Source organism: Labeo rohita, unplaced genomic scaffold (assembly GCF_022985175.1).
Source record: "Labeo rohita strain BAU-BD-2019 unplaced genomic scaffold, IGBB_LRoh.1.0 scaffold_52, whole genome shotgun sequence".
In the NCBI taxonomy this organism is placed as follows: domain Eukaryota; kingdom Metazoa; phylum Chordata; class Actinopteri; order Cypriniformes; family Cyprinidae; genus Labeo; species Labeo rohita.
Window position 1 is genome coordinate 657,529 of NW_026129441.1, and position 72,089 is coordinate 729,617.

Sequence of the window (72,089 nt, forward strand, 5' to 3'; positions counted from 1 at the left end):
CATTTCCAGGAGTGAGAGCCCACTGCAGTTTTGGAAAACCAATATGTCCCGTTTTCTAGCCCTGGCCCAAGCTGCACACAAATACCTGTCAGCTCCCTGTACCAGCGTTGACCGCGAAGGTCTCTTCTCAGCGGCATCAAATGTGATTGATGAAAAGAGAAACAGACTTACAGGTACATCTCATAAAATAAGAATATTGTGAAAACGTTTTAATTTTGATGATTAGAGCTTACAGCTCATGAAAGTCAAAAATCCAGTATCTCAAAATATTAGAATATTTACATTTGAGTTTCATTACATGTTCATACTACAGTATAAATTCCAGGTATCTCTTGTCCTTTGAAACCACAATAATGGGGAAGACTGCCGACATGGCAATGGTCCAGAAGACAATTAATGACAAACAGGGTAAGTCACAGAAGGTGATTACTAAAAGGGGTGGCTGTTTATAGAGTGCTGTATCAAAGCATGCTAAATGCTAAGTTGACTGGAAGGAAGAAATAGGGTAGGAAAATGTGCACAAGCAACAGGGATGACTGCAAGTTTGAGAAAACTGTCAAGCAAAGCCAATTCAAACACTTGGGAGCGCTTCACAAGGAGTGGACTGAAGCCGGAGTCAGTGCATCAAGAGTCAAAGTGAAACTTTAAAAATGTAACTAAAACTGTCAGCAGATGGTGGTAAGTCACTGATTTTATCACTAAATTATTCATTCAGGAATGAAGCAAGCAACTATTTACGAATGTGTAATTTAATCAATGACTCATTTAAAAACGCATGTTCATTTATAAACGGAACACAGCTGTTTGAGTAGATACGCGGCTCAGCCGTGACTTTGTTTCTGACTATTTTAATTGAAATTGGGTAAAATCAGGTACAGTTATATTCAGATAATGTAAGGTAAGGTACTTAATAGAATAGAATTTGTGCAATCTTTAAGAGTTTGAAATTGATGTTGCTCAATTAGGGACATTAAAATATTCACATCATAACTTGGAGAAATAATGCGGACTAATTACATATGGTACAGATTTAAATACACCCAGCTTTCCAAGATTTGAATTTCAATAAAGCATAGAGTAACATAGTAACAGAGACTTGTTGTATTATTTATTGTATATTCAAATCAATTTCAGATACCAATACCAGATATATGTTCATGTTTAATATGTCCTGCATAATTCCTTACATAAAGAAATATATTTTGTGTTGGATCACTTAACTGTGTCGGCAAGTGCACAGCTGACACACCCACCTGAAAGTTTTTAAAACATCACTTATCCTGCCCGAAAAGATGATAAACATTGCACATAACATTTTAAGTAAAACTTAATTTACATGTACGTATTATAAAACTAGTCCTATGTGACTGATACACTTAAAATCAGGTGATTTTAGGTCAGTGGTTTGGCTGTGAGTCAATGGTTCTCTCTGCCGGTAGGGAATAGTAAGATGGCGGATCGAACACTTCCAGTGGCTTCACTGCCTTATGGCAGATTAGAACGCAATGAGCGATCCAGTCATTATATATAGATCAGTGGCGTGAATGCAGTCCTCCCTGGTGGTTGATGTAATAGACCACCACTGTGTTGTCGGTGTGAACTAACACATGGCGATCTCTCAGATCTGGGAGAAAGTATTTCAGAGCTCAAAATATGGTCAGCATCTCGAGACAGTTGATGTACCAGCTGAGATGGCGACCACTCCACAGACCTTGGGTGGTATGACCGCTCATGACCGCCCCCCCAGCCACTGAGGGACGTATCTGTCGCTAGCGTGACGCCGCGACAAGGAACTCCCAACACCGGACCTTGACTTAGAAACCAGGGTTTCCTCCACGTGGCCTTGATCATGCGAAGAGGGTTAGCGAAGAGGAGAACCCCTTGGTTTTGAGCCACCACTGTAGGGGTCTCATGTACAGCAGGCCAAAAGATATCACAGCTGCCATCAGACCCAGCAGTTGTTGAAACAGTGAGTGACCGGCCTTCTTTGACTCTCGAGGATTGACTCGATCCGAGCAGGGGACAAGCGTGCCTGCTTCGTGGTCGAATCCCACAGCACGCCTAGGTAAGTGGTTCTCTAAAGTGGAGAAAGGACACTTTTCTTGGCATTTAGTCTTAACCCCAATGTTTTCATATGAGCGAGAACGACATCTCGATGTAGAGCCGCTAGACTTTCTGACTGAGCTAGAATCAACCAGTAGTCTATGTAGTTCAGCATGCGAATGCCCTGGAGATGAAGAGAGACCAGGGCAGCATCCACACACTTTATAAACGTATGGGGTAAGAGTGCTAGGCCGAAGGGAAGAACCTGGTACTGGTATGCTTCGCCTCTGAAAGCAAACCTCAGGAACTTCCTGTGCTGAGGAAGGATGGAGACATGGAAGTAGGCATTCTTCAGATATATTGTCACAGACCAGTCCTTGGACCTGATTTGTGACACTATTTGCTTGACATTAAGCATCTTGAACCTTAACCTCATGACTGAGCGATTGAGTCGGCGCAGATCTAAAATAGGACGCAGCCCTCCATCTTTCTTTGGAACAATGAAGTACCGGCTGTAGAACCTGGTCTCCCTGTCGTGAGAAGGGACCACCTCGATGGCCTCCTTCCTCAGAAGGGTCTCTACTTCCTGTTCCATGACCAGAGCCTGCTCAGGGCCCACCAAAGTGGAAAAGACCTGCTCTGGGCTGGCCTCTGGTGTTGACTGAACTGCTAGCTTGGAGACCTGTAATGGCAGACAAGCAGGAGACTGCCAAACTAACTGTTCTAGAGACCCCCGCAGGGGTGGCAAGCATCCCAGTTCCGCTACGTCCGTGGGTGGAGAGACCCGAGATATGTGCTCGCCAGAGGCCGCTGCACCCTGTAACCCTGGCAGGGGTAGCAGACTGACCTCCCGAGGGCCCCGAGGAGAGACGGACACCGTGTAATCCAGTGCAACCCGCTCTTCCCCAGGAGGGGCTGCCCTCTGCGGTCCTGAGATGGTGTCAGGACTGCTTGGCCGGAGGCTTCCGCGACTGAAGCACAAGCCGCAGGTCGGGCCTAGCCTTGGAAGTCCCCGGCCTAGTTTCAGTTTCTGGACCTCTCAGTACGAGGAGCTGGTACACGGCTGGGGCTGCTCACTGCTCTTCATATCGGACAGGGTCAATCAGAGATGCCTCTTCGCCACCACGGCTGCCACAGACCGCCCAACAGCACGGGCGGTCTCCTTGGTGGCATGGAGAGACAAATCAGTGGTCTTGTGGAGCTGCCCCTTCAGCAGATGTTGTGCGAAGCGGCTTAGAGGGTAAGGACGGAGCCTTCAAAGACTATGCCGGACTGGGGGACAGATAGCTGGCCAATGTCTGTTCCATCCAGTGTATCGCCTTGTAGCCACGCTTGCCCAGCCCCGCCATGTTGCCACAGTAATCCGAGGCGGGGACGAACAAGCGGGCTGAAAACAGTCTTGCCCACAACCTTGAGATCTCTGAATGGAGGTCGGGGAAGAAAGAAAGGTTCCTATGTGGAGATGACGGCTTGTTCCGCAGAAAGCGTTCATCCAGTTTGCTTCTCTGTGGCTCAGCCTTATCCTTGGCGGGCCATTCGATGTTCAGCTTAGACACCGCACAAGTTACCACCTCCTACAGCTCCTTGTACTGCAGCGATTGAGGGAGTGGCTCCTCAACCGTGCTCTCCAGATCGACCTCCTCAGAGGACAATAGGTGGAGAGAAGAGCCCGTAGAGGAATAGTGCAGAGCGGGCTTCTGAACCCACGGAACAGGCTGCGGATCTGCTGGGTGAGAAGGGAGATAGGGGGTCACCCATCTCCATTTGTGTTTCACTCCCAAGCAGACCATGCACATGCTGTGTGTATCCCCGTTAGTAATGTAGCGCTTGCAGGGAGGAACACACAGCCTGAAGCGTGATCCACTCTCGCCACTCTCTTTGCCCTTGCTGTGATCTTTACCAGACATCACCTTCAAATAAAAGTTGTGCTAAAACTGGCACGAAAAAAACACGGTGACAAGACACACATAGAACGCTTCGTTGAAAGACAGAAGCTGATGCCGGCTCCACCACATGTGCTTTTATGCTTCCTGGTCACTGACGTCACCCGGCCATGACGTCTTGCCCTTTGATTGGCCAGATTACACATGTGTTCAGAGCGTGGTCTCGCTGTAGGCGTTCCCATAGCATTTTCGGACGTAGCTTGAGTTCCTGAAGGGGAACTGGGTCCTTTTTCACTTGGTCAACTTCTTTGTCCACTTAAATGGTCTGGGTTCAGTTCTTTTAAAGAGGACTCACGTGTGAAAACACCCTTAGTCTAATGTTGGCATCTCCCCAGTTTCTACCTGTATTGCTGTGACTGGAGACTGGAGTCTTGTTTCTAGTCAAAATATCTAAAATTCTTAAAGGAATAATTCACCCAAAAATGAAAATTTCCCCATGATTTACTCACCCTCAAGCCATCCTAAGTGTATATGATGTTCTTCTTCCAGACAACTCAATCGGAGTTATTTTAAAATTTATCCTGGCTCTTCCAAGCTTTATAATGGTGGTGCATAATGGGCATTATTTTGAAGCTACTAAAAGCACATATATCCATTGTAAAACTAACCCATACGGCTCCGGGGGGTTAACACATATCTTTTAAACTGGAAGAATAGGTTTTTGTAACAAAAATATTTATATTTTTAAAATCATTAACATAAATCACTTCCGGCAACGGCGTATGCGTGTTCGCGAGAGAGTCGTGTTCCAGCTTCTTCACTAACATACTCGACATGTGACCAGAGGTCGCGTTAACCGAAAATTTTCCGGCACTGGTGGAATTTTTAAATCAGTGACAGAAAAATCTGAAGGCTGTCACTTTGACAGATTATACTGAGGGTGATCTGTTGTAACTTCTAACTGTAATTCCCACCCCTGTCCAGTTGGTGGTGAGTGTGCTCCATTGTGGCAGCAGAGCATGGGATACAGAACAAAACTGACAGGAATCTTTTGCTATGGATTTGATTACACACAGGCGAATACCCAGTTTAAGTTGCTATCTATCACGCCATATTAAAGAGCGCCAAAACGGTATTTATTACTTGAATTTCCTAATGAAATGAACAGAATTTGAAATTGACTTTATTTCATATCAAAAGTAGGCTAAAGCACAGAGCTTATTGTGATTTATTGGATGGGAGGAACACTATGTAGCCTACTGTTCATACATTAACTGAAAACAGTAATCCATTAAAATCACACTATAAATTTTAACGGGTGAATTTAACTCCCTCAGAGTTAAAATTAACACTTATCCAGTGTATATATGGATACGACTGGTAAAGTGTTAAACATTTTTAATACTGTGAGAGTGTTACTAATAAACTCTTAAAATGTAAAATATTAACACCAGAACGGATGATGAAAACACCAAAGTTGGGGTTCAAATTTAGCACTCATGGATTAACTGATCAACGCAATACCAGTGTTCAGGTGAAAATATTAAAAAATAAACCCACAAAACAATACATGTTTACATTTTTTTTATTTTTTAAAATTGAAACACATTTAGCGTTTTCTATACATGTTTTTTACATGTTCTCACAACATCTAAAACATCATAATGTCAAGACAAATCAATGCAAAAGGCACAAAATACATATTCTTATTTGGTCCATATGTGCTCTTAATGTTTTAAGGTTTATAATGCTTACATTTATCAGCTTTAACAACAGTCTTTGCTTTGTTTTCAGCATGACAAGATGTGTTTCTCTGCTGTTTTCAGCCAAGCAAGATATCCACTCCTACTTGGAGCATTTCAAAAGTGCTCCTGTAAAATTGGAAAACTAAATAACAAAAACATAAAAAAACAGGATAATTTCACATCCATTTTTATAGCATTTTTTACAATGCAGCTTTACAGTATTAAACAGGGAAATAGTGTGTCGAAATCTAAGCTGCAACAAAGTCAGATTGAGCAGAGGTCTTGTGCCAATGGGTGTGTAGCTGACGAGGTGTTCGCAGGGGATCTGTCTCTGGGGCTCATCTAGTGGTCATGGTCTCCGCTGACATTCAGGGCTGTAGAGGTTGTCTCTAGGTACTGATCCACCGTTTGGACTGGATACAGACTGGATCCAGGGAAATGCAGTGACCATCTGATCTGGATTCAGTGTGGGTCTGGGTGGCTATGGTGACCTCAAAATAAGAACAATACAGACTAATATTAGCGTAGATGCCATTCTTTCTTACAATGTAACAAGTACATCATGTTCAGGGATGTGTTCCCAGTTTTGGCTGACCTAATTAATGCAGCCTAACAATCCTTTAACGGATTTGTATTATATAAATGTGTAAGTGTATTACATATAAGCCAGGTTCAAGAGATGGGTCTTTAATCTAGATTTAAACTGACAAGTTTCAAGGCCAGAGTCGATAATACCCAGAATATCAAAATCAACTGTGGGCGGCAGATCCTTTTCCTATTTAGCTCCCAAACTCTGGAATAATCTACCTCCTACTGTTCGGGAGGCAGACTGTCAGTTTAAATCTAGACAATACAATAAAATACAATTCAAAATAGTTCACCCAAAACTGAAAATTCTGTCATCATTTTGGACCTTTTGTCCAAAGGAAGAACACAAAAATATTTTGAATAATCTACAGAAGACATATACTGACATTATATGGATAACTTTGTTCAGTGCATTTTTTTAATCTCCTTTTGTGGTCCAAAAAAGAAAGAAAGGCATATGGCGTTAGAGCAACACAAGGCCAAGGCTAAGTAAATGTTGACTCAATTTTCATTTTTGGGTGACCTACTGCTTTAAGGAAAATCATGTAATTCACTGTAAATGTATGTATATATATTGTAAAAAAAAAAAAAGTCAGTCTTACTGGAAAATTAGTCTTTTAACAACAGAAAGGAAGTCATAATTCCAAGTGCGTACTGATTTCTCTCTGCATTGAGGTTGGACTCCTCCTGCCAAAATGAATGCACATAAATGGGACAGCACATAAATAAATGGAAGCATACCAAAAACTTACATTTGATACATTTTTTAGAAGGAGATCAGACTTTTTAGCATTATTGTTTAATAATCAAAAAATTAAGCATGACAATTAACAATTTTAAAATATGCAATTGTGGCTTACCCTTGTCTCTGGTATGTGTCCTAACAAAGCTCTTCTCATTCCACTTCACACTCTTCAAGCACATCTCCCGAGTGAAAGAATATCTCTCTGGGAAAACGTTTAGAAGTGCACAACAGATAAATATAGCTATAAATCCGTATGCTGTTATAAAATACATATTTTAAATTAGGTAAAACACTTCTTATGTTTTCCCGTTAAAAGCGACCTCTGCATCTGCGCTGCATAATTCAAATCTGTGAGAAACCTTTAGGCTCGTTTAGGCGCATACAGCATACAAATATCTTCATAAAGTAATATTATCCTATATAATACATAATGTAAATGAGGTAAAACACTTACTTTAGGTGTTTTCCTTGATAAAACCAACTTCCCCATCTGCTCTGCATCATGAGCGAAAGAAAATATCTCTGAAAAACAAAGATTTAGGAGTGCACAACACAGAAATGTCACTATTAATCAATGTTATGTTATAAAATATATTATATTATATATTAAATAGGGTAAAACACTTAAGTTTCCCTATTAAAAGCAGCTCATCTGCGTCAGCTCCGCATTGGAATTCAAATCTGTGAGACACGTTTAGGCTCGTTTAGGCGCGAGCACCATAACGTTATAAATATCGTCATAAAGTAATATTATCTTACAAAATACATATCGCAACTTAGATAAAACACTTACTTTCAGTGTTTTCCTTGAAAAACGTCTCTCTGCATCGTGAGTGAAAGAAAATATCTCTCTGAGAAAAAGTTTAGGAGTACACAGGACTCTGCTCTGTTCCGCATCACGAGTGGATAAAAATGTCTTTGAGAAAATTTTAGCAACATACAGCACATAAATATCGTTATTAAACGATATGACATTACAAAACACATTTTTTAATGAAAATTAAATGCTGTATTTTACGGTTTCCTGTCCTCATTATGCTCCGCATCGCGAGCAAAGAAAATGGCGTCTGTGGAAAATATTTCAGATGGGTGAGGCGCACACAAGAGCAAATGTCCCGGATGTGACTGATAACACTTAACAGTGTTAATAAGGGTAACTCTGCGTATTTACACCGGCCAGAGGGCGCGGTTTACACTAGCTAGTGTTAATCCTCTCAAATTCAACACCACAAGTTTAACTCCTTACTCTAAAAGTCCTTAACACCAGGATTTTAACACTGGAGATTTTGTTGTGCAAGAATTCTATTTTTTTTAACCTAATCCTACCATATTTTGTTGTTTTATTGTCCTCTGCTGTCGGTGCGAGGTGTGGAGTTGAATATGAAAAGTGACGCACAGTCTATGTTTATCCGTTTTCTTCATAAATAAATAAATCCATAAACCTATATGCTTGTCCTGTAATTTCATGATTAAAAATTTAAATGTTACCAAAAATAAAAACAATTAAATGTGTTATTATAAATAAAATATGAAAATTAAAATGGACAGAATTTTTATGACCCTATCCCAATGTTGAAATCTAATGCAACCTCTACGTACAGTACAGACCAAAAGTTTGGAGACCTTCTTATTCAAAGAGTTTTCTTTATTTTCATGACTATGAATATTGTAGATTCACACTGAAGGCATCAAAACTATGAATTAACACATGTGGAATTATATACATAACAAAAAGTGTGAAACAACTAAAAATGTGTCATATTCTAGGTTCTTCAAAGTAGCCACCTTTTGCTTTGATAACTGCTTTGCACTTGGCATTCTTGGCATTCTCTTGATGAGCTTCAAGAGGTAGTCACCTGAAATGGTCTTCCAACAGTCTTGAAGGAGTTCCCAGAGATGCTTAGCATTTGTTGGCCCTTTTGCCTTCACTCTGCGGTCCAGCTCACCCCAAACCATCTCGATTGGGTTCAGGTCCGGTGACTGTGGAGGCCAGGTCATCTGGCGCAGCACCCCATCACTCTCCTTCTTGGTCAAACAGCCCTTACACAGCCTGGAGGTGTGTTTGGGGTCATTGTCCTGTTGAAAAATAAATGATGGTCCAACTAAACGCAAACCGGATGGAATAGCATGCCGCTGCAAGATGCTGTGGTATCCATGCTGGTTCAGTATGGCTTCAATTTTGAATAAATCCCCAACAGTGTCACCAGCAAAGCACCCCCACACCATCACACCTCCTCCTCCATGCTTCACGGTGGGAACCAGGCATGTAGAGTCCATCCGTTCACCTTTTCTGCGTCGCACAAAGACACGGTGGTTGGAACCAAAGATCTCAAATTTGGACTCATCAGACCAAAGCACAGATTTCCACTGGTCTAATGTCCATTCCTTGTGTTCTTTAGCCCAAACAAGTTTCTTCTGCTTGTTGCCTCTCCTTAGCAGTGGTTTCCTAGCAGATATTCTACCATGAAGGCCTGATTCACACAGTCTCCTCTTAACAGTTGTTCTAGAGATGTGTCTGCTGCTAGAACTCTGTGTGGCATTGACCTGGTCTCTAATCTGAGCTGCTGTTAACCTGCGATTTTTGAGGCTGGTGACTCGGATGAACTTATCCTCCGCAGCAGAGGTGACTCTTGGTCTTCCTTTCCTGGGGCGGTCCGCATGTGAGCCAGTTTCTTTGTAGCGCTTGATGGTTTTTGTGAATGCACTTGGGGACACTTTCAAAGTTTTCCCAATTTTTCAGACTGACTGACCTTCATTTCTTAAAGTAATGATGGCCACTCGTTTTTCTTTACTTTGCTGCTTTTTTCTTGCCATAATACAAATTCTAACAGTCTATTCAGTAGAACTATCAGCTGTGTATCCACCTGACTTCTGCAAAACAAAACTGATGGTCCCAACCCCATTTATATCCCACTTATTAAACCTGACAGGGCACACCTGTGAAGTGAAAACCATTTCAGGTGACTACCTCTTGAAGCTCATCAAGAGAATGCCAAGAGTGTGCAAAGCAGTAATCAAAGCAAAAGGTGGCTACTTTGAAGAACCTAGAATATGACATATTTTCAGTTGTTTCACACTTTTTTTGTTATGTATATAATTCCACATGTGTTAATTCATAGTTTTGATGCCTTCAGTGTGAATCTACAATCTTCATAGTCATGAAAATAAAAAAAACTCTTTGAATGAGAAGGTGTGTCCAAACTTTTGGTCTGTACTGTATGATGTAAGCCGCATTCATAGTGTAAGCTCAGGTGAGAATAAACGAACGAGGATAAAGCAATACTAAACACCGGTTACGAATTAAAAGTAGAAAACGAGAAGTTAAAAAAAAAAAATGTCAGCGGATTTCACTATAAGAAAAGAAGATGTTCTTCCCAGATAGCAAGAACATTTGGGCCAAATGTGGCCGATAGCTGGCACATATGGCTTTGATATGGCATGGCTGAACAGATATGGACCAGATTGTTACCATATATGTTTTGACATAAGTTTGCGGGAAATCATTGCTTGGTTCACAGCTCCTTTTGAGGTATATGGTCCAGATAACAACAAACACATTAGAACTAAGTAAGGTTTAGCTATGGCTGACATTGGTAAACATCGACTTCTGGCTAACATTTGAAATACACTTGGAAAACACATATTTTTGGCTGATGTCCGGCAGGCCACACCTCGGTTGCTACGACAACCACACCAATTTGACCGAAAGGCAGCAATTCCCTCACGGATTTTCCATCACACAAGTGCTTCAGGTAAGTGATATTTTGGCATTTTAAAGTAATTTTATGTAAATATTCATGTTTATTCATGTTCAGCATTTGTTGCTATTAGAGGTTTAGCTATTTGTTTCATTGAGAAAAGCATCGTTAGATCATTTCACTTTGTTGAATGCAGTTTTTCCAATACATTCCAATAATCACGCAATCCGGGTTAATGCAAAATCTCTTATTTTAGATAGAGATTGATTTGTGAAAATGTTTATAAAGCATTTTTCATGTTTTCAGTGTTTTTCACTGCTCTGTGGTGTGGTAAAACATACACATTATATATATATATATATAAAACATATAACATATTTTTGTTGTTGAATGGTCATTTGATCTCAAATGACCTAATGTAAGAACCTGCAATAACGCGTATTCACATAAAAAATAATTAGGTCTGACGAGAAAGACTGGGCATGGCATTGGTTTCATACAGATTACTTTAACACAGGATATTTGTTTTCGAGAGGCTTACTTCATTTAAAAGTAGACATGTCAAGCTTTCTATAGATGTCCCAGTTAGCAAATTTCCTTTGGCCCTGATCTGGCCGTAATCTACAGATAAAGTGTGGTCCCGATTATTATTTGTTCACCGGCCCAAAATTGGCCCATATGTTTTTAGCCAGAACTGAACCACACCAGAGCCATAACTCCCGCGTTCATAAGTACTTGATGCAATGCTGAGAAAGGGCTTCAGATAAAGACATTGAAATTACCTTAATAAAGTGGCTGTACCTGTCTGGAGACCGCGATGGTGGGAGGAAAGATAAAATGAATAAACAACAATGCGTTGCTGACCCCAATTAGACAGTTTGCAGCATTACTAACACCAACACACTTTCAAGCAACTCTTCTCTTCACAACACTTTTCTTCTCAACAGTCAAGTTTTTTTGTCCATTTAATAGATTTTTTTTCTGCTAAATGTATATCTGTTGAATATTCTTAAAAAATGATTGAACTCAAATTTGTCCATTTCATAATTTTTTGTTTAAATATAAATTGTGTTTGTTTTATATTCTTAAAAACTGATTCCAACTCAAATTGTAATGTTAAATATGTGTTATATATTTATAAGAACTTTTCTAACTCAATACTGAGTAACTGTTAAGTGCATTTGACCTGCACTAACCTGCACTCACAAAAGTAAATTATTTTATTTCCATTTTTCTTGTTGAGTGTGTGATTTACACTCTAGTGGGGGCACTACTCTCATTTACTCTCTTTGGGGGCAGCCGTGGCCTAATGGTTAGGGAGTCGGGCTTGTAACTGAAAGGTTGCGGGTTTGAGTGAATAACCAGCACTCTCTCCACCCTCCACCATGAATGAGGTGAGTACTGTGTGTGTGCACTTGGATGGGTTAAATGCAGAGCACAAATTCCAAGTGTGGGTCACCATACTTGGCCACACGTCACGCCCTTTCCTTTCCTTAGTTAATACGAATTTTACATATACAGTCAGTTGCATGTGGGCCACATTAGAGCAGTGAGGTCTCAACAGAACTCAGCCTTACTAAAATGAAACATAAAGCCCATATATGGGCCACATAAAAATGTATTTCTTGGCTCATGATAGGTGGAGTTATGGCTCTGGTTTGGTTCAGTTCTGGCTAAAAACATATGGGCCAATTTTGGGCCGGCGAACAAAAACTAATCTGGGCCACATTTTAGCTGTAGGTTTGGGCCAGATCCGGGCCAAAGGAAATTTGCTAACTGGGTTGACTCTCTCACGAATGTGCATATGGCCATTGCCAGAAGTCAGCGATTTGAGTTTATAATTTTAAAAATATAAATACTTTTGTTACAAAAAGCCATGGATCCGCTTCAAAAGATATATTAAACCCCCAGAGACGTATGGGTTAGTTTAATGACTGATATATGTGCTTTTTGGAGCTTCAAAATAACGGCCACTATTCCTCTAGCCTTTTGTTGCAGGGTTAGGGTTAGTTTCTGTGTCTAGTTTCTTAAGGTTAGTTTAAGCTGTACAACCATAGTCAAATTTTGATTGAATAAGAGCCCAGTATATATTCCTCAAAGGTTTAGTTGCTCCCCAATCTAGTCCTGACAGTCAGTGCAAGATATTATTGATTTTCCTACATTTTGATTGAATTTTATCAATTTGTTGTTTTTTTCCATCAAAAAAGACTCCAAGAAATCGAATTACCCTAACTTGTTCAAGTTCATGACAGTATAACTTCAATGAAATTTTCTTATGTTGCTTAGAAAAGCAAATTACCTGGGATTTAGTTTTGATATTCTAAAACCCCATTTATGTGACCATTGTTCTACTGCCATAATTGCTGTCTGCATTTTCTTTCTCACATTTTTGCCTCTAACCCCAAGAGCCCCATCATCCGCATATAATGATTTTCCTACACTATGATCAACTTCTTTAAAAATGTCATTAATCATTATATTAAATAGTAACAGACTACATACACTACCTTGCAGTGTACCATTTTCTACAAAGTGCATACTTGAATATTCTTTACAGACTCTTATGTGAATTGTTCTACCAAACAAGAAGTCTAACACCCAATTATACACCCTACCCCCTACACCTTAATTATTTCTTGCAGAATGAAATGAAGTATAATGTAATTAATATAGGAAGAGAGCAAGAATCATTAACATTCAAGATTTGGGCAGGGCAAGAGGATATTATTAACTATTATAACCCATGTGAAAAGCTTGATTATGATAAACTGAATGCAGTTGGTGGACACAATTAGGGTAAAATGATATGGTGTGGTGATTTTTTAGTGGGCACTGGCTTGGCTGACGTGGCGTTAGCGGGCGCTGGCTTGGCTGACGAGGCGTTAGCAGGCTGTGGCTTGGCTGACGTGGCGTGAGCAGGCTCTGGCGTGGCGGCCATCTTGGCAACAGGCTCCGGGGTGGCGGCCATCTTGTGCAGTTGCTCAAGCAATAAAGCAAAGTCTAAAAAAAACACATCTCAACCTCACTTTTAATTGTTCATTTAAGCCATCACAAAAGATCTCTATCAGGATAGAGTCCGGGAGGTCCGAATGATTGGCTATTGCCAGAAACTCACCAACGTGTTGTTCAAGGGTTCTTGGTCCTTGCTTCAGCCTGAATAATATTTTAGTAGTGTCCATATCTGCAGATTGTCCGGGGGAAAAGCTGCTGAATCCTTGTTTGTCGGAGTATTCTGTAGCGGTGAGTGAAAGACGACAGGCGAGCAGATCCATTTGCAAGCTTTTATTGAATGGACGAAGCAAAGACATGGTCGAACAGGCAGAGTCAAAACAACAGCAAACAGGTATGTCAAAGGCAAGGCATAGGGATAGATCCAAGAAATGAGCAATAGTCCAATGGGCAGGCGGCGAGACAGACGAAAACGAGAAGACCAGGCGAGAGAACTAAACACTGGAAAGTAGGAAAGCTAACAATGGAAACACAACAACAATACTCCGTGCCTTGCAAGGGAAAGTCCGGGGCTTTTATAGCACGCCTGATTGACTACAGGAGGCAACGCAATCGGCGCGATGGGTGATGGGAGTAGTAGTCCAAGGTGCAATGCAACAGTCTGTATGATAAGAAAGAGTGAGAGCGACATCTGGTGGTGAGCGGACCGCAAGCCACCAACCAGATTCGTGACACCCTGTTTCATTTGTTAATGATTCAGTGATTTTAATGAATCAGTTGAGTCAATTATTTAATAACTCGCTAACATGTAGTACAGGCGCTCATTTATCGCCACCTATTGACGTAACATTATGTCTACAGAAAAAGACATGGCTTTATTGACATGCACATCATTCAGTAGTGTCCTGCATTAGCCAAAATCATGACAGTCCACCACATCCAGTCATGTGTGAATAAAACAACAAAACACCCAGTAAAGACAGTGATGATGCGATGGCTATGACCGTGGTGCCGGCTTGCTTTGAAATATGTTTGATGAATGTGCCTGATGCGCCCGCGCCCACTCATGATGCCGGGGAGGTGCGCAGAGTGGTAAAATAATAATTATTATTGATTACTGATTTGAATTAGTACATTATAACGAAAACAATACCTTACAAATAAAAATAAGCAAGTTTTTAGCGCTCCCTTAGTGTCTCTGGCTCAGTGCCAAAAGCTGGGCTAATCATACCAGTGTGATTATATGCTTCAGTAACCAGCCTACTGATCAGAACTTTTTTTTTTTTTATAATTATTATTATTATTAAATATAAGGTAAGCCATAAAGGCTTGCTAAGTCACAGGGCTCAAGTCCAAGTCAAGTCTTGAGTCATTGTTGTCAAAGTCTAATAGAGTCGCAAGTCTTCCTTTATTATGTCAAGTCAGTTCACAAGTCCTCAAATTTGCAACTCGAGTCTGAGTCGAGTCTTGAGTCAAGTGACTCGAGTCCACATCTCTGCGGTGTTCTGCCTTGGTTTCTCCAGGGGTTTTCGAAGTTACGGTTAAGACAATCCATTATCTTCTCGGAAAAAAAACTAAATTGACTCAAGATAATTATACACATAATAAAGAATGTCTTGAATGTCCCCAAAATATCAATAAGTCATTTTTTTTTTACCAGAATCGAAGTTAAGGTCTTTTGCCTTTGGACGGCATTATAGCACTAGCTTCGCTGATGGAAAGATGGAAAGAATGGTAACAGAAAGGATAACATATTATTTAGAAAAAAGAAACATGCTATCAGCATATCAAAGTGGATTTCGTAAAGGGAAAAATACTATGGATCTGGTATTAATCTTGGAATCAGAAATTAGGAAAGCAATTAGTGGTAGCAGTGTTTTTGATATAGAAATAGCTTATGACATGTTATGGAAAGAAGGGCTGTTTATTAAGTTAGAAAAATTAGGTGTGGGAGGCAGGCTATACAACTGGGTTTTGAATTTTCTTTTTGATAGGGCCATTAAAATGAGGGTAAGTACTGAATATGATATATTGTCATGATAAATGATATATTTGATGGAACTGATGCAAGCATAGGTAAATCTCTGTATGCTGACAATGGAGCCCTGTGGATTAGGAGATGGAATTTAAGGTTCATAGAGAAAAAATACAAGCAATTTTTAAGGTAGAGCAATGGGCAAATAAATGTGTTTTAGTTATCAATAGTTTAAAAGCCCAAGTTACTTGTTTTTCTAAAGGACATAAAGTAATATTGCTTAAGCTGTATGGCCAAACACTTTAGATTTCTTGAAATGCTCCTCGATGAAAAATAACTTGGAAACAACATATAGAGTAATAAAAGTAAAAACCAATCTTTTGAGATGTTTAGCTGGAAAAGACTGGGGTGCAACTAGAACATCAATGTTAAGTATTTATCAGGCTATTATGAGAGCCTCATTTGACTATGGATGCATAGCTTATATGTTGGCTGCAGACAATCACCTTAAGAAGCTGGATATGGAACAGGCACACAAGTGTTAAGAACATGTAAGGGAGCTTTTAAGATGTCCCCAATAGTGGCATTACAAGTAAAAATTGGAGAGATGCCTTTGTGCATAATGAGACATAAGGAGTGCATAAGGAGACATTTAACCAACAGGTTAATGTAAGTTACGTTAACCTGTTGGTTAAATCTAAAAGGGCATAATAGTTTTATAAATGTCTTACAGGAGTGTTGGGGGCACAGTAAATATAATATTAGAAGCTTTGGTTGGATAGGGAATATAAAAGCAGAGAATGAGGGATTGTGTAATCAGCAATACAGCTCAACAGTTTGCTATTCATGTATCCCCCCTTGGTTATTTGTGATGCCAATAATAGATTTAAATATTCAACATCAAATAAGGGATAATTCTATACAGATGCCTAAAGATTTTTTAGCACAAAATTATATTAAACAGCAGTTTATGGGTAAGTTAATGTTATTTACAGACGGCTCAAAAGACCCAGAGACAGGAAACACAGGAACAGCAGTATATATTCCTCAATATGAGATAATACAAAGGACTACAGACAACTTGTATACATTGTATACAGTAGATAGGGCTGCACGATAAATCGCATGTGATTGTGAGGCACGCTTAGTCAACACGCTTAGTGTGCCTTCGACACATGGACGGAGGCCCACAAAGCCACTAGCTTCCACACCTAATCTTCGAAGGCGCCGGCCACCTCTGCCATAAAGACAGCCATTGTAGTCCCCAGCATTGTCATATGCTCTGGCTTTGCCATCCATCCCTCCCATCGGGAAGTGGACCGTCACGGGATCGAGACAAGCGCCGTCAAACTCGGAAATCAAGGTTTCTCGAAAGATGAGTTGCTCAGTGGAACCAGTGCCCCTACTGGGATGCTCTGGACTCCGATCTCTACAACAGAGTATTTTTTAGTTGACTAAACATATCTTGCGCAGTCTGCCAGTCGGTAGCTCACTCGACCATCTTATGCCCTCAAATCAATCCCGCCACAATACCCTGCCCTGAACTGATGCAAGTTAAATCTACCAGCTACGTCACTCATTCTGCAACCAGGAGAGGAGTTATCTCTTCCTCTGACAACCAGCAAGTCTGTGAAAATGTCAACAGAGCAAGGTGTGTCAGACACCAATGCAAGTTTCTCCACGTCTGCAGTTATTGTGGTGGGGCCCACTCCCATACAGTTTGCCCAGTCTTCAAAGCTACCAATAAAATATCTAGAAAAAAACTCCAGTCAATATCTCTCGTTTACCCTCTGAACTTTCTCACCACCCAGACACTTACTTCACCCACTATCTACTCACTGGCCTCAAAGGCGGCTTTTTCCCCAGCACCACATACCCAGTCTTGCAGAACATCTTTTGTAACAATTTCCTATCTGCACTTCTAATCAAAAAAGAAGTTGAGTCTGGTTTCATGATAGAGCTGTTCAGTACTCCCCCCTTCTAAATTTTTCACATCAGCCCCATTGGAGCGGCTACCAGGAAATTTTCGGGAAAAAAACATTTGATGATCGATCTGTCAGCACCACGCAATGTCCCTTTTTCTAGCATAAACAGCCTCATACCCCTCAAGGAATATTGTTTGGGTTACCATGATATAGATCAAGTGATCTCTATGGTCAAGAATGTCGCAGTGCATGGCTGGCTAAAGTAGACATCACCACTGCCTCCGAAGAGATGCCTATCCACCCAGATTCATGGCATTTATTTGGGATCCACTGGCACAGGAAGTTTAATTTCTCAGTACGCCTAACCTTCGGGTGCAAAAGTAGCCAAAAATTTTCGACATGTTATCACAAGTGTTACGACCCCAAAGTGGTCTAGGGGTTGTGGGGATGAACATTTAAAATACAGACATTAAAAAAAAAACATATACATACAACAATGTGCAGGACAAAGATATTGTGCACCAAAAGTTATTTATTCAAGGTGGAAATTAAGTGATTACAAAGGTTTGGTGAAATCAAAGAGAGTGATATATATGTACAATATTTACAGTATTTACATGAACAGAAAAACAAGACAAAGGGAACGGGAAGAAAGGAAACCAAAACCCTCTAACTTATTAATATCCCCCCCTAATCCTGACTATGAAAAGAAAGTATAGAAAGAAAAAAGTCTTCCGCGTCCGAGACGCCCTAACTAAACTACACTTTCTAGCCAATAAACAAAAGTACAAGGGGTGGCACTCGCCCCTAACCTAATGTACTATACAGGATAATATTCCTATGTGCTGCAGTGTGTTGTCACATGACGTTCTTACCTGTCCACTTCTTCCCGGCCTCGTAACATATAACGCATGATCAAATATGTTACAGTGAGGGAAGAGGAAACAGAAATACATACTGGGGCAAAAACGTACATGAAAACAAAGCAACATAAACAAAAGGGGATATCAAATGGGATGGCAACAAAAAACAAAGCACAAAACAGCAACGACACCAGGGCTTGTGGGTGCTCTGGCATGCACTTTTATCTGGGAGGGTCTTGTCCGATTGGGGATGGCAGGATGGGTGACGTCAGCAGTTAATGATGATTGGCGGGTGACAGGACCAATGACAGGTAACTGGGAAAAGTGAAAGTAAGTTAAACTAAACGCATCTAAAAAGGGCATCTGCTATAACATTTTCTGCTCCTTTCTTGTGGTGAATTTCTAGGTTATAATTTTGCACGATCAGTGCCCAGCGCATGAGGCGCTGATTCTGATTGTACATGCGGGAGAGAAAAAACAAGGGATTGTGATCAGTATAAACAGTAACCTGAAGAGAACTGGAACCAATGTATACATCAAAATACTGTAGTGCTAACAGCAATGCAAGAGCTTCCTTTTCAATGGCTGAATAGTTAAGTTGGTGTTTGTAAAATTTCTTGGAAAAAAAACAGAGGGTGTTCAACGCCATTTCGGTCCTCCTGGAGGAGTACGGCACCAGCACCAACAGCACTTGCATCAACCTACAGTTTAAAAGGGAATGTCTTGTCTGGAGCAACAAGAATGGGGACACAACATAACAAGGCTTTAATAGTTTCAAATGCCTGGTGACACTCAGCTGACCAAGCAAACTACTGGGATGGACTAAGCAGATTTGTGAGGGGACAAACTACACTGGAAAAAATTTGACAAAAACTGCAGTAGTATCCAGCCATGCCTAAAAATCGATGCAATTTGCTGGATTCTGTCTAACAACTATTCAATTCCTCACCTAATCGACCTGCTCGATGACTTTCTTATCATATCACCTTCCAATTCCATCCCAGCCACAAATATCATAACAGTCCAGAGGATTTTCGCAAAGCTAGGAATCCCCATTGTGCAGGAGAAATCCTTAGGACCAACTCAATTCATCGAATTCCTGGGCATGAACCTAGATTCAGTCAAATTCCAAGCTTCACTGCCAAATGAAAAAAATCGACAGAATAATCTTAGTGGCTTCTTCCATGGCAGAGAGCCAAAATAGCTCCAAACATGATCTCCTATCCTTCCTTGGTCACCTTAATTTTGCTATGCGCATAATCCCCCAAGGCCGACCCTTTATCTTTCACCTCGCAAACTAGAGGATCAAATTATCATAAATCAGGCATCCTGTAATGAACTCAGTTTATGGATTACCTTCCTTAAACAATGGAATGGTTTAACCACCTTCTACAACGATGTGGTCTCTCTTCCCGACGACATCCAACTGTTCACTGACGCAGCCCCTTCCGTCGGTTTCGGGGGATTTTACCAAGGGCAGCTCTATTCAAACTCTACCCCCTAGTCGTCGCTGTCTTTTTGTGGGGAAACCATTGGACAACAAGCAGCATTTTGGTTCACAATGTCTAATCTTGCTTTCAGCATGCAATCAATTCATTGTAACAGTTAGACACGTTCCTGGATCCAAAAACCAAATCGCTGATTCTCTCTCTCATTGTATGTTTCAGAAATTCAGAGCACTGGCTCTGGAGGCGGACCCATCGCCAACCCCAGTACCTCCCTATTCACAAATCATATTTCCATAACTAATCCTCTTAAACCCCTCTTCGATGCGTCATTCGATTCTATCCTCCAAGCAGACCCAGGACCATCAACTCATATCTGACATCTTGGAGATGTTTCATAGCATTTCACCTCTCCCATAACCTGCCATTTCCTGATTTTTCCCTCCTCGCAATTACTTAATTTATGTTCTACCTCAGCTCAGTTAAGAACCTCCAAGCCAGGTCTATTAAAGGCTACCTAAGCAATGTTCAATTTTTTCACAGATTAATCTTCAGTTTCCCCTGCCCCGAGATAAATAATTCTCAAAATTCTCTCCTAGTTAAAGGAATTCAGCTACCAAGCCCAGACCCCAGACAACCTATAACTTTGGACATTCTAACAAAGTGCTTCCAAAATCTCTGCTCAGGGTACCATTCGACCCATACTGCTCGTACCCTTGATGCCATGTTTCTATTAGCTTTCTTTGGTTTCCTTAGATGCTCAGAAATCTCAATAACCTCTAAATGCAACCCCAAAATCCACCTGACCATCTCAGATCTGTCCATACTCGACAGCGAAACCATTGCCTACTTCATTAAGCAAAGCAAGACAGATCAAGATAGGAAAAGCCACTTCATATACATTATCAATCTTCCATCTCCTATTCAACCATATCAGGCTCTTATTTCTAACCTACAACCCAATCTAAATCCCCTCACGACCACCTTTTCGTCACCGACTCTAACCAACCAGCGACGTGCTTCTGGTTCCAGAAGCATCTAAAACATATCCTCGCTTAATAATTCTTACCCCGCAGAAAAATTTTACAGCCACTCATTTTACATTGGGGCAGCGACTACAGCAGCTCAAAAAGGCCTCTCACAGCATCAGATACAGGCCCTCAGTCGATGGTCATCAGACATGTTCAAAAGCTACATTCAGTCTAATCAACTTGCGCTGCAAATTCGGTGGCGGACGGGGCTCTCCCTCCCGGTGCAGCAGAGCTGCAGGCTCCCTTCGGTAGCAGTAGCCCTCGTCTGATGCATGAAACCGCGCCTCATCTCCAGCTGCAACAGGGACTTGCCCTTCCAGTGCGTCAGAGCCGCAGCTCCCTTCGGAAGCCGTGAGAGCACCTCATTTGATATCTGCCATCATGCTCCTCCTTTAGCGACATGTAAGGCTTGCCAGTCTGACACCACGAGCCGCAGCTCCCGTCAAGCACTGCATGGGCTCTCCTGGTTGCTCTGAAAATTGTGAGGTAACAGAATCAGTAACACATGTTATTGGAATGTAGGAAATATGGAGAGGAAAGAAGAGAAATGTTTCAAGTGCTAGAGAATGACATTGCAAATATTAATGTTCAAAATCTTTTAGAAGGAAGTCAGTGTTGTTAAACACCTCATGATTTATCTCAAAAACACAGGTTTAATGGATAAAATATAAGTGTTTTTTTTCTTTTTCTCTCTATCTTTTCACCTAAGCTCCCTTTTTTGTCATACAACGTGGAGATTACTTCATTCTTTCTTTTGTTGAATGCAGCGGCAGCAGTTATTAATAATCCACAGATCTCTTCATACACAAACTACTCAAACGTGCAATACTGTACTTTGCGCATTTTTTGCATTTTAACAAATAAAACAAATCTTTAAAATAATTATAACTATTTATTAGTCTTATTCTTTTACAGTCCGTGTTTTCATTTATAAATATGTTTGATGCACAGTTAACTATGCGTAAAATATGAAAATATGCTGTGAAAATGTTGATGGAACAAACTGATGTATGAGAAATGAATATTAACAGCCGGTGTCTCACAAGGTAAATGAATTTCAGTTAAAAACAAACAAACAAAAAAAAAGCTGTGTGTAGCTCTGTGTACACATCATGAGTTTACCTTTCATAAATAGTAGTAATTAACTTGTTAGTGTATTCTGTTCATTCACCCGACCCAAACATATGTAAGTTTCAAATGCCACTGGCTCAATTATCATATATAGTATAGTAATAATAGCAGTGTAGACCTTATTTGCATTTTAAGTGATATTATAAATCCTGTAAACATATATAGAAGGTAATATTTGGATTTTTCCTGCTCTCTACACTAGTGTTTAGCAAAAACGGAAGCATCTATGCACACACTCGTTAGACCGGAAATCCAAGATGGCGGAGATCAGAGATTTTCTTACTATAGAGCATGTGATATATGTGATGCATGTCACCATCAGCTGGAGTGGCTGCGGCTCCGCCCACTGAGTGGCAAAAAGACTGAGTGGCAGCATTGGTTTCAATGTGAATGCTGCGACAGAACACACAAAACACCTCTAAAACCAGAACGAGCTTTGCAATTGACTATACAAAGAGATTTGGCGAAACCTGAGGTGTATTTTTACAGAATGCTGAAAGCTACTGAAAAGAGAAGCAAATGAATCGCTGCAATTCAATGAAAAAACAAAAAAAAATGGTGTTTGCTTAATTCTTTATTTCAATAGGTGTTGTTTAAATTATTAGCAACTACTAGAAAGAATTTATTTGCTCTCTATCTATTTGTATTCATTGAATTTATTAATTTATTGTATTTATGATCAGTGATTAGACATAATTTCTTGTTGTTGTTTCGATGTAATTTGTAATTTTGATTGCACTTATTCAAATTTGAGTACTAGCCGCTGGCTAATGGGAAGCTGTTGTTATTCCTATTGCTCCATACTTGCATGCACTTAAGTGCTAAGTGTCTCGCATTTGTGCTAAAGTCCAGGGGTGGCGAACGTAAGTCCTAGAGAGCTGCAGCCCTGCAGAGTTTTGCTTCAACCCTAATCAAATGCACCTGAATAAGCTAATCAAGGTCTGAAGGGTTACTAGAAAGCTACAGGCAGGTGAGTTTTAATTAGGGTTGGAGCTGAACTCTGCAGGGCTGCGGCTCTCCAGGACCGGAGTTCGCCACCACTGCTATAGACTTTAGTAGGCGGGCCCAGCGACCGTGAACTATTTGAACTGTTTGGTCACTCTCAAATTCTGGGAGAAGCGACTAGTCTACGGAGAAGGCAGCAGCAGCAGCAGCAGCAGTGCTCAAGTGTTTGCTTAATACTTTATTTCAATAGGTGTTTTTTCACTCGCATTTTCGGATCTTCCCTATTAAATCCATTCACGCTGAAGGCTCTTTTGCCATTCAGTCCGGCTGAGGGGGCGTGTCCTGGCAGGAAAGTGAGAGGGAGATGAGAGGGTCTATGTTAATTACAATTGGAGAAAGTGTAACGGCTAACTTAAATGATGTGTTTCTTAATAACCAATCACATTACAGCTTTGACGTCATTGAATTGCAGTCAGAGTTGTGTGACAAATCATTGGCCATTTACAGATACTGTAAGAAGAAAAGTGCTATAAACTGAATCCCTGTCACAAAAAGTCAGTGACCGGAAGCATAAGCTTTAGACGTTACGCTTTTTCAGCTAACGATTGCAGGCTTGCCATCTAGTGGCTTTGGCAGAGATATGCAACTAGCCCACTGAAATGAGCTGCATACCTACCTTGTTGAAAAAAACAGCATATGCTGGTAGGTAGGTTTTGATGCTGGGATGCTGGTTAGGTAGGTTTTAATGCTGGTTTAAGATGGTCCTTTGCTGGTTTATGCTGGTCCTTAGCTGGTCATGTTCCTGGTCAAGGACCAGCATAAACCAGCAAAGGACCATCTTAAACCAGCATAAAAACCTACCTAACCAGCATCACAGCTTCAAAACCTACCTACCAGGATATGCTGTTTTTTTCAACAGGGTAGAAGTTTCTTCCTGCCTGTAATTTGGATGTTCATTGTTTTGGTGTTCAAACTGTTAGCACATGACCCTAAAGTAAGTTTTGTTCTATGTCTATATATTTTCTACCATGTTTGAAGTGTTTTAATTGACTTTGAACGTTTGTATGGGCGAGCACGAACATGTAATGATACATGTGTGATCGCTTGAGAGATAAGCAAGATGTGCTAAATTATGCTAGAATAGCAAGTTACATATTATGGTTTACACTGTAACTGATCTATCAACTTTGATGCTGCATACAGATTAACCAGTATTATTGCTCTTTGATTATGTTATTTGGTAAATTGCCTTGTCCGTTAAGGTACCTGGATTTAGTAATATCTGTTACTAAGTCATTTTGTGTGACCAATAGTCATATAGTCTTCAATTGCCCATCCTCTGCATATTTAGAGCTTTAACTGTTATTTAGAGGTAATACTGAATGTTAGTATTCTTGACTAGGAAGTGACTGACTAATCTGTGAATATGTGCCTATTTATTTTATACTAATGTTATGTTTTGTAATTTTTAGACTAACATTCAATACATTTTGGAAAAAAGCTCCAGTCTCCTCATTCTTGGTGTCCTGACCGATACCTCAGCAGCGTATACTAATATATAGTTAGAACCAGAGTGTATCAGTGTCATTTCCTCTCCAACATCTGGGACTGACACTTGACTTCCAACATTGAAAGCATATTCACAAACTTGTAAAGCAACTTTAAGTAAGTTCAGCAGCCTTTCCCGAGAATGAAACTTTAATTTTAACTGACTGAATAACAAGGTAGATTAGATGACTTTCATTCACTTTCAGTAGAAGTGAAACATTTTTTTAGAGCTGCTGTTCAATACGACACTTCAGAGGAAGAAAAAGACAGATGTACAAACAGTTGAGGTGAGAGATTCATCTTTCTCCAGTTGTTTTTTAGGTATGTGTGTTGTCTTATGATGTGTCATTGGTCACTTTGTGCTTCTGAGACTAATGCTGTGCTAAAGTCATTTTTATTATTTAATTTAAACATCTTTTTATTGTGATCAAACAGATGATCAAGTGTGTCTTTGTTGGTAAATCACAGAAAGCTGCATATTCTGATATTGTTTTTACTGTGTTTATTAATGTGTATGTGATTCATAAACAGTATTTCTTATCGTGCACTCTTTACTCTTTGAGAGAGAAACAATCACTCAACAGCTTTGTTGCATCTGCAGACAGTTTTCATCTTATACTGTGTCTTTATGATAAACTCAGACTCATTCAATAAAAATCAAGATCAGTAGAGATCGACCGATATATTAGTTTACCGATATTTTTCCTGATATTTAAACATTTTACCATAATAGGTTATCAGTTTTGTAATTTCGGATTCACATATAAACGCTGCCATCTTGTGCTGTTTTGAGAATTGCGTGCAGGATACGACACAACAACAGCATGCACAGGTAAAAGGCTTGCTTAGCTGTTATTAGTAAACTTTATTTAACATAACAGCCATTAATCCACATATTAGATGTGTTACATAAAAGCCTGATAAAGCTTGGCTCCAAGAAATATATAGACAAACTCACATAGTCACGTAAAATCATCCGTCAAGTCCCGGCCCAATAAAAATGTAAATTTGCCTGAATTAAATAATATACAGTCATGAATGAGCACATGTTGGAAATAAAAGCGCATAATTTAATTCTCACTGTTGTCAATATGCTCATGATTAGTCTCATTAAGTCGCTTTCATTTTGCCGTTCACTCACCAGGTTGATGTGGACTTAATGAAAATTAATGGAACTCTATGGAAATTAATTATTTATTATCTCTGCAAACGATATCGAAGTATCGTTCTGTGCAAATGCATAAATAGACAGCGCTTTGACACACTCTAGAACAAGAAAAACATTAGTAATTCTGATATAACATACCAGTTCAGAAATGGAATAAAATATGATGATTTTGCTTATTAGCTGTTGCTTTTTTTGTATTGCTGTAAATAATAATAATAATAATAATAATAATAAGATTAAATTTAACTTTAAAGACTAAGGAAGTTCTAAGCGGCTATGCATTATAATTTTTTTCCCTTGTTTTCTCGTGATCACGTCTTAATTTTCTTGTGATCTTGATGTAACAAGTTGTTTTCTCGTGATCTCGATATAACAAGAGTTGTTTTCTCTTGATTATGACATAACAAAAGTTTTTTTAGTTTTTACAACTTTATTTTCTGGTTATCTCGACATAACAAGGGTTGTTTTCTTGTTAACACGACTTAACTTTCTCGTTATCTCGACATAACAAAAGTTTTTTCTCATTATTACGACCTAATTTTCTCTGCGTATCCGACATAAGAACATCAGACAGCATCATCGCAGTATCATGGATGATTGTATTCGCTTTTACTTTGATCAGGGACTCACTCAAACTGAAATAGCTTTGTGTGTGTCAGTCATTGACAACTTACACATAAGTGTTCGACACTTGAGAAGAAGGCTGGCCGGTCTGCAACTTTATCATCAAAGACAATATAGCGACCCTGAACTTCTAGTCAATTTCATTGCCAGTCAACTTGATGGACCGTGTTATTTTAAATGTATTTTAATGTAATAGTTTTAATTGTAGACCAATCTGTCTACAATATAATGCTGTCCAATAACTGCACTCAGACCCAGAAGATGACTCATGATCAGATCAAATGGTTATTCCTGAATAGTCGATTCAAATTAAAATACAAGCAGAAGGAAATAATGGCGAAATGACAAAAAATAGTTTGACTGTATTATGATGATGATAATTATCACTATTTCGTTCAGTCTGAAAAATGGACAAACGAAAATTAAGCTAGATTTGTAAAAGAGCTTATGCTTCATTATTTGTGCGTGGGCGGCCCTGAAAAGCCACTTTTCAACTTGTCTTGACTGTCTGTCCCGTCGTGCAGAATAAGAGTTCATCCGATGTACTCTTCTGCAAATTAGTCACAATTAAGTTTCCTTATGTTTGGCTGTTGCATAGGCTATTTCTTGCAAATATACGTCATAAACACAACTCTCGGGTCGATCCCTTACATTGAGTTAACAGAGGAAAGAAATATAAATGCCTGCTTTATTTTGTTTACTTCCACAATAATAACAAAACGTTGTAAACTGCTTTTGCAAAAAAACAGGGCGCGCTTTCTAAAGCACCCTGATATGTCTATAGGCAGTTTGAAAGGTCTACTCCAATAAAACAACCGAAAACAAATTTGCGTTTATTTAATTCGTGTAAATCCAACAAGAGGTAGTGTACAGTCTTCCCCATCTGAGTTCATTATCTGTACTACTGTGCTCACTCCCAGGCACAGTGCAACCTATTCCTAAAGCCTAGAATTCAACCCAGAGGAACAACGAATCCTAATAAACATACCGCTACAATTAAAACCATTATATTTAAAAATAAATAAATAAATAAATAAAAACAGTGTATTTATAACTTTAGCAGCGTGCAGATCCTCGTCTATGTCAAGACTGCGGCGACAACGGTCCGTATCACGGATCAACTGCGATCTATTTAAGCCCCAAGAAGCCATATGACAGATCAGTTTCCCAAAACCAACCATGGTCGCAAGTTCCGTCGTTACCAACATAGTTCAATGATTCGGTGTTTCCCGAAGCACCCCAGAGCAATCTTTTAATTGCTAATTTAACATGAAATCGTCAAATTGCTTCTCCATATCAATCACATACAACGAAAGTGCAGAATAATTAGAACAATCATATATGCACAATAAATCATTGTATCTATACAAATTTTCCCCAGAATGTTCTTGTGACCCGTTAGAAATTCTTCCACGGCCCGGGGGTGCATTTCCTGTACAACGATGTAACTCGCTGATTAACCTCCATAGTACGATGCATTGTTATGGAAACGAACTAGCTAGTCATGACTGTTTCTCGAACAAGGTCGCATCTCCGTCGTTTGAACCACATTAGTTCAGCAATGTAAGGCCATTGTTAATGACGTCACCGAGTAATAACTCTGTGTTATTTAACTGATTAGAGATCTCTAAAATGCAGCTATATTAAACATGGCACCTGGTGACTAATTTACCGTTTTTTGTTCCATGTAACTTGTTCCCTCTTACGTCATACTCCAGGGTTCCTGTAGGCATTTATGCGCATGCGCACTATGCAAAAACGTCGCTTGCAGAGGAAGCTTTAAAATACATAGATTAAAATGCATTTACATTTAGATTGAGTGAAAGATATAGATTGTACTGCATGTTAGCTTGCTTATTGTGTCCAAGAGCATAATTTATTGAGCCCATATGTCTTACTAACAAGGAACTACGCTTCTAACCACAGGTCGAGAGCTGTAGTTCCAACCACGTAAGTTTGTGACGCTGTTTGCGAATGTTCGTTTGAACTGTGCTCACTGTCACTGACATAAAGGAGAAAGATAAGACCTTTCTATTGGACGCTCCCATTTCTAAAGATGGCCTGTTTGGAGATGTGGTCACCACAGTTGTGGAGAAGTTCCGGGCAGCAAAACCGCAGTCTGCCGTTTTTCGACAGCTCATCCCACACAGGTCCAGAGAGGTAGAGCGTTAACCACCAGCGGTTTGTTCACGCTCGTCTTCTTTACAGCGCCATCATGAGGTCCAGCGGAGTGAGCCATCACCTGTGGCACCCCCTCATAAGGATTGGGGTCATAGGTCTTGTCCACTGGTTTGCTCTCGCCAACGCAAGCAGATAGACCTGGGTTTGTCGGCCAAGGCCCCTCGTTCTCAGGCTCCTAGTAGTAGTTCCTGATTCCTTCGCTTGTCTTCAGAGGCCAGGCCCTCGTTTAGAGAGTTTGGCTGAACCGCACAAGCATATTCGCCTCTCATTGTGGCCTCCCAGCTCAGATGTTAATTGTTCCACTGCATACTGCACCTCGGGCAGTTTAAGGTCGAGCCTTCATGACGAGCACTTCCTCAGACACTCTGCGTGTCTCAGCCTTCAGAGTTCGAGAACAAATCAGAGGGTCATGCGAGCAGTTTTTCATGATATTCTATTTTTTTTTTTTAGATGCACCTGTATATTATTACTAAAGATTGGATTCATTCTTTTTGTTTTGTTGAACTTGTTTTCTTTCATTTAAGACTCGTTTTGTGTTTCTATTTGCATCTGATTAATCATAAACCTCATTTTTCTACGAGAAACCGTCCTTGTTTTTTAAATGAAAAAATCATTTTTTAATGAATTTTCACAATATGAGATACAAAAATTATGAAAATTTGCACTGTTTATCACACTAGTGTTCTTTAATTTATTCTTTAATTTGTTCTTTAATTTATTTGTAAACTTTTGTCTACTCAGTGAGAACATGAAAGCCTCAAAACCTATGGCAAAGACAAGGCAGTTTGAGCATGTGTGACAGAGATTTATCAGAGACAGTTATCATAAAAGCATATTGCATGCAGTTCAAGGTATGATGAAACAGGTATAATACTCACAATAGTTTGTGTGTGTAATAGCATGAGTATGCATGCTGCTGTGTCACCAGCATAAATCAGAAAAAAGAGAGCACACAAATCTTAATACGTTCATCCGTTTACTGAAGAACTGCAGGACAAAAACATCCTTCACTTACGTGTATGCATGACAATCTCCTACACAACTCCCTCTAGTGGTACTTCTTAACCAACAGCCTTATAATTGAACACAACACATGCATCCATACATGCACAGATCCTAGTTTCTCTTACTTTCATTCTTCCACATTAACTTTCAATGGCCAGCCATTTTTGACAAGTGTGACTTTGTGCAATTTTATACTGCTTTGCTTTCGGATAAATGAGGCCTCAGATTAATCAGATGCAAATAGAAACACAAACCAGTCCTAAATGAAAGAAAGCAAGTTGACAAAAAGATTGAATCCAATATTTGGTGACAGTATACCAAGGAGAGATTTATAAGCAATTGTTTGGAGTCCGGTCATTTTTGACAGGGAACACCATAAGTGTGACTTTTTTGCAATTTTCTACAAAATAAAAGCATTTAAAAGCAAAAGGTCAAAAGGTCTCTGACTTAGGGGGGGGGTCAATCCGAGGAAGTATTCTACTAGTAGACATTTGGTCCCCACAATGTAGCAAAAACAAGTACACACACAAACAAAAAATATTTTCAGCTGGGTTTTCACAGCCAGGGTCACTTATTGTGTCCATGTTTTTCATTGTATTCAAGTTAAAATTATGGAATTATGGAAAACTATGGAAAGGCGCTATAGTAAATAAACAAATCTTCTTAAGCATAGAGATTTTTGGTCAAGTTAATAAAATATCTGCCATATGGATTTAACAGAAGGAAATTAATAATCATCCAAATGGTGAAATTTCATCTGGTGTAGAGGAAATAGTGTTATAAATACTTTAAAAAAAAAATCCTTGGATGGTGGTTATCATTTTTTTGAAAATACAGTTTCAGGCCCTATTTAGTGAGTGTCCAGTAAGAGTGGACCTATTGTAAAACATTTTCCTCATGTTTAACAGCAGTCAGTAAAAAACAATGGCGTCAGTTAAACAACTGCTTTGTGACACACTGGATGATCTGGAAGAAGAAAAATTGAAGAGATTTAAGAGCTGCTTAAGAGAAAATGGACCTATTCCAGTTTCTGTACTGGAGAAAGCAGATGCAACTGACACAGTAGATCAGATGCTGGATCGTTTTGGACCAGAAAATGCTGTGAAGATCATGTTGCATATCCTGAAAAAGATGAACCAGAACCATCTTGCTGAACAGTTAGAGAACAAACACACCGAAGGTAATAAAGAAAAAGTATTGTAATGTCAAACATGTAATGTAAAAAAAGTGATAAATCTTTTCATCTCTCTTCCAGCCAATATCATCAGCTGTGCTCAGACTGAAGTCAGAGTTGATCTGAATACTGAAACAGGTGCAAAAGTAAATGCTACAACTGTAAAAGCATATGTTAAAGTAATTATAGATCCTGCACAAAGTTTATTTTATAAATAATGTTAGCATTAGATTAATCAAAGTGCTTTATGTTGTTTATAAGCTGCAAATGTTTAAATATATACATATACATATATATATATATATATAGAAAGAGAGAGAGAGTTCAGATGCAAAAGCCTCTAAGTACATCTGATGTTTTTCTTTACTATTAGCATTACTTTCTGGCTACTATGTATAGGTTTCTATGCAGGTACTGGTCCTTTTGAAGGGGTTGAGGCTGGGATTTAGCACATTTGACGTGAAAGTACTTTATGAAAATATACTATGTGTGGAGAGCATTCACTCAGTATCGTTATATCATTTTTTGCTAAGATGGCTTTTAGAGGCTTTTGTATTGGAACTCTTTATATGCTTTATACTGACAAGAGTTAAAGGAGAAGTCCACTTCCAAAACAAAGATTAACATATAATGCACTCACCCCCTTGTTATCCAAGATGTTCAGGACTTTTTGAGGGGGAAAAATCTGCATTTTTTTTTCCATATAATGGACTAATATGGTGCCCCTTTTTGAACTTCCAAAATGTAGTTTAAATGTGGCTTCAAATGATCCCAAATGCGTTTGTAAATGCATAACGATTGGTTATTTTAATAAAAATAATGCAATTTAAATACTTCTTAATGTCAATCGCTCATCTTGTCTTACTCTGCTACTGTTTTTTTTCTGGTTCATGACAGGGTATGTCGAAAAACTCCCATCTCATGTTCTCCCTCAAACTTAAAATCATCCTATATCTGATGTAGGATGATTTTGAAATGATTTTTGAAGTTGAGGTAGAAAATACAATTGGAGTGTTCAACATACCCTAACTGTCTTGAGTCAGAATACACAGTTCATCGAGAGCAAGGCAAGACGAGCGTTTAAGAATAAAAAAGTATTTAAATGATATTTTTTAAAATGAAAATAACCAATCATTTTGCCCAAGACCCTTCTTCCTCGGCTGGGATTGTTTACAACCACAGTTGGGATCGTTTGAAGCCGCATTTAAACTGCATTTTGGAAGTTTAAAATTGGGGCACCAGTCCATTATACGAAAGAAAAATGCGGATATGTTTTCCTCAAGAAAAACAATTTCTTTATGACTGAAGAAAGAAAGACATGAACATCTTGGATGACAATGGGGTGAGTACATTATATGTGAATCTTTGTTTTGGAAGTGGACTTCTCCTTTAAACTATGTCAGAACCAATTCCTCTTGATAATGCCATCCTTCTGTTAGACTTTCTTACAAATGAATTAGCTTGAATAGCTGTCAGCTTTCAGATGTTAAATTTAAGTACACAATTATTACCAATTTAGGTCAATCACCAAGCAATACTTAATTTTGTTTGGTCTGTGGTGTAAAAATCCACTGTATTTTCACTGGGTTTTTTGATTATTTTTACCAAGGCCATGACTGTACATATAAATTCAAATTAATGAAAATGAAAATTGTATTATATTCAACAGTAACTTAATTATATGTTGAGAAAGTTAAATTTTTTTTCCTTTTTCACCATCTTTTTATTCCTTTTTTTCAGTCTATTCAACAGAGGATTGGATGTTGCAAACATTTTTGAAAAATCACAAAATGAACATGAAGAAAAAAGCAGAACGTATTTTTGAGTGCAAGAAAGAAAATGAAGTTCATCTCAAAGCTGTTTACACAGAGTTGTTCATCACAGAGGGCGATATGAAAGATGTCTATCAGGAACGTGAGATTCTGAAGATTGATGATGCTTTCAGGAAGAAACAAACACAGGACAAACCAATCAATTGCAATAAATTATTTACATTATTAAGGGAGAATAATGAGGAAAAGATTGCACTGACTAAAGGCATTGCTGGCATTGGAAAAACTGTCTCTGTGCACAAATTCATCCTGGACTGGGCTGAAGGAAAAGCCAATCAGGATATACACTGTGTGTTCCTGCTCCCATTCAGAGAGATTAATAGGACTAAGGATAGAGAGGTAAATCTTCATGAATTCCTACTGGAATTTTATAATGAATTGAAGGACCTGGAGAAATCAAAGTTATATACAGAATATAAACTTGCATTTATATTTGATGGCCTTGATGAAAGTCGACTGCCTTTGAATTTTGAAAGCGGAGCACTGAACATGGTTGAGAAAAGATCATCTGTAGACGTGCTGTTTACAAGTCTGGTGAAAGGCAAGCTACTTCCATCAGCTCTTGTGTGGGTGACATCACGACCAGCAACAGCCAATCAGATCCCTCCTCAGTACGTAGGTTTATTTACAGAAGTGCGAGGATTCACTGACCAACAGAAGGAGGAGTACTTCAGAAAGAGAATCACAGATGAGAATGTGGCCTCCAAAATCATCTCACACATTAAGACGTCTCGTAGTCTGTACATCATGTGCCATATTCCTGTGTTCTGCTGGATCACGGCCACAGTACTTAAAAATATTCTCATTAAGAACAATCCAGAAAACATCAGCACAACACTCACCGAAATGTACATTCACTTTCTGCTGATACAGATGAACATGAAGAGCCAGAAGTATGATGAGAAAGCTGAAAGACAACGCACAAAGCTTTTACATTTAAATAAAACAATGATTTTGAAGCTAGCCAAGCTAGCATTTAAACAGCTGATGCAGGAAAACATTGTGTTCTATGAGGAAGATCTAGAAGAATGTGATATTGATGTGAGTAAAGACACCGAGTTCACAGGAATGATCGCTGAGATCTTTAAGATGGAAGATGGACTTCATGAGACAAAAGTCTACTGCTTTGTGCATCTGAGTGTTCAAGAGTTCCTTGCTGCAGTGCATGTGTTCCTCAGCTACCTGGACAAAAACATGCAGGAGCTTCAGTTTTTCTTTAACAAGCCAGAAGAAAATATCACATTACAGAACCTACTGCAGAAGGCTGTTGATAAAGCCATGAAGAGTCAGAGACGACATCTTGACCTATTCCTGCGCTTTCTGATGGGCATTTCATTGAAATCCAGTCAAAACCTGCTCACAGGCCTGATCACACACACTGAAGACACCACAGAGAGCATCACAAAAATAACTGAATACATTAAACAAGAACAAAATAAGAATGGTATCTCAGATGAAGCTTTAGTCAACCTATTTTACTGCTTACTTGAGCTCAAAGATCATTCATTATATGAGGAAATTCAGTGTTACCTCAGTTCAGATGAACATCCAGGAAGAAACCTCTCATCTTTAATGTGCACAGTGCTGACCTACGTACTGCTCATGTCAGAGAAGATGCTGGATGAGTTTAACCCAAAGAGGTTCACGTCACCTTCAAACTACAAGAGGCTCATCCCAGGTGTGAGATGCTGCCGAAAAGCACTGTGAGTAATTTTACTGACTGCTGTTCAGTTAAATGTTTTCTTTTACATCACTAAACAATTAAATCTTAAAATACAATGTGAAATATTTTCCCCAATTATTAAGAGTACAAAAAGTTATTACAGAAGATAACAAAAGTTAAAACATAAGAAAATTATCTGACTAAACATTCTGTTTTGGCAGATTTGACAGGTGTGGTTTTGATGAAACATGCTGTGAAACTGTGTCTTCTGCTCTACAATCATCAAACTCCCATCTGACAAAGCTGGACCTGAGTAGCAATCACTTGCAGGATTCAGGAGTGAAGCTGATTTATGACGGACTGAAGAGTCCTCACTGTCAACTGAACATACTGAGGTTTGACATTTACATTCACTGAATCACTGTTCAAATAAGAAAACTCCTTTGGAGTTTGGAGGACATTTGTGTTTACTTAAGTTACATATGAAAATGACATATACATGCGTAAAGTGGTAACACTTTATAATAAGTATAAAGTAATAAAGTATTTACAAATTATTTGCAAACTGTAGTTAATCGATAGTTTATAAATTGTTGTTAATACATTAACGGACTATATACAGTGAATTCATCATTCATTGTCAATGTAATGAACAATTTTTCATTCTTTAATAAGCTCATATAAGAGAGTAATGAGGACTCGTAAGAAGCGTGTAAGATCCAGTTGCGAGCTTTTATTAACAGATCGCAGTCAAGACAGGCAGGGTCGATAACCAAACAAACAGTAATATCCAGGGCAAGGCGAGAGCATAAATCCAATAAACAGGTGGAGTCCAAAACCAGAGAGAGCAGTCCGAAAAGTAACAAATAAACAAGGATATGAACCAAGACAAAACTATGGCAATGAAATGAGGCAAAACTGAGGCAAAAACAAAGACAAAAACTATGACTATAAAACAAAACCGTGGCAAATACAAAACAGAGCAATGAAAACAGAGAAACAACGCTTGGTAGAGTCCGCAATAGCAAAACAATACTTCGCGAAGTCAGGTTGAAAATGGCCTCCTTTTATGTCTACCAAACAGGAAGTTACCAATGAAGCAGCAGAGGGAGCAGCAACAGTCAGTCAGTGGGTGAGGGCTCCCTCTGCTGACGTGGCGTTACAGAATCCCCCCCCCTAGGAGCGACCCCTGGCGCTCAAACAATAGTCCAGGAGGGTGGGGGAACAGAGGCAAAACAGGGTGGGACGGGGGGCCAGGTCCGTGCAGAGGAGGTGGGCCTGGATCGTGGAGCAGGGACAGACAGTGAAGCACTGGAGGACCTGGGCCATGGAACAGTGGCAGACAGTGGAAACATGGAGGACATGGGCCATGGAGCAATGGCAGACAGTGGAACCTTGGAGGACCTGGGTGGTGAAGCAGTAACAGACTGTGAAACACTGGAGGACCTGGGCCGTGGAACTGTGGCAGACAATGTAACCTTGGAGGACCTGGGCCGTGGAGCAATGGCAGACAGTAGGACCTCGGAGGACCTGGGCCGTGGAGCAATGGCAGAGTAGGAAGCCATGGTGGGGCAGGCAGAGCAGGTAGAGCAGGAGCCGTGGCGAGGCAGGCAGAGCAGACAGGAGCAGAGATATCCAAAGTGGAATTAGTGACATCCATAGCAGAGCGGTATTTTCACTGACGATTTCCTTGGCTGTGACATGACAGGTAGAGAGTTCATGATTGGCCTTCTTGGCTGTGACATGACAGGCAGAGAGTTCATGAGAGGCCTCCTGGGCCGTGGTATGATGGGTAGTGAGTTTATGGGAGGACACCGCCCCCATGAGAGGATCTACAGCATATGCTGACACCCCTGGAGGCATGGGCGCAGATTCTTGGGCAGACATGGCAGTGAGTTCATAAATGGATGCCACCTCCTTAGGAGGTTCTACAGCGTGAGCTGACACCTCATGAGGTATAGGTGCAAACTCATGGACAGATAAAACCTCAGGAGCAGACTTGTGGTCAAATGAGGCCTCTGGGGCAGATTCGTGGACGGACGAGGCCTCTGAACCAGATTCGTGGACAGACGAGGCCTCTGGAGCAGATTCATGGACAAACGAGGCCTCTAGAGCACAGTGTGCAGGCCACACACTGAGAATGACAACGGCCATTACCGGCAACACCGTAGATAGTGGGATGTCTGTTGGCCTGGAGGGTGTGGATGCTGTGTACTTGTGGCTTGGAAAAGTGGGTTCTGCGTGGCTTGGGAGCATGGGCTCTGTGTGGCTTGGGAGCGTGGGCTCTGCGTGGCTTAGGAGCGTGGGCTCTGGGGTTTCAGCTGAGACGTGATGTGATTTGGGAAGGTCAGTGGGGACCTGGTAAGGGTTCTGGTAAGACAGCCGTGGCTTGACTTGACTCAGGGAGGCCTGCTGTGACTTGACTTGACTCAAGAAGGTCAGCTGTGATTTGACTTGGCTCATGAAGGTCAGCTGTAGCTTGACTTGGTTCATGAAGGTCAACTGTGGCTTGACTTGGCTTGGGAATAACAGCAGCAACTTGATTTGGCTCATGAAGATCTGCTGTAGCTTGGCTTGGCTCAGGGAGATCAACTGTTGTTTTGGCTTGGCTTGTGAAGATCGGTAGTGACTTTGCTTGACTTGAGGGTTACAGCTATAGCTTTACTTGACAGAGGAGCAATAGCTGTAACTTGACTGGACTTGGAAACTTGACTTGACTCAGGAAACGCCTCTGAAACTTGACTTGACTCAGGAACAACATGGCTTGACTCAGAAACAACAGCTGTAACGTGACTTGACTCAGGAACAACATGGCTTGACTCAGAAACAACAGCTGTAATATGACTTGACTCATGGGGAACAGTTGTGACTTGGTTTGACTCATGGGGAACAGCTGTGACTTGGCTTGACTCATGGGGAACAGCTGTGACTTGGCTTGACTCATGGGGAACAGCTGTGACTTGACTTGACTCATGGGGAACAGCTGTGACTTAGCTTGACTCGTGAGACACAGCTGTGACTTGGCTTGACTCGTGGGACACAGCTGTGACTTGGCTTGACTCGTGGGGAACAGCTGTATCTTGGCTTGACTCGTGGAGAACAACAGCTGTATCTTGACTTGGCACAGAAAGTGTAGCCCTGACTTGACTTGACACTGGAGGATCAGGCATCACTTGATTTGTTTGGGGTGCAGCAGACATGGCGAGATGAGATTTGGGTGAGATGATTTTGATTTGATGAGGCTCAGGCGTAGCAGTCATCTTGGCCGGGGACTCAGACGGGGCAGCCATCTTGTGAACAGGCTTGGGGATGGCGGCCATCTTGTGGACTGGCTCTGGGATGGCGGCCATCTTGTGGACTGGCTCTGGGATGAGCAGGCGTGAGCAGGTTTTGGCTTGACAGACTTGGCATGAGATGGCTCTGGCTTAGTAGACTTGACGAGTGCAGGCTGTGGCTTGGCAGACGTGACGTGAACAGGCTGTGGCTTGGCAGACGTGACGTGAGCAGGCTGTGGCTTGGCAGGCGTGACGTGAGCAGGCTGTGGCTTGGCAGGCGTGACATGATAGGGCTCTGACGTGACTTGAATAATCCCAGACATAACTTGAGCAGGCCTTGGCTTGGCAGGTGTGACGTGAGCAGGCTTTGGCTTAGTGATTACTGAAGGTTCACGGGGTCCCTCATCCGCGATCCCCACAGTAAATGATGATCCCACAAGCAACAAAGCATAGTCAATATACTGCTCTAAACTCCAGTGAATTTTCCCCCCAGGTAACTGGGAGCGAATGGGTTCGTCTAACCCTTGACGAAAAATGTCCTTAAGTGCGGCGTCATTAAATGCTACCAAATAACACAGTCCACAAAAGTCCACAACATAATCTTCAATAGACCGATTACCTTGGCGGAGGCGGAAGAGGCATGATGCTGAGTCCATGGTTTGATCTGTGTCTCTGAAAGCCGCTGGATCTTTGGGAGGCGAAGTATTCTGTAATGAGGACTCGTAAGAAGTGTGTAAGATCCAATTGCGAGCTTTTATTAACAGATCGCAGTCAAGACAGGCAGGGTCGATAACCAAACAAACAGTAATATCCAGGGCAAGGCGAGAGCGTAAATCCAATAAACAGGTAGAGTCCAAAACCAGAGAGAGCAGTCCGAAAAATAAACAAATAAACAAAGATATGAACCAAGACAAAACTATGGCAATGAAATGAGGCAAAACTGAGGCAAAAACAAAGACAAAAACTATGACTATAAAACAAAACCGTGGCAAATACAAAACAGAGCAATGAAAATGGGGAAACAACGCTTGGTAGAGTCCGCAATAGCAAAACAATACTTCGCAAAGTCAGGTTGAAAATGGCCTCCTTTTATGTCTACCAAACAGGAAGTTACCAATGAAGCAGCAGAGGGAGCAGCAACAGTCAGTCAGTGGGTGAGGGCTCCCTCTGCTGGCGTGGCGTTACAAAGAGTTAGATAATGCTTTGTAAACAACTGCAAATAGTTTTTATTTTAGATTATGTCATAGTATATTGTAACATTTGGATTACAATAAAGCTGCACTTGGGTTCATCTCCTTCAACTCGCCTCCAGTGGATCATTATCGTTACATATATATATAAAATGTCATTAATTAACCAACCTTTATTGGTTATTAATTGCATTAGTATTCTGAGTTTCTTAAAACCGCAGACAGGATATACAGTTTATACAGTATCATTCATACAGTATTCTATGAAAGGTCTTTATAAAACAGAAAAACTTAATGCATGTATGTATGCTTAATGTATTTGTAAACATTTTAAGGAGCACTGAATATTATTACAATTAATGTGCAATATAAGCTGGTTTAAAGCACTTAATGTATGAGATTTTCAGATTTTTTTCTGCGGTTAATAAATTGTTAGCAAACCATTATCTAGCTCTTTACATATGAGGTAATTAAACACATTAATTACAGTGCCAATCAATGATGAGCTCACTATTTGTATACTGTCTATTAATGTGTTAACTACAGTTTATAAAGTACTAAAGATCTATAATAGTTTTGAAATTATTTAAACATGCTTTGTTCTTGAATTTTATATTATAATTTTATATGAAGTGTTATTCAATACATACATGCACTCCAGAATTTAAACTATATAACCTGTCTGATAAATTCACATTAAGATTTGTTCTCTTCACAGGCTGTGTGGGTGTCATCTCACTGCTCAGTCCTGTGAAAGTTTGTCTTCAGCTCTACAGTTCTCAAACTCTGTCCTGAGAGAAGTGGATATGAGTAACAATGACCTGCAGGATTCTGGAGTGAAGCTTCTTTCTGATGGACTGAAGAGTCCAACATCTAAGCTGGAGATATTGAGGTTTGAGTTTTGAAATACTTGACTGATTAATTGATTGATTTTTTTTTAATTCACACTGTTAAGATTAATTATGTATGCTATTACTATGTTCTTCTTTTTCAGATTAACCATATGTAGTCTCACTGCTCAGTCTTGTGGGAATTTGTCATCAGTTTTGAAATCCCCAACTTCAGTTCTGAGAGAACTAGACCTGAGTAACAATAACCTGCAGGATTCTGGAGTGATGCTTCTTTCTGAAGGACTAAAGAGTCCAAACTGTCAGCTGGAGAAACTGAGGTAACTGGTTTTCCATAACATAAGTAACAAAATACTGGCACAATAAATGGCCATTGAATTTTGTCAACAAATGTTTAATCTGCTCTCAATGCAATGCCAGAACAAGACACAAAAACATTCCCAAATAGCATCCGGATTTGGGCCACTTAAGGCAACGATACAACACTGCTGGCCTTCTTATGGCCCAGACAAAATGGATGTAACCCTGAAGTGGTCCATATGTAAAAAAGTAGAAATAACCCAAATGTACATAACCCAAATCACATGTGGGCCTCTTTAGGCAACAATGCAGTGTACACAGCAATGTGTATTCTGAATGTGACTCTAAAGTGGTGCATGTGGTAAATTGACAAACACTTATAAGGGTGTAAACCAAATTTGGTCAACATATATTTCAGCAAATATGGCCCAGGTATATTAAAATGTATCTGGGCCTGTTTTGGCAAAGATATGGCACAGTAAACACTGACTCAGCCTGAAGTTATAATATATAACAATTTGTGCCACTTTTGGCAAATATATGACACAGTCAGCATTGGCTAATCAATGTGTAAGACTAATTTGTCCCACATCCCTGGTAAAAAAAACAGCATATGCTGGTAGGTATGTTTTGATGCTGGGATGCTGGTTAGGTAGGTTTTGATGCTGGTTTAAGCTGGTCCTTTGCTGGTTTTTGCTGGTCATGTTGCTGGTCAAGGACCAGCATGAACCAGCAAAGGACCAACATAAACCAGCTAAGGACCAGCATAAACCAGCTAAGGACCAGCATAAACCAGCAAAGGACCAGCTTAAACCAGCATCAAAACCTACCTATCCAACATTCCAGCATCAAAACATACCTACCAGCATATGCTGTTTTTTTTCACCAGGGATTGTAAATGGCAAATATACCCTGTAATAAATTTCGCTTTCGCCAACCTAGGGACGCCAATTAAAGTAGTGAATTTAACTTTCAGGGGGGTGAAATAGGGTAGTGATGGGTACTCATGTCACAGCTTGTGATTCTTGGATTGCATCAATTAATGTGTGGTTATGAGTACATCACATAAGAAAGATTGGTGGAATCTCTAACTTGTAGAACCTCTTCTGTATTATCAACACAAGGAAGACACAAGTTGTAATAAAATACATTTCATTAACAAAAGATAGACAAGTATAATCAACAACTACAACAACAACAAGGAATAAAGTGCATAAGATGCATAAAAGCAAGTGATAATGTTGGAGTTGCTATGTCAGAGCTACGTTATCTGGAAAGATATACTGTTGCTACTCTGAAATAAATATGGTGAATAACCTTACTAGGCATCAAACAAATACGTGTACAATTTGTTATCAACTGCAATCAGCTATATAATATCTAATCTAAATTAGAAAATCATATACTGATAATATACAACAATGCCAAGGTCTCTGGAAGAGGTTTGGAAGTGATATTTACGTTCTCTGTGGTTGATGAGCAGTCAGGTGGCAGCGAATTCTTCCACTGGTTGCACTGGTGACAGTGGGAAAAGGAGCAGGAATCCATTTCGACAGCCTTGACGTGCTGTAGGATGACGATCTCCTAGAGCACCAAGGGTCCTAAGATCTGGAACACACAGATGTGGCCCTGGAGTAGGTGCTGAAGGTCCTTAGCTTGGAACACGCAAGCAAAAGTACCTGAAGTGAAGGTTTGCTTGCCGGAGCTTAACCTTGTTGCAAATGTCTGTGGGTCTTCTGCCTCTCTGGGCTAGAGACTCAGAACTCGGTCAATCCGCTTTGTCTCTCTAGAATGGAGACTCAGGACGCTGCATCAGTTGGTGTCTCGTTGGACAAAGACTCGTAGATTATCTCTTTCCTCACAGGCTAGAGGTTCAGAACGTGGTCGTATCTGTTGCTGCCTCAAAAGCTGGAGACTTGGTATCTGTTGTTGTCTCACCTTTGCAGGCTGGAGACTCAGAACGAAGGTTGATCTGTTGCTGCCTTCCCTGTAGCAGGCCGCAGACTCAGAACGTTGGTTGTACTGTTGCAGTCTCTTCCCTTAACGGACGGCAGACTCAAAATTGTGTGTTTCCTTGACCGGCCGCAGACTCAGAATGTTGGTGTTTCTGTTAACGTCCCCTGGATGTGCCGGAGACTCAGAACGATGGTTGTTCTGTTAGTGTCCTTTCTTTTACAAGACTCAGACTCAGAACTGGTATCTGTTACTGTCTCTCTGAACGGGAGACTCAGAACAGGGGTTTGTTCTGTTGGTGTCTTTTCCTTTGCAGGTAGCAGACTCAGAAATGGGGTTTGTTCTGTTGGTGTCTTTTCCTTCACAGGTAGCAGACTCAGAATGGAGGTGTGTTCTGTTGCAGTCTCTTCCCTTAACTGACGGCAGACTCAGGAAGGGTGTTTCCTCGACCGGCCACAGACTCAGAACTAGGAGTGTCTTTTGGAAGGGTACCTTTATCCCTTTCCGATGAGGAGGAGATTGCAATTTGGCGCTTCTCCATTTCCATGCTGTGATTGGCTGGTTTAATCAGAGTGGGGAAACAACAGGGTAGCCCACCCTTCTTTCCTGCTGTGGAATTTATTTGCACAGTCCAAACACAGGGTTAGAAAAGTGTCACTAAAGTTTTACCGGTGCATTTCTCACTTTCCAAACCATAACCAGAATGCATTTGGCAATGTTATGAACACATTAAGTCCAAACATGATGGGAAAAGATTGAACTGTCATGCATGCATTCATTTGTACATTACCGGCTAAGTTTGTGTAAGATGTTGCACTACACATTGCTGTCATAAGGAATACTTATTTCTCTGAATAAGTATAAAATATGTGTGTTGTAGTGTGCATCAGTTTTAAGGTTTGAAAACATAGTTATGAATGGATCTGGATGGATCTCCATGATCTCTCTTTATTTCACCCACTGCTGCTGCATCTGGAGGTCCTAAGGAATTTTTATGGTCGGTCACAAGCCAAACCCTTAGGAATCAGTCTCAAGGTGGGTGAAGGGCACAAACTGCATTTTGACCAATAGGAAGTTCTGGCCTTCCCGAGCTTTGTACCAAAGGTCTTCTCCTTGTCTGGCTGTTGTCATGGCATCTTTATCTGATGGCGTTGGACAGTTTGCTTATGTTAGCTCACCAAGATCCAATCAAAATGTAGCAAACCTCTGTCCACTATGGTGGTCAGGGAGGGGCCCCCTTGCCATAAACTGGGCCCTGGAATGTGCTGTCCACTACAACCCCATATATCATAAAACAGATGAGGGCCACTTCTGGTTTGGATGCAGCACTTGACATTGACTAACTGAAATATGAGTTTGAAACTCACTTAATGCTTAGTGAAGCCCAGAAAATGTATATGTATGCTTTATCTGGTTAACCCTCTGGGGTCTGAGTGTATTTTGGGGCCCTGGAGAAGTTTTGACATGCCCTGTCATTTGTGCTTTTTTCTATGTTTTAAAAACATATAAATGGCTAAAGTCTGATTACACTGTAATCAGCACAAACTGGGCTACAATAATATGTAAGCAACATTAATGTACATGTTTGTGTTTTTGAGAGAACAATGTTTATGTGTGGTTAGTGAAAAACTACAATTTTTAAGTCACTGAAACAAGGCTATGAAACATTCAGAACATTCGTGCACAAGACTTTTGAGAACTGGATGTGATAAGCTAAAGTTTTTTCTACAAAATGATGTGAAATCATCTTGTTCAGTCATTCACAAAAAACAATATACATATTTAAATTTTCTAAGATGTGTTTTGTGAAAGGGAATACGCGAGGGAGTGACAATGGCTATTGAATATTTAGTGATTCACACCTGAGAGACAAAAGGTCCTCCCTGAATGGCCCATCAGTGAGACTGTGACTGTCAGGTAGAAATGATGTGAGAAGATTCAAAGATTGGGGTTTAAGATTATCTGAATTTTATTTACAACACAGTATAATATAACATACATTATGACGGTCAAAGACACATTATTGAGCACACTGATCTAACCACAGAGATGTGAACAGATGGTGTGTAATTCCTGAAAACTGTTTTCTGAATTCTGTTCAACAAGTAACATAAGTAAATCATACCTGATATTTAAGTGCTTGCAAAACTCATCATGATTAGTCAAGGAACTTGTTTTACCAGTAGAATATCCATGTAGTTGAAGATCTGATGTTGGTACAGCACTCTCACTGGAAAAGATTATAGGATTCATCTGTTGTCCAGGTATCGGATCACAAACAACTAAAAAAAAACAAAAAACATATGTGAGCATGTTAATATCAGGAGCAATTTAAGCAATCCTTGCTAAATAAAAGCATTAGTTCTATAATTTCTATCCCAAAATATATTCATATAGGTATCTGGTCACTAAAATAAATAAATAAATAAATGAATAAATCAGTGTGCATGTTGATAGGCCTGGAGCAACTATATTGTTACATTAGCAATCACTAATATTCCCCATTTGATTTTATAGCTATCATATATATATTTGCAGATACTTGCAGACAGAGTATTCAACAGTAAATACTGGTCTAAGCATTCTTAGACATTACTTTTATATCATCTAAACATTACCCCTACTTTTATGTCAATTTGTTTAGGAAATATAAAACATTCCTGACGCCTTACAGATGCATTGAAAAGTTGATATTTCAAAAATGTTGCACCTGATTTCACACATTTTAGTCAGGAGTTATAGTTTTGGAAAAAGTCCAACTAGTAAATGCGTTCAAGTTTATGTTACAACACATTATCTAATGCCGATAAGAAAATTACTTACACTGTATACTAGATCCTCTCGTCAGCTGCCTGTAGCCACGCTCGCGTTCTGTTTGGGAGATAAACAAGCTTAGCCTGTTCCTCTCAGGGCGTCCTCCTCTGGAGTAAATACAAGGCTGTTTCCTCTCAGTGCTTTCTTCCAAAAAAAAAAGTATCTGACACAAACGAGTTGCTGCTTTGTTTATTGTTTTAGTTGATGTGGGCATTCATTTCGCGCATCTCTCACGTGGAAGTTTTGCAATAACAATAGCGCCGCACAGCACGTGGGCGTGAACTAATTAGCGGTAATGAGTTCGGAGGGGAAAAACAGGACATGGCATTGGTTTCATACTGATTACTTAAATACAGAATACATGATTTTGATTAAACTTCATTTAAAAGTAGACATTTCATACTTTCTATTGATATATCTCTCATGTTTGTGTGTCATGTATTCGCTGAGTTTTAGTTAATTTTAGTGACGCATTTCAACTGGATATTCATGGAGAGTGAGAAGACTGAAAGGACACCCTGTATATTTTATTTATTTAAAAAAAAAAAAAAACGAACATTTGTGGATATGTTGAGCACACACAAATAAAAGTAAACTTTCTACAGTTTAAGGTGATTTTTTACCCCAGGACGTTAATTATTAGCTAAAATGTGGCTGTGCAGTGGCCTGGTTGTGGACCACTGCCAAAATGCCACCATTCCATGCAGCATGTGAGCCACATGAGGGGAAGAGCAGGGTTAGAATAAAAATCAACTGTGGCCCACTCTAGCGCCAGTTTTGGTTTATTTGGTTGGCTTACATATGGCAATGCTAAGGCTTACTTGAGGCCCAAATCTGGCAAACAGGACGGACTGCCCAAATGCTATTATTTCTTGTGGTATGTGGGCTGGAACAAGGTTGGTTATTTTCATGGCTGACATGTAGCATTCCTGTGAGCGAAATCTGCCAAACAGGAGTGGACCACCCAACTGCCATCATTCCACGCAGTATGTGGGCCAGATTAAAGTGTCAGGTGTGGGCTTTTTCTGGGCCCCAGGAATTTTGCAATTTGGATTGCAGGCCCTTTTTTATGTTTATGAAATTTATGTGGATTGTATTGCGGCAACGCAAAGCAAAGCACAGTTTATTTATATAGCACATTTTATACACGATGGTAATTCAAAGTGCTTTACATATAAAAGGAATTAAAATATTAATAATAAAAAAAAAATCACACCAATAAAAACAGAATTAAAAAACTATAAAATTATTTAAAAATTATTTTTAAATAAATTAAAACAAAAGAAAAGAATGAAAAAAAATATGTAAAATACAGTGCAATCAGTTTGGAATGTAGCACAGTGCTCGTTTTGTAAATGCACAGCCAAACAGATGTGTTTTAAGTCTAGATTTAAATATGGCTACTGATTTAGCACATCTGATCTCTGCTGGAAGCTGGTTCCAACTGTGGGCGACATACTAGCTAAAAAAGAGGATTCCCCTTGTTTGGAGTGGACCCTTGGTATTTCTGACTGACTAAATCTTAATGATTTGAGTGATCTGTTAGTCTTATATTCAGTAAGTATATCTGCAAGCCTCAGGTATAGACCATTTAGCAATTTATAGACAGGTAATAGTGCTTTAAAATCAATCCTAAACTTAACTGGAAGTCAGTGCAATGACCTGAGGACTGGAGTAATATGCTCAGGTTTTCTGATTCTAGTCAGAATCCTGGCAGAAGTGTTCTGGATGTGCTGCAGCTGTGTCATGGTCTGGGGGCAGTCCTGGCCTAATGGTGGACTTGAAATCCAAAGGTCACGGGTTCAAGTCTCAGGTCCGGGAGGAAATGTATGTGGGGGGAGTGAATTACCAGCGCTTCCTCCACCCTCAATAACATGACTGAGGTGAGACCCTTGAGCAAGGCACTTAATCTCCAACTTCTCCCTGGCACTACAGAATGCCAAGTGTGTTCACCATGCTTGGCCACACATTGCATCCTTTTCTTCTCCTTTCCTTTTTTGGGAAGGCTGGTGAGGAGACCATTAAAATAATCCACCCTGCTGTGATAAAGGCACAAACAGGTTTCTCCAAGTCTTGACTGGAAACAAAACATGTCATTTTTGCAATGTTTTTGAGATGATAGAATGCTGGTTTAGTTACTGCTTTGACATGACTACTGAAATGAAGGTCTGACTCCAGAATCACACCAAAATTCCTGACTTGATTTTTAATTGTTTGACCTCTAGAGTGAATGTATGCATTCACCTTGAGATCTTAAACCTTCTTTTCAAATGCAGTGACTTCAGTTTTCACCTTGTTTAACTGAATAAAGTTGTGGCACATCCAGCTGTTAATTTCATCAATGCATTGGCAGAGGGAGTCAATGGGGCTGTAGTCATTTGGCAATAAGCTGTGATAGGCAATCTGGTTCTTTCTCATTATTTGACTCAGTAGGAACATATACAGGCAAAACAAGAGTGGGGCAAGAATTAAGCCTTGTAGTACTATGCAGATGACACCCATACATTCCAGTAGATCCAAATGCCTCTCAATCGTTTGATGGGCTTTTTCAGTGTTAAGGTGAGATTAGAGCCTTGTTGGCAAGCAGTTTCTTCATTTTAATACTAATAAGACAAAGTGTGTTGTCTTTGGACCCTCATCTGCTTTAAAGGAAATTATAAGTATGTTGGCCTCTGTGACGATAAGTGTTTCAGATTATGTCAAAAAATTGGGTGTTATAATGGGTTCAGCTTTAGTTTTTCAACCTCCACATCATCTAGTCACTTGTGCACATCATAATAGCAGTTTCTCATTCTTTTGAACAAGTTGTGATTGCTTTGGTACATTCATGCAACTGATTATGTACATTTGTCTGCGTTTTCCTACATTATCAGTTGCTAGTGTCATGTTGCTCAAAATTTATTATATAGTTCTCTGTGCAATAGTCTTACCCCTCAAAACATCTAGTCATTAGTTCATCGTATAAGGCATTAAATGCAAAATGGTTGATATAGTTGTCATAAACTGTCAAGTATATTTTCTATATATATATATGTATGTGTATGTATACACTGATCAGGCATAACATTATGACCACCTTCCTAATGTTGTGTTTGCCCCCACTTTGCTGCCAAAACAGACCTGACCCATCGAGGCATGCACTCCACTAGACCCCTGAAGGTGTGCTGTGATATCTGGCACCAAGATTTTAGCAGCAGATCATTTAAATCCTGTAAGTTGTGAGGAGGGGCCTCCATGGATCGGACTTGTATGTTCAGCATATCCTACAGATGCTCGATTGGATTGAGATCTGGGGAACTTTGGCGGGTATAACGTCAGAGGCAGCATGATCAATTTGGGATCTTGTGGGCTCTGACGTGATCAGGAGCAGTAAATCCTAATGACACAACACAATTGAGGATTTTCTTGGACAAAAAGTCATTTGTGACAAGCCTTGAATTGGGATGCAAATCAGGCTTAAAATCTTCAAGTGTGGATTTCAGTGTTGAATATTATCTTATCTTATATTATATATTATATTATAAGTTTTGTTTTTAAATCTTATCTTTATATTCTTTCTTTCACTAATTTGTTGACAACATTGCATAACAAGATGCACAACCAACTAAGAGAACCACAGCCTTGAGAAGCTTTTCAAGCAAAATCAATTCAAGAATTTGGCTGAACTTTACAAGGAATGGACTGAGGCTGGGGTCAAGCCATCAATAGTCACCACACACAGACGTGTCAAGGAATGTGGCTACAGTTGTCGTATTCCTCTTGTTAAGCCACTCCTGAACCACAGACAACGTCAGAGGCGTCTTACCTGGGCTAAAGAGAAGAAGAAATGGATTGTTGCCCAGTGATCCAAAGTTCTCTTTTCAGATGAGAACAAGTTTGTATTTCATTTGAAAACCAAGGTCCTAGAGTCTGGAGGAAGGGTGGAGAAGCTCATAGCCCAAGTTGCTTGAAGTACAGTGTTAAGTTTCCACAGTCTGTGATGATTTGGGGTGCAATGTCATCTGCTGGTGTTGCTCCAATGTGTTTTTTTTTTTGAAAACCAAAGTCACTGCACCCATTTACCAAGAAAGTTTAGAGCACGTCATGCTTCCTTCTGCTGACCAGCCTTAAAGATGCTGATTTCATTTTCCAGCAGGATTTGGCACCTGCCCACACCGCCAAAAGCACTAAAAGTTGGTTAAATGACCATGGCGTTGGTGTGCTTGACTGACCAACAAACTCACCAGACCTGAACCCCATAGAGAATCTATGGGGTATTGTCAAGAGGAAAAGGAGAAACAAGAGACCAAAAATGCAGATGAGCTGAAGGCCACTGTCAAAGAAACCTGGGCTTCCATACCACCTCAGCAGTGCCACAGACTGATCACCTCCATGCCACACTGAATTGAGGCAGTAATTAAAGCAAAAGGAGCCCCTACCAAGTATTGAGTACATACAGTAAATAAACTTTCCAGAAGGCCAACAATTCACTAAAGATTTTTTTTATTGGTCTTATGATTCTAATTTGTTGAGATGAATTGGTGGATTTTTATTAAATGTGAGCCAAAATCATCACAATTAAAAGAAGCAAAGACTTAAATTACTTTAGTGTGTGTGCACTGAATTTATATAATACACAAGTTTCACAATTTAAGTTGAATTACTGAAATAAATAAACTTTTCCATGACATTCTAATTTATTGAGATGCACCTATATAAAGTCCAATGATTTGGGGGAATATTTGTTTCTTCCTGATAATGGTAAATGAGAACAAAATGATCTTTTTGTGACCACCTGTTTTACTGAACAATCAGTTCAATAATAAAAGGAACAACAAACACACTACTGTGATACGGACTGTTCTTGTATGTTTTTGTAGGTTGTCTGGCTGTATGGTGACAGAGAAAGGCTGTCATTATGTGTCTTCAGCTCTGAGTTCAAACCCCTCACACCTGAGAGAGCTGGATCTGAGCTACAATCACCCAGGAGATTCAGGAGTCAAACTGCTTTCTGAAAAACTGGAGGATCCAAACTCCTCACTGGACAAACTCAAGTATGTAAAACAGGAGGAGTTTTTAGGTTTTATTATTTAACTTTTGAGTGTCCCTGTCTCTGTCTCTAGATGAGTCTAGGTGATAAGTCTAGATGTCTAAGAAAAATGTAAAATCACTAGTCTGAGAAATAAAATCTAAAATAAACTGTTCAGACAAAACAAATTAACAAAAAAAACAACAACAAAACAAAACAAAAAAAAACAACATTACCTTAACTCCCTAACTGGGCACAAAACAGGAGCAGAAAGTGAAAATACAACAAAAATGGCAGCAACCTTCCTACAGTTTTCATAAAAGGTAGAAACATATTAAAAATGATAATTTATGTTGCACACATTAACAATTTGTAAATGAAGGAACAAAAAAGCCCTAACTTTGAATATTACAAGTTACATGTTGGTGTCGCTATTACAGTAAATTAGTTGACATTACCTCAGATTAAAAAAAAAAAAAAAAAACTCACACTCAACCATAAGAATACACAACAGTTTCAACAAACAAGTTGGGCAGGACACAGAGAGCATTTTGGAAAATGTTCCTTAGCTTCCGCGATCAGTTTCCTGACAAAAAGACGAGAGGAGCCAAAGAGGAAAACACAGAGAAAAAACACAGGAAACACAAATGACAGTACACCACAAATAAGTCAAGTCACCTTCATTTCTACTGTGCTTTATACAATTCAGTTCAGTACTAGTCTCAATGTTGCAGGATGCGATTCAGCTGTAAAGCAGCTCTTCAGTCTCTGTTCTCTTCTGAACTAAGTGAATATAGAAAACAAATAGGATGTCGCTTTCTGCCATTTGATTTTCTTTTCTGTGAAAAAATTAATATATATATTGTAACGAGGTGAAGAATCACACAACAAGGTTTTGACGTGAAAGACCCCCGGAGGGTGGATTTAATGTTGTTTAAATGGAAAAACAAGAAATGAAGTGGCGGTGAAGGGTGACCAGTGGTGGTGGTTTCCGGGTGCTCGTCCCCGTAAGTGCTCTCCTCAGGTGCAGAAATAAGGTGCGAAACGGTCTGGAACGGTGTGTCCAGGGCTCAGCTGCTATCTGCGGTGGGAGAGAGAAAGAGAGGTTAGGCGTCTGGCTGCGTTGGGAGTTGAAGCTCGTCTGAGGCGTCCTCTCTTCTCTCTCTTATGCGGCTCCGGCGATTGGCAGCAGCTGAGCCGAGTTGGGCGCTGATGAGGTGCGCCAGGTGTGCGTGATTCCGGCCAGGGCAGCGGTGAATGGAACGGACACCCGTCACAATATATATATATATATATATATATAATATTTAGTCCTTTACGAAAATTAACCATGGTTTTGGTAACAATTTCTAATAACGTTCAGTTGTAAGTCATTTATAAACAATTAGTTAATGAAATAATCATTTACAAAACATTTATAAAATATTACTATGTGATATGCTAACAATTTGTGTATGTTTTGTTCATTTACAAAACATGACTGCATTCATAAATGATTAAGTGATATGTTAATATGTTTATCTTTGCTTTGTAGATTAAGTTATAAATAATTTACAAGTGATTAATTAGATAATGATGAACTAATAATTTACAAAACATCACTATAGGTTCACAAATGATTAAGTAATATGCTAACGATTTACAAATCTGTAATAAGTTATCTTAAAAAATAGCATATCATGAAATAATCAAACAGATCCTTATTCAGTGGTTAATAGGTTACTAGTTAATATATTATTAATTATAAATAATTGAAATGTCAATCATTGAAATGTTTACCCTCTATTGAAAATCACATCATAAATAAATCATTTACAAATCTTTCTGCATCCCCTAATCTAAAGTGTAAACAATTCATCAGTTGTAAATGTTTTACTCATTCGTAGATCTTTCCCCCCAGTGTGTATACCCACACAACCTGTAACCGGCAGGTTTGTAAAACATTTACAACTGATGAGTAGTTTACACTAGATTAGGGGATGCAGAAAGATTTGAAAATGATTTATTAATGTGTTTACACAACAGGAGGTTTTGAATATTTGTTATTAGTACTGCAATGTAAGGGCTGACTGGTGAGAGTAAAGATGGTAAACACATGGAGTATTTTAGTGCTGTGTACCACATTATCATTAGATCCCACACACTCCACACAGAACACAAGTTTGTGCTGATGAGAGAAAGAGTTTACACGTTTATTTACTTAACAGCAAATAATTTATTATTTTTAAAATAAAATAGTTTTAGAACAATTGCATTTTTGTGCTTTTCAACATATCAATTATTAGTCATTTATAAACACATAGTCATGTTTTGTAAATGATTATTTCATCATTAACTAATCACTTATAAATGACTTACAAGTGAACGTTATTATAAAGTGTTACCACTATAGTAAAACTGTAGTAAACCATGACTGTAGTAACTGTGGTTTTTTGGTTTTTGGTTTGCTATTACATAACAAAAATGTGCAATGAACTTTTACCAAATAATAAACAGAATAACAAGTTACTATTCTATGATACAGACTTTATTAAAGCACTTTTATCATATTTGAAAGAGAATATAAACCATAATATATGAATATAATATATGTTTTCCTGTGACATAAAATGATTACAAACAATCTATAAACAAACTACGATTGTTATTTTTATTTATTATTATTATTATTATTATTATTATTATTTACATTTTTTTTAAATATTGGACATAAAGTACTGTAGTGCAGTGGTAAACAGTATTTTTATAAAATAAATAAATATTTAAATGTACACTACATTTACTTCTTGTTTGTTTGGTCAGCAAAGCAAATAAACATGACTTAGTAGTGCACCTTTAAATAGACAGCATCACTCAGCCTACATCCCTAAAATGTATTCAAACACATCTGACACAAGCAAAAGCAGATGTTTGTATTCTATACTGTACATCCCACGTAACAGATCCCAATGATCTTAATTTTAAAAACATTACTTAAAAAAAAGGTTCCTTTCATTTAAAAGGTTTTATACATAATACAAAATGTATTTACAAGAAATAAACAGTACTTTAAAGAATGTTTAAAATGATATTCACTCCCATGAGATGAAGACTTCAGTCAAATTCAAATCATTGGTCTACGTTACTGCATGTGGGCAGACAAAGGCCAGCTGATCATTTAATCATTTTCGGCTCAGAACGTGACAGCAGACCTGCACAAAGACCACATTTTCAAATTACACTTGAGCGAGAATATTTTGAATTTAAAAATACAATTACTGTCTTTGTTTCCTTTTTTTGCATCCTAAGAGAGAGGAGCTAGGATGCAAGAAAAGGAAACAAGAATGCACAAATAATAAGGAACTGAGCAGCAACCCCACAGATAAATATGCGTAGGTTTTTCTCACCCAAGGCTATCATATTTTTTCAGAATGCCTGGAATATAGCACATAAGTCATATGGACTAATTGTATCATGACTGTCATTCCTTTTAAAGCTTGGAAATTATTGGGCTTTATTGAATGCCATTACATGGAAAGAACAAACTGTGTTCCACAGAAAACAAGCAAGTAATGCCCATTTGAGTAGATTTATAGATAGATTTTTAGATGTTTATCTATATTTCATTTACTCTGAAATTTGTCTGTTAAAAGTGTTTTATAAATTTACTTACCACTAATGCACTTGAATTGCCAACAGAACAGGACAGGCCCTATATGGTAGGCTGTAAAAATAAAAAAGATATACTATATATTCATTATATATTTATTAATAGTCCTTGTGGAGCTGGATGTACAGCCTGTTTTGACTGTCGATGGAGTGTCACTCATCCTTGGGAATAATTTGGGGATTCCATTTTCCAGGTTGTCGTACCTGTTAGTTTCGACCGCTGGTTCTCAAGAGCACCCACGATTGCCTTGCGGGCCATGCGGGATCAAAGAAAACGTGTAACAGAATTCTCAGTTATTTGTACTGGCCTTGTATTAAAAAGGATGTGGCCAGCTTTGTCAAAACTTGCCATACCGGTCAGCTCACCGGAAAGCCTAACCAGTGTTTTAAAACCAGCCATTACCAACCAGTAATGAGCTTCGGCCTTTGACACACGCCCCCAACATTTCAAAGGTTAACAGAACTAGGCGCTTGCTTTAACCTGGGCCCTCCAACATTTTGAGTTGTACATAGGACCCCAGCCTGTTTACGTTTTTACACTCTCTTAAAATACCCAATCAACGGCTCCTGCATTGGTGCCTATTCCTCCAACCTTATTATTTGGATGTCCGGCACCTTAAGGGCTCTGAGAACATAGTGGCCGACACGTTGTCTAGAACGCCCATATAGACATAATTACGCAAGGGTCTAGTAAGACTGTGAGCTCACAGGCTTGTATTTCTTATTCCTTCCATTCACCATGCTACTGGTGTATGTTTTTTATTGGTTATTGTATGCACACAAAATTTCTTTGAGTTAAAGGCCTGTATTGTTATGATTCTTTTTATTGGACTGTGACAGAAACTTTTAGTTCCCTGTTCTTATGGGAGAGGGTGTCATGGCCATTATACTCCACTACACTTTTACTGTGTTACTGTGCTCCCTCTACAGGTTCACTGCAGTTTCCACTGTGGTAATCGTGCTGATTGCGCACAGGTGTGTCCCTGTATATAAAGTGTCCTGGTTTGTTTTCACAGTTCCTCTTTACACCGATTCCCAGGCAGGACAGACGGGAGGACTTTGAGAGTCCTGCGAGCTTTGAGAGGCTGTGTTGCCAAACTTTTGTGTTTTAGAATTTAAAATAAAACCATTTTCAAACTTTCGTTTCCCCCCCTCGTTTCTTGTTGCTCCCCTATTGTGGGCGTAACAACTGGCAACTGCATAGCAAGAGTTTGTTGATTGACTGAATGTGTCTCTGTGTGTTTTCTAGTGTGGATCATGGAGGAGAATCCAGGATTACAGCAGGACTGAAGAAATGTATGTCTACAAACACACACACACACTCACATATGTTGTGTTTCCATGTTTTATGGGGACATTCCATAGGCGTAATGGTTTTTATACTGTACAAACCGTATTTTCTATCGCCCTACACCTACCCTATACCTAAACCTAGCCCTCACAGGAGACTGTGCACACTTTTACTTTTTAAAAAAAAAAAAAAACTAATTCTGCATGATTTATAAGCCTGTTTCCTCAAGGGGACCTTACAAATATCCCCACAAGGTCAAAATTTACTGGTATTATTATCCTTGTGTGGCCATTTCATCCCCATAACATGATAAACATCAGGTACACACTCACACACATCTGTAGTGATTGTTGTTGTGTTATAAATGTTTCTGTTCTTGTGTTCAGATGCCTGTTTTCTCACACTGGATCCAAACACCGCAAACAGTGAGCTCATTCTGTCTGAGGAGAACAGAAAGGTGACACGTGTGTTTGAGTATCAGTCGTATCCTGATCATCCAGACAGATTTGATGGTGTGTTTAATCGTCAGGTGTTGTGTAGAGAGAGTGTGTGTGGACGCGGTTACTGGGAGATTGAGTGGAGTGGAGATTATTGTGTGTTTATATCAGTGTCATATAAGAGCATCAGCAGGAAGGGATTGGGTGTTGAGTGTGTATTTGGATATAATGATCAGTCCTGGAGTTTGATCTGCTCTCCATCTGGTTACTCATTAAGACACAATAAGATATTGACTGGTCTCCCTGTGAAGTCCATCATCAGTAGAATAGGGGTGTATGTAGATGAGAGTGCAGGAACTCTGTCCTTCTACAGCGTCTCTGACACAATGAGTCTCATCCACACAGTCCAGACCACATTCACTCAGCCGCTCTATCCTGGGTTTGGTGTTTATTATATTGGATCATCATTGAAACTGTGTTGATGAATCAGAATAGACTGATGAGAGATTCTACCCATAATGCTTTGAGCTGCATGATAAATGACTGACAGTAAGATGTTATAGTCTCTTCATGACATTAATACTGCAGCTCAACTTCTGTCACTCAAATAACAGTCAGAATCAATGTGTCAGAAATCCTTATATAGATAATAACATAAGGGGGGGCGCGGCAAGGCTAGTGTACAGCCGATTTTTATAGAAATTCGAAAGAGATAAACGGCCGAAAATATCTGCCGCGCTGTCCGGCAGTATTCAGCGCACATCACTCAATGTGTGACGCTCCGCTCAATATTCTGCTCTATGAATGTGCGTTACGTTGAGTTGCTCATGGCCCATATGAATGCTCCACTCGTGCTCAACGGAAATACAAAGACCGCTCAAATAACGCGCCGACAGAAAATGTCTATGTATACTGTATTCCTGTTTGCAATAGTGTCCCATACTGTGCTGTAACATGCTGTAGTACTGCTGTACTGGACAACGCTGGTAAAATGACGCATCCCTCTCGTGACGGTATGCTCTGCTCACATGCTCTGTTAATAATAGTTTTGTAGGACTACACATTATTTTGATAATTAGTCGAAAACAAAAAAAGTTATACCTGATTCTGTTTCATAGAACTGAATAAAATAATATATTTATTTAATATTCATATATTTTCTTAATATTCATATATTTTCTGTCCAATTTTATTGTTACTTTCAGTAAACGTGGTTATTTTATTGGCTTGTGATTTTTTTTTTCTTTTATTCAGTATCATTAATATTATTTAGTTAAATTAAAAAGTCTTACAAAATGACTATATTAATTAATAAAATAATAAATAATTATTACAAAGCCGTTTCAGCCAAGAATTTTCATTTCGGTACATCCCTAGATTTGTATGTAAAAAGAAACATTTTCAGCATAATACAAGTGTATAATTTCCACTGTTAAATTGTCTTGCTTATTATATGGCTACATGCCACATATTTAAATAATTTAACACAAAATATGAATTTCATCATATTTTATTACCTCATGACGACTCGCAGTACCTGTCTGTAATCAGTTGTAGTGGTTTTTGTCGTAAAAAATACAGACCACTAGATGGTGCAGTTGATATCAGAAATAAGAATTGCCATTAGCCGAGTAAAATCATGAATGAATGACCCATAGTAGTTCTGCTCTAAGCATGGACAAGTTTTTGAAAAGACAACAAGTTCCAGGTAAATGTAAAGTAGATGATGAATCTACTTCAAAGATCGCAACTACAACAAAGAGAAGAAAATATGAGAAAATCTGTTTAAAAAACAGTGAATGCTGTTACACAGTACAAGAAATAGTACATAGTAAAGCTGCATGCTTTACTTTTAATGTTTCTACTCTAAAAGTGACTAGTTCCTTGCTTAGTTATTATTAGTAATTAGTAATTATTACGGTTCAAATAAATCCTTCTGAAGTTGTGTTTATGTTTATGTGTAAATGTGGGGTGGGGCTTGAAATTTTTTTATTCTGCAAAAGGGGGGCCCGGCAGAAAAAGTTTGGGAACCACTGCTGATTATTTGCATAATTATGTGCCTGATAACCGATATGCAGAACTGATATTTATTTACTGTTATAAAGTAAATCAGTGATTGAGTGAAATAAGTCCATACTTCACTTAGGTTTTTCCTCCTTTTAGTCATCTTAAAAAGTATTAAAAATTAGCAGACTTTCATGTTAAATTTAATCTTCATATTACAACAATAAAACATTTTATTTATAAAACACATCAGCTGCAACACTAATAAGCAAAATAAATGTAGAATGTAGAATGTTTTCAAATGGAGAAAATAAATAAAGGACAGGAGTCAACTTTGTTTTAATCTACAGTTTATATGCTGTTTAATAGGCTAAAGAGTGAAGAATTCACTGGATAATGTTAATTCACTGAATAACGTTCTCTGGAATATTGGAATATAACAAACAAAATATTGTATTTTATTGTATTTCTCAAATGGTATGTTATATCAGAATTACTCAGTGTTTTTGTCATTCTATTCTGAAATTCCTGCTGACAGCACAGTTTATATATGCATTTACATAGAAGTATACTCAAACTGTGATCGCTGGTGAAGATAATGAATAATTTCCATAGAGTTGTATATATTTAGAAGTGTATTACAAAATAATGGTTATATAGTAAATGTTAATATTATTGAGGGTGTTTTAAACAAGTGAATCTTGTTCAAATGTACATGCAGTACCATCAGAGCATCAATCTGGTGAGTAAATGGCAAAATGAAAGCGACTTGAGCTGACAATGAGCATAGATAACAGAGAGAATTAAATTCAACATGCGCTCATTCATGGCTGTATTTATTCATGCAAAGTTACGTTTATTGGGACAGGACTTGACAAAATATTTTTATGTCACTGTGAGTTCGAGCTATTTCTTATGACGGTTTAAGCCTATATGTGACTCCGACTTCACGAGGCTAATGATGAACATATAGACAAAGGAGAGAGAATTCAATTCAGCGCTTTCATTTCTAATATGTGCTCATTAATGGCTGTATATTATTCAATTTAGGCAAAGTTATGTTTATTGGGACAGGACTTCACAAATTATTTTATGTGACTGTAAGTTGGTCTCCAAGCTGTTATATTAAATAAAGTCTACTAATTACAGCAAAGCAAGAAAGTAGGCTATGCTTTACCTTTGCACACGGTTGTTATCGGGTCTCCCCTCAATTCTCAAAACACCCACAAGATGGTGGCATTTATCGGTAAACCCAATAATACAAAACCGATAACCGACTATGGTAAAATGCTTAAATATTGGGAAAAATATCGGTAAATCGATATATCAGTCTTTTTTTTTATTATTGTCCTGCCTAATCAGTCATTCGTTTTATTGGTGATAAAATGTAAAAATGTCATAAACATGATTGATGAAAGTAATTAATTTCTCTCTATTGTTTTTGTACAGAATTAATAAAACAATGACAAATCAGATTTTATTTGATGTTTCTATCATGAATATAATCAATACATCATAAGACTAAAATGAGTTTCTGACATTATAAAATATGACATTAATCACTGCATTTAATAAAAATAATTATTGTAACTACAGTAAGGCTGGATTTAATTATGGGATTTCTTTAAATAAAAAAGCTGTCAGAATATATTTTACAATATTTTTGTTTTTGTTTACAAAAATCATATTTATTTATTATTTTTATTATTTGTATATTGGGTTGATTTAAACAAGTATTAGCTTAGATATTATGCAAACATTTCAGCTGATATTTGTATCAACACTTTTTGTTAATTTAAATGATTTTTTATTGATTACAGATCAATTAAAAAAAGGTGATTCTGATTATAATTACTGTACTATATTGTACAATTAAATAAACAGTATGTATGCATGCATAAAATAATGTAATATTAATAAAAAAAAATTAAAAAACTACTACTACTACTAATAATAATAATAATTAAATATTAATAATGGAAAATGTATTCAATAAAAAGGCAATAAATTTCTTCTTTTTATTCAGTAAAAGCCAAAATATAAATGAATAAAATTAAACGATTGTATTAAAATGTTGTAATTGCAATAATAATATTGTAATATAAATATATTGTAATAATATTGTAAAAACTCAATAATCATTATTATTAAATGTAAATAGTAATTATTAATTAAAATAGTAATTATTATTATTATTATAACAGGATTATAAAACTGAATGTTTTATAGCAATTGTACTATTTTTAATAGATATGATAACATTTAAAAAAAATAAATAAAGCAAAGCTCTTATTATTATTATTATTGATTAATTGTAACTGTTATAATATTAAAGAAAAAACAATTACTATTGTAGATATTATTATTATTATTATTATTAAATGTTCCCTTTTTATTTTACAGTAGTTTGATTATTGGCAATTGTAATATATTTATATATTTTTTTCTCATTTGTTATAATTAAAATATAAAAATATGAAATATATATTATTTTTATATTTTATTATTGTTATTATTATTAAATACTGACTAATTATTATTAAATACTATATTATTAAATTACAGTGCAATATGATTACAGCAATAGTAAGAGTTTTTTATTTATTTGTGTAATTGGTATTTTTACAAGAAATGAAAAAATATTTTTTATTAATATAAATTGCAGTATCAACAAAACAACAACAACAATAAATGGTAATACTAGTAATACATTAAAAATAACCTAAATATTTAATATTTTCATATTATAGCATTTTAATTGTATTTTTCCTTAATGTTATAACAATTACAATGAATAATAATAATAATAATTATATAACAGTAATAATAATTGTAACGGGGAGTGATTGACAAGAGGCGAGCGGATCCATGCGCTAGCTTTTATTGAAATCACAGGACAAAGACATGGTCATACAGGCGGGGTCGAGACAGGAGCAGACAGGAATATCACAGGCAATCGTAGAGAATAATCCAATAAGCAAGAGCGATAAATCACAAGGCAGGCGGCTAGACAGACGTAAACGAGGAAACCAGGCAGGAGATCAAAAACCAGGAACTTGGAACACACTAGGAAAACAGGAATACAAAACACAATACAACGATTCAACAATCCATGAAGTGCAACTGAGGAGGACCGGGGTTTTTATAGGATGCCTGATTGGTCATGGGGGCTGACGCAGTCAGAGCGGTGGAGGATGGGAGATGCAGTCCGAGATGCAAAGTAACAGTCAGAGTGAGTAGGTGGAGCGAGAGTGACATCTGGTGGTGAGTGGACAATGGGACACCGACCAGATTCGTGACAATAATAGTAATAATAAGTTCAATTAATAATAGTTGATATTGATGTAAATATTGCAATTACAACATAAATTAACTTTTAATAATAAAATACAATTTATATTTTGTTTTATTATTATTACTAATAAATACTAACTTTTTATTGAAGAAATATTAAATATTGTAATAATATTGCAATGATATTGAGTATTTAATTTATTATATTTATTTATTTGTTTAATTGTTGTAATTTAAATAATAAAATATAGTAACTATATTATTATTATTATTATTATTATTATTATTATTATTATTATTGAATATTATTTGTGAGGGAGTCATAGGTGACGACATGGTAGCAGTATTAATCCAAATGCAGTAGGTTTATTACACGAAGCAACAAATCCAAAACAGTAGGCAAAGTCGTAGTCGTAAGGCAGGCAAAAACAAAACAATCAGTAAGGCAGTCCAACAAGGCAAACAAAACAGAATAGTAATCCAAAAAACGGTGCAGGCACAAAGGTCATAACAAAATAGCAAAAACAATAGGAAAATGAATCGCTTGGTAAGGCAGTGAAACTGGCAATACTTTGCAGAGAAGACCTGTAACAGAGCTGTTTAAATATGGTGTCTAACAGGAAGTAACCAGCGAAGAAACAAGCTGTCAGTATTCAGGAGAGGGCTCCCTCTGGTGGTCGCATGAATGGCCATTTGTTACAGAACCCCCTCTTCTACGAACGCCTCCCGGCGTTTCTTTCTTTGGCCTACCCCTAGGACGTGGTGCTGGGCGGTTGGGATGCCTTCTGTGAAATTCTTGGATCAGAGATGGGTCCAGTATATCCTTGGAGGCCACCCAAGATCTCTCCTCTGGTCCGTAGCCCTCCCAGTCCACCAGATATTGCAACTGACCCCCTCTGCGGCGAGAGTCCAAAATCTCGTTGACCGGGTAGGCAGGTGCACCATCAATCTCTAAGGGTGGAGGAGGCTCGGGGAGTGAGGTGCCGGGGTCAGATGCCGGGTGGACCGGTTACAGGAGGGAGACATGAAATGAAGGAGAGATACGATAATGAGCAGGAAGCTCTAGACGGTATGTAACTGCATTGATCTGTTTGAGAATCTTGAAAGGTCCAACATACCTTGGAGCAAGCTTCTTGCTAGGCAGACGTAGCCAGACATCTCGGGCGGCAAGCCAGACTCTCTGGCCGGGTTGATAGTTGGGGTGAGGACGTCTCCTGTGATCTGCTTGGATCCGTTGGGATCGCACTGCTCTTTGAAACCTCACATGAGCACTGTCCCACACCCGTTCGCTGCGTCTGATCCAGTCGTCCACCGACGGCACCATGGAAGGTTCTCCTGACCAAGGAAACATAGGAGGTTGGTAGCCCAGTACACACTGGAAAGGGGTGAGACCTGTGGATGAATGTGTGAGGGAGTTCTGAGCATATTCTGCCCATGGGAGGAAATCTCTCCATTTGTCTTGTTCTCTGCTGCAGTAAGACCTAAGGTAACGTCCAATTTCTTGATTTAATCTTTTGACTTGACCGTTCGACTTAAGATGATAACCAGAGGTCAGACTGACATTAATGTCCAGTTGTTTACAGAAGGCCTGCCACACCTTGGAAGTGAACTGGGGCCCCCGGTCAGATACAATCCCGTAGATCCTGAATACATGCTGAAACAACTCAAGGGCAGTTTCCATGGCAGTGGGTAGTCCCTTCAGTGGTACTAGTCTGCATGCCTTTGAAAAGCGATCTACAATTACTAGGACGGCTGTGTAACCGGAAAAGTTAACAATGTCTCTGTTCATGGTCGGCCACCAGAAGGCATTTCGCACCAAAGTTGTAGTTCGATGAATTCCTGGGTGACCTGAACTTAAAGAAGTGTGTACCCATTGGGGGGTCCGATTACGGAGCGCTTGGGGGACATATTGTCGGTTAGGTGGACATTCTGGCGGGGGTGGTTCATCCTGTTGTGCTCGTTGTATTTCCTCCATCAGGTCCCAGCTGATCTGAGCGATGACTACGGTGGGTGGAAGGATGGGAACAACGGTCTGGTCACCTTGGTCAATGTCATGTCTGCGAGAGAGTGCATCCGCTTTAAGATTTTTACTGCCTGGTCGGTAAGTGACTGAAAAATTTAAACGGGTGAAGAACAGTGACCAACGGGCCTGTCTTGGGTTCATTCGTTTGGCTCCTTTGATATATTCAAGGTTCTTGTGGTCAGTGATAATCTGGAAGGGGTGATCGGCTTCCTCAAGCCAGTGGCGCCACTCCTCTAATGCTGCCTTCATTGACAGCAACTCCTTATTGCCCACATCATAATTTCTCTCTGCAGCTGTCAGTTTGTGGGAGAAGAAGGCACATGGATGTAGCTTACCAGGACTGCCATGTCGTTGCGAGAGCACTGCACCTATACCACAATCTGAAGCGTCCACTTCTACGATAAAGGGAAGTTGAGGATCAGGATGTTTTAAGATGGGAGCTGTGGTAAAGCTGGTCTTGAGACTTTCAAAAGCCTTGACTGCTGCTGGACTCCACATGAGCTTAGTGGGTTTATCTTTTAAAAGCGAAGTTAGGGGGGCTGCGATTGAGCTGTAGTTACGAATAAATCGGCGATAAAAGTTGGCGAATCCTAGAAATCATTGGAGTTCTTTCACCGTCTTGGGAAGAGGCCATTCTGGGACTGCCTGAATCTTAGATTTGTCCATTTCAACTCCTTGATGGCAGACAATGTATCCTAGGAATGTTGTTTTACTAATGTGGAACTCACACAGCTTGGCATAAAGTTGATGCTGTTGCAGGCATGCCAGAACTGTCTTGACATCCTCAATGTGTTGGTCCAGGTTGGCAGAATAGATTAAAATATCAATATAGGCGACCATGCACTTGTTCAACAGGTCACGGAAGATCTCGTTGATAAAGGATTGAAAAACAGCTGGTGAGTTGGCTAGTCCATATGGCATAACGAGATATTCATTGTGCCCTCTAGTGGTCAGGAAGGCAGTTTTCCATTCATCTCCCTCTCAGATGCGAATTAGGTTATAAGCACTCCTCGGATCGAGCTTGGAGTAGATTCAAGCTTCACGTAGTTGCTCCAGTGCAGAGGGAACTAATGGTAGAGGATATCTGTACTTAACTGTGACGTTATTCAACCCTCGATAGGCATAGCCTGCCATCCTTCTTTTCAACAAAGAAGAATCCAGCGGCAGCTGGTGATATGGAAGGCAGTTGTTAAGACAATATGATGACCATTGAGTAAGTTCACCACCATTCCAGGAAATTATGGGGTCATGAACAGTTAGCCAAGGGTGGCCCAAAATGACCTGGTACTTGCATGAGGGTACAACATAGAAAGTGATGGTTTCTTTATGGAACAGCCCAATATGAAGAGTATAATAATAGCAAAGATTCTCCCGTTGATGACGATCTCTCTCCTCAGATGAAAGGCGAGTCGAAGCAATCTGCATCAGTTCAGGAGAGTCAGGATATGTCAGGGCCTGTACAATGCTGGCCGACACAAATCTACGTGAGCGGGGGTGTTGCGCATCAGATTATCAATCTTAATGGCTACTGTGATTAACTCATTCAAGGAGGAATCCACAGCCTTACAGGCCAACTCCGCTTGTAATTTTACATCGAGCCCTCTCTTAAACACAGCCTTGAGAGCAACCTCGTTCCAATTGCTTTGTGCAGCCAGCGTTCTGAATTCAATCGCATAATCTGCCGCAGTGCGAATTCCCTGCTTGAGATCTAGAAGTTGATCAGAAATATCCTGTCCCCCCTCAGGATATTCAAACTTCATGGACTTGGGTAATGAAATGTTCGAACGAAGATCGTATGCTTACATCACTCTCCCAAATGGCGGATGCCCAATCTAAGGCTCGTCCAGTCAACAACGACATCATTACAGCACATTTCTTGGTATCCTGATCATAAGCTTCTGGCTGACTATCAAAGAAGATCTTACACTGGTGAATGAACCCTCTACATAGTTCTGGTGAGCCATCAAACTTATCAGGTAAAGCAAGTCTTACCGGCGAGCTTTGATGAGCGGGGAGAGAGCGAATGTATTGAGTGAGACTGTCGTTGGCGTTCCTTAGATGCATCAGTTGCTCCTGATATCCTGCAAGCATTTCACCCTGAAAGGCAAACGCCGCTTGCAACTGAAAAACCTCCGCTGGATGGATGTTAGGTGAAGTATTCTGTGAGGGAGCCGTAGGTGACGACATGGTAGCAGTATTAATCCAAATGCGGTAGGTTTATTACACAAAGCAACAAATCCAAAACAGTAGGCAAAGTCGTAGTCGTAAGGCAGGCAAAAACAAAACAATCAGGAAGGCAGTCCAACAAGGCAAACAAAACAGAATAGTAATCCAAAAAACGGTGGTCAAAATGCAGGCACAAAGGTCATAACAAAATAGCAAAAACAATAGGAAAAGGAAACGCTTTGTAAGGCAGTGAAACTGGCAATACTTCACAGAGAAGACCTGTAACAGAGCTGTTTAATATGGTGTCTAACAGGAAGTAACCTGCGAAGAAACAAGCAGTCAGTATTCAGGAGAGGGCTCCCTCTGGTGGTCGGATGAATGGCCATTTGTTAAATTAATGATAACATTTGTCTTATATTTGTTATAATTTAAATTATAATAATAGCCAAAATCTGAATTTTATTTTATTATTAAATACTATTGCAGTAATCATATTGCTCTGTAAAATAAAATGTCAGTATATAATACAATATACAATGATTATTGCAAAAGCATTTTTTGTTTAGTTTAAATGTAAGAATTAAAAAAAAGTTGTTATTGTGTTAATGATATTATTAACATTTTTATTAACAAAATATAATTTGTTTTAATTATTTTAAGTATAACAAATCAATAGAAAGTATTTCAGTATTTAATAATTAGTATTAATAATCAGTATTAATAATAACAATAATGAGTTATTTTTATTTAAATGTCAGTAAATCTATTCAATTGCTGTAAAATAAAAAGTTGGTATTTTAATTATATTATTATTATTATTATTATTATTATTATTAATTCATATTGAGGTTTTAATTTATATTATATTTATATTACTGCATTCATCTTATAATAATAAAATAAAAATATTTTGGATATTGTTAATAAATACTTGTTTATTGAATAAATATTGCAAATATATCATTGCAGTAACAACTGTTAATTTAAATAACACATTTATAATATATTAAATTATTGATATTTTTGTTAGTATGTATATTGCAATCATAACATTTCTATATTTCTTATAATATTTGTTATAATTAAAATGATAATAATAGCTAAAAATATTTTTTTAATTTTGTTATTAAATACTATTGCAGTAATCACATGATTGCATATCTTGTCAGTGTCGTGCACTTGCTTGGCCCTTGTGCTAAACAGTTGTGTTCAAGCATTAGCAAAAGACAGTGTTAAGATAGACTCAGTCAGCTCGTAAGTGTATTTATTTCTTTTAGCATTAGTGTTTAGCGCAGTTATTGTAATGCTTGTTTGTTTACTGTGTTGAGACGTGCTGAAGTCGTGTTTGGTCTCGTACTAGATTGCATATCTTGTCAGTGTCATGCGCTTGCTTGGCCCTTTGTTGTGCTAAGCAGTTAAGTGTATTCAGCTGATTTCAATTTCAGTTTTTGTCAGACGCTATAAAACGTCCCAGGTTACGTATGTAACCATGGTTCCCCGAGGGAACGAGACGCTGCGTCGGTAAACGCTAGGGGAACGCCTTTGGCGGAACCACGCTCTGAATGAATGTGTAATCTAACCAATGAGAAAGCGGGACGTCACGGGCGGGTGACGTCATCGACCAGGAAGCATAAAAGCACGTGCGAAGCCGGCCGGCGTCAGCTTCGGAGAATGAAGCGAGCGCTCGGCAGGGATGCCAGAAGGATGGACCGAGACGCAGCGTCTCGTTCCCTCGGGGAACCATGGTTACATACGTAACCTGGGACGTTCCCCTTCGGGAACTCGAGCTGCGTCGGCAAACGCTAGGGGAACGAGATGCCCACGCCACCAGACTTCGAAGTCCCTGCCTAGTGAAATTGCTAGGACACAAGGACAGAAGAGCCAGGAGTGGCTCGGGTGTCTAGGTTATAATACCTGACAAAGGTAAGTGGCGTGGACCACCCCGCAGCATTACAGATGTCCTGAATTGGGACACCTAACATGAGTGCTTTGGAAACAGCCGTAGCACGAGTAGAATGGGCTCTAAGACCCATAGACGAAGGAAGGTCCGAAGACTCATAAGTAGTAAGTACTACGATCCATCTACTGATAGTTTGCTTGGTAGCAGGACGCCCCTTCTTAGGGGGGCCATAGCAGACGAACAGTTGTTCTGATTTACGCCACAGGGCAGTTCTGTGGACATAGGCATCCAGGCACGTACTGGGCAGATACAATTTTGCTTCTGTTGGTCGGGCTCCCGGAAGGGAGGAGGACAGAAAGCCTGGAGCACGACCGGCTGAGGTGTGTTGGTGGGGACCTTAGGAACGTACCCCGGTCTGGGGTACAGAAATGCCTTGGTCATACCAGGAGCAAACTCTAATTGAGAAAGGGCCACCGAAAGGGCCTGCAGGTCCCCTACCCGCTTGAGGGAAGTAAGAGCGAGCAACAAAGCTGTCTTAATAGTGAGAAGACAATCAGGTGGCTCGAATGGAGGCCTACAGAGAGCCTCAAGCACCACAGCCAGGTCCCAAGTAGGGATATGAGGTCGCGTCGGAGGCCTCAGCCTCAGTGCACCGCGGAGGAAACGTGTAACCAGGGGGTTCCTACCCACTGACATACCACCAAGAGGGGCGTGGTAGGCCGAAATTGCCGCCACGTAGACCTTCAGGGTGGAATGGGCTAACCATGTGGAGAAACGGGCCTGCAGAAACTCCCGTACTGTACCAACTGGGCAGTTAGCTGGGTCTTGCTGGCGTTCTCCACACCATGAAGTGAAAAGCTTCCACTTCAGGCGTACAGTTTCCTCGTCGAGAGAGCTCTGGATTGGAGGATGGTCTCAACAACCTCGGTTGAGAGACCGGAAGCTATGAGTTGTGCCCCCTCAGAGGCCACACCCACAGCTTCCACAGGGGGTACCCCCCCCCCCTCCCTTTTGAGAGGAGGTCCCTCCTGACGGGAATCTCCCATGGAGAGCCGCCGAGGAGAGATATCAGGTCCGAGAACCATACTCGGCCCGGCCAGTGCGGGGCTACTAACAGTAGACTGACTCCGTCCCGGCGCACTCTCTCTCCAGAACTCCTGGGAGCAGAGCAATCGGGGGAAAGGCGTACAGACGTAGCCTCGGCCACGTCTGTACCATAGCATCCAGTCCCAGAGGAGCTGGATGAACTAGAGAGAACCAGAGGGGGCATTAAGCATTCTCCCTCGTGGCGAAGAGATCTACTTGGGCTGAACCAAAGATTCTCCATATCTGCTTCACCACATCGGGGTGAAGCATCCATTCCCCGGGCCTCGGCCCCTGCCTCGACAGGATTTCTGCTCCCACATTTAGATGCCCAGGAATGTGAACTGCTCGAAGTGAGGGGAGTTTGTCCTGGGACCACACAAGGATCTGGTGCGCCAGCTTGTATAAGGGGCGCGAACGCAGACCTCCCTGGTGGTTGATGTAGTAGACCACCGCTGTGCTGTCGGTGCGGACCAGCACATGGCGATCTCTGAGGTCTGGGAGAAAGTACTTCAGCACTAGAAATACGGCCAGCATCTCGAGGCAATTGATGTGCCAACTGAGATGACGACCCGTCCACAGACCTTGGGTGGGTCTTGGGTGAGGGATGCATCCATCGCTAACGTGACGCGGCGGCAAGGAGCTCCCAATACCGGGCCCTGATTAGGAACCACGGCTTCCTCCACATATCTAAGGCATGTAGCCCTCTGCGCGTGACCTTGATCATACGGAGCAGGTTTCCCCTCGGGGAGAACCCCTTGGATTTGAGCCACCACTGTAGGGGTCTCATGTACAGCAGGCCAAAAGGTTGGACGCAGCTGCCATTAGACCCAGCAGTTGTTGAAACTGCTTGACCGTGAGTGACTGGCCCTCCTTGACTCTCTAGACTGCGGCAAGGATCGACTCGATCCGAGCAGGAGACAAACATGCCTGCATCGTGGTCGAATCCTACACCGCGCCCAGATAAGTGGTCCTCTGTGATGGAGAAAGCACACTTTTCTTGGCGTTTAGTCTTAACCCCAACATTTTCATGTGCGCGAGAACGACATCTCGATGTCGAGCCGCTAAGTTCTCGGACGCTGCTAGGATCAGCCAGTCGTCGATATAGTTTAGTATGCGAATGCCCTGAAGTCGAAGAGGGACCAGGGCTCTACGCATTTCGTAAACGTGCGGGGTGAGAGTGCTAAGCCAAAGGGAAGAACCCGATACTGGTAAGCTTCGCCCCTGAAAGCGAACCTCAGGAACTTCCTGTGTTGAGGAAGGATGGAAACATGAAAGTACGCGTCTTTCAAATCTATCGTCACAAACCAGTCCTCGGACCTGATTTATGACACTACTTGCTTGACTGTAAGCATCTTGAGTTTCAGTTTCATAACTGATCGATTGAGGCGGCGGGATCTATGATGGGCCGCAGCCCTCCATCCTTCTTTGGAACAATGAAGTACCGACTGTAGAACCCGGACTCCCTTGCGTGAGGAGGGACCACCTCGATGGCCTCCTTCCTCAGAAGGGTCTCTACTTCCTGCTCCATGACCAGAGTCTGCTCAGGGCCCACAGAGTGGGAAAAACCCCGTCGAATGGCGCAGAGGTAGAGAACGGCGAGGCATTTTAGAAACGAGCGATCTAGTATGCAGTCCGCTCATATTTCTTTCTTTTTCTTTTTTATTATTTATTTATTTATTTTTATTTATTTATTTATTGCCTCTTATTAGAGAAAATAGCCGCAGCAGCGCGAGCTCTCACTCAGATGGGAAAGAACCGCAGCGCGGGCTTAGAGCACCGAGAGAGAGAGCGCTAGATCAAAGGAGAAAGGCAGAGATAGGGCGGACGTCCGTCTCTAACCGATCACAGATCTATGCTGCAATTCCCACGGCTGCAGTTGCCGCAATGCCTCGGCAAAAGCGGGATACAAGCTGCGGGGAAGTTCACGAGGACTCCCTCCTCGAAGAGAGCCCTCCGGGGACGAAGCGTGCGCAGCGAGAAAGCAACCAGTCAGCCCCCTCGGGAGTTGACAGCGCCCGCCTCGCCGCAAGCTCTCATTCTAGGGAGAAAGGCAGAAATAGGGAGAACCCGTCTCTACCTGTCCATAGATTTATGTGCGATCCCCATGATCACAGCCGCCACCCTGCCTCGGCAGAAGCGGAAGCTGAGCCGCGGGGAATGCAAACGCGGGCAGTCAGCTCCCTCGAGAACTGACTCCCCTGCTTCGCTCCCGGACAGACAACAAATAGACGGTGTGTATCCCCACCCGAAATAGCGCGGGCAGAGAAAAACGCTGCTAAAATGTCTAAAATGTCGCTGCTTATATTTGTAAGAATGCTTGTAGGACATAACGTTTACAAGGGGGTTTCTTTCCTTTTTAACAAGCCTGAAACGCTAGTCCACTCCTATTACAATGGCTTTTCTCATTTCAAAAGACATCACCCTCAAAATAAAGTTGTGCTAAAACTTGCACTAAAAACAGGGTGACAGACACAAACATAGAGCGCTCCGCTGAAAGACAGAAGCTGACGCCGGCCGGCTTCGCACGTGCTTTTATGCTTCCTGGTCAATGACGTCACCCGCCCGTGATGTCCCGCTTTCTCATTGGTTAGATTACACATTCATTCAGAGCGTGGTTCCGCCAAAGGCGTTCCCCTAGCGTTTGCCGACGCAGCTCGAGTTCCCGAAGGGGAACAGGTTATTTTAATGTGGCAGCCCTCATGTGAAGACTGAAGAGTGTAAAGACTGTGCGACTCCACCAGGCAGGGATACCAGCAAGGGACTTAAGTATCACTTTTGATTCATCTTCTTTCCTACGCATTGCTTCTCTTCTGTTTCAGTACATATGACCAACTCTTACTATGTGTTTTCATATCCATATTTTTACTACCACTCACAAACAACACATCACACACTGTAGGCAGCACAATCCTAACAACCTGGACATTTTGCCTATGCCTGCTAACACACTACTTTCTTTTTCTATTGGTCTCTGGAATTGCCAGTCTGCAGTAAACAAGCAGATTTCATTACATCTATTACTAGTAACACCTGTAGCACTTTACAATAATTTCTCATTTTCCCACACTCTCCATCTGACTGGAAGAGGTGGAGGTACTGATCTACTTATCTCTAATGATTGGAATTTTTTTCTTTATCTTCTCCGGATATTAACAGCACTTTTGAATCGCATTCAGTCACTATTAAACCCACCCCTTTAAAATCCATCTTGTAGTTTTTTATCGCTCCCCAGGACTACAAGGTAACTTCTTGGATGAATTAGATATGCTACTCTCAACCTTTCCTGAGGATGGTACTCCTGTAGTTTTGCTTTAAGACTTCAACATCCACCTAGATAAACCTCAGGCTGCTGACTTCCACACTCTGCTTGCCTCCTTGATCTCAAGAGAGTGTTATCTACAGCTACTCACAAATCAGGCAACCAATTGGACCCTATTTACACATGACACTGGTCCACTAATTATGTGCTGGTCACTCCACTGCACACCTCGGATCACTTTCTTCGCTTCTTTCATCTAAACAGTTCCCTTTCGAGGAACTCGAACTGCGTCCTCTAGGGGACGCTAGGGGGAACGCCGTCTGCGTGACCCGTGTCTGAAGTTTACATACAAAAACATCAACAGAGTTGGCCGGCGACAGCCTATGACATCACTAACGGCGCGACCACAGTATAAAAGGACGCCGGTAGAGCAGGATGGTCTGTTCTTCATCTTCACTGACCTTTTGTCTGTAACCAAAGCTCGAATTGAGTACATGTTTCTCACCAAATATTTTAATTACGGCTCGCGTATGATGATGCGTGGTAAGAAGCAAGCACTCTTTGCTCCCGTGGAGATTATTGCGCTCTTTGCTTGTCTCTTGCGAGAGACAAGCACGCTCTGATACCCGCACCTTTCATACGGTCCTTATATGGTGAGGATTAAGTGAATATCGGCTCTCGCAGAAGTTGAATGAGATCACCGCATTTATTGCTTGTTGCGAAAGGCAGACATGCTCTCATACCCGCTTACACAGGGCTCGTGAGCCGTGTGTTGAGGTTGAACATATGCTGCGCGTTGCGATTGTGGTGTTAATTTTCTGCCATACTCGAGGGTATGGACAGAAAATGAAGAGGTGGTATAGCCATCTGAGGATGTTTTTTTTGCATTATTTATGTGGTTAAGTGCAGCTATCTGAGGCTAGCTGTGTGTTAAGGGATGTGGGTAGACAGCCCATTCTTTGTGGTCAGGTCAATCGTGGTTGATTTCCCTTTTCTGTTAACCCTGTGATTGCTCCCCTTTATAGGGTTTTAAGCAGTGGTCTCCCTGAGCCCCTGCCTAGATGGTGTTATCTCCCCTGTTAGGGTTATAAGTAGGTGACCCACTATGATGGTCTGGCAGTTTCACAAGAAGGTCTTTCTGGTAACTGGAGTCAGGCGTGGGAACCACGGTGGGTGAGTACGATCCCTTATTATGTGTCTAACCATGCTGTATTTCTGGGACCTGTCTTGTGTGTTTCCTTTGGTAGGTCCTTTTAGAGCACCCCCCTCTGGTCTTTGACCATGGTTATGGTTTGCTTGCCTGGCTCTACCTTTGGCATATCGATTGGGAAACTTTCAGGTCCCCACTACAGCACTGCATCTAGGGCTATGGTCCTACCTCCAGGTAAGCTCTTCGGAAGTCTTTCTCGCAGGAAGCTCCTGGACATGCTTG

General features: G+C 40.0%; 1 protein-coding gene across 2 annotated transcripts; it reads left to right on the top strand.

Moving 5' to 3' along the window:
• The first annotated feature begins 10,672 nt into the window (after positions 1–10,672).
• Positions 10,673–56,014, top strand: LOC127160997 (NACHT, LRR and PYD domains-containing protein 3). 2 transcript variants are annotated; one of them, XM_051103646.1, is made up of 10 exons: positions 10,673–10,756; positions 30,401–30,672; positions 30,748–30,804; positions 32,407–34,201; positions 34,383–34,556; positions 39,345–39,518; positions 39,621–39,794; positions 49,401–49,574; positions 54,447–54,493; positions 54,875–56,014. In XM_051103646.1, exons 2-10 carry the CDS (start codon positions 30,417–30,419, stop codon positions 55,405–55,407), a joined length of 3,384 nt encoding a protein of 1,127 aa, XP_050959603.1. In that variant the 5' UTR covers positions 10,673–10,756; positions 30,401–30,416; the 3' UTR covers positions 55,408–56,014. The 2 variants fall into 2 exon arrangements, with proteins under 2 accessions (XP_050959603.1, XP_050959602.1); XM_051103645.1 differs by lacking the exon at positions 10,673–10,756 and adding an exon at positions 24,530–24,801.
• Positions 56,015–72,089: the final 16,075 nt, after the last annotated feature.

Bases quoted from the DNA above. Each gene is read 5' to 3' on its own strand.
- LOC127160997 (XM_051103646.1), top strand. From the start codon at position 30,417: ATGGCGTCAGTTAAACAACTGCTTTGTGACACACTGGATGATCTGGAA. The intron at 30,805-32,406 runs GTGCAAAAGTAA...CCTTTTTTTCAG, and splicing joins TGATCTGAATACTGAAACAG to TCTATTCAACAGAGGATTGG. The intron at 49,575-54,446 runs GTATGTAAAACA...TGTGTTTTCTAG, and splicing joins TCCTCACTGGACAAACTCAA to TGTGGATCATGGAGGAGAAT.